The sequence below is a fragment of the Neolamprologus brichardi genome, chromosome 23 (assembly GCF_056152115.1).
Source record: "Neolamprologus brichardi isolate AB-2024 chromosome 23, ASM5615211v1, whole genome shotgun sequence".
Taxonomy (NCBI): Eukaryota; Metazoa; Chordata; class Actinopteri; order Cichliformes; family Cichlidae; genus Neolamprologus; species Neolamprologus brichardi.
The window spans coordinates 19,589,635-19,661,723 of record NC_142125.1 but is presented as its reverse complement, the minus strand read 5'-3'; the positions used below and the strand labels follow the sequence as shown (position 1 = coordinate 19,661,723).

The 72,089-nt window shown below is 40.4% G+C and overlaps 2 protein-coding genes across 2 annotated transcripts; one reads left to right on the top strand and one right to left on the bottom strand.

The window, feature by feature from the left end:
• Positions 1-40,860: 40,860 nt before the first annotated feature.
• Positions 40,861-52,420, bottom strand: LOC102797086 (inhibin beta B chain). Its single transcript, XM_006800297.3, has 2 exons — positions 51,430-52,420; positions 40,861-45,788 (listed from the first exon to the last, which is right to left on the bottom strand). Exons 1-2 carry the CDS (start codon positions 51,827-51,829, stop codon positions 45,013-45,015), a joined length of 1,176 nt encoding a protein of 391 aa, XP_006800360.1. The 5' UTR covers positions 51,830-52,420; the 3' UTR covers positions 40,861-45,012.
• Positions 52,421-60,172: 7,752 nt separating this feature from the next.
• On the top strand, positions 60,173-68,246 carry LOC102797569 (ras-related protein ralB-B-like). The gene is made up of 5 exons (XM_006800299.3): positions 60,173-60,306; positions 64,687-64,852; positions 64,941-65,149; positions 67,001-67,175; positions 67,262-68,246. The coding sequence occupies exons 2-5, from the start codon at positions 64,739-64,741 to the stop codon at positions 67,367-67,369; spliced, it is 606 nt and encodes a 201-aa protein (XP_006800362.1). The 5' UTR covers positions 60,173-60,306; positions 64,687-64,738; the 3' UTR covers positions 67,370-68,246.
• Positions 68,247-72,089: the final 3,843 nt, after the last annotated feature.

The following is a 72,089-nucleotide window of genomic DNA, read 5'->3' as shown; positions in this document are numbered from 1 at the left end:
TGAATGCAAAACTCCAGCTGCTAGATTAATGAACACTAATAATTATGTATAGATATAGATGGAGTTATATAAATAGATACACAGATTTATAGAGATGGATAATATAGCTAGATATAGATGTATATAAATGTATATTTCACTTTCTGTATCATATATATTTCTTGGAGCGTGCTCTGAGAGGAAACATCTTTGAGATAAAGACTTTTTTGTCTGCGGGGCAGATGACATGAAGTACCAAAGAAATAACTGACACAACCTGTTTTTGGTAAAATGGGTTTCACATTTAGTGGCTTTGAATGAAAGAAAGATCTCAGTCCTTTCAGTCGGTCTTGACCTTCCCTCAGGCTTCATATCTAGAAGCTTCTCCGTCCAATAAGCATCACGGTCTCGGACTTTTCTATTGATGACCGGAAACTGTATTGTTCAGGTTTGAGATGAAGTGCAAAGGCCGACTTTCTTTAAATCTCCCTGATTTAATGTAATCTCGTTGTTCACAGTTATAATAACACCATTGATTTTGCCCTCAGGGGTCAAACCCTGACCTCAAAGTGGGCCTCCTTTGTTTGGTCCATGAGGTTGAGGACCACGGTAGAAGCTCACCTTTTAATCTCAGGGGTGAACTTTGGGCTTGTGGAGGTCAGGAGGACACGTGGAGGATACAAGCTCGCTGAAAATCCTTGGGAAGTTTTCTCTCAGCATTAACCTGGTTTCTGCCTGCCAATGATGGTCTATTTTTGGGGGGGAGAAGGGGCCGCTGCTTTATTTTGGATTCCTGGTGGCCCGGCTGCTCAGCCCGAGGTCTCCGATAACCCAATTTGAGTTGACTTTGCCCGTTCAGGGAGAGCCGTGGCCTGGGGCTACGCGCTGTTATAATTCAAGTAATACAATGAAGTGAAACATGACAGAAACCACCCACACATGCACGCATATATGCACACGAACACACACGATCACACTAATTCAGTTCATCTCTGAAAGGCTCTGCCAGGAGGATCAGGATCGATAGAAGAGAGGAACTTCCCCTCTCTCCACAGATATCACGCTTTATTGAATATTTGAATGTTTTAGAAGGACAGAGATCTGTTCTTCGAGCATTATATCAAATATCCTTTTATTTTTTCTTATGTTCACTAATTTCATTGTCTGAATAAAAGCCCCTTTCCTCGACGATTCAAAAGGTTATACAGGAACAAGACAAGTCATCCTTTAAAAATAGCAGTGGCATTTTATTATTATCAGAGAGCTATTTAAATGTGGAAAAACCTCAAATTAATTGGTATTATTGCATGATTGCCAACAATCGAAGGCTTGTCTGACCCTAAAAAGAGAAGAAATCTTTAGCAGCTATCAAAAATATTTGATTTTAGAGGATATGGGCAATTTTCTATGTATAGGTTGCAAAACAGTTATGATTATTGGTTATTTTAGTTACCAATTAATCTGTTTCAATAGCTGTTAAGTTATTGTTTCTTGTTGTTTCCAATATCTTTAAGAAAATGAAAAATGTTTATTACAATTCCAATTAGAGAGTCTGATTAAAACCCTAATTTTTTTAATCAGTGTAGTTGGTTTTTACTGTTTTTCTCCCTTTTTCAGTTACTGTTTGAGTACTTTTATGTAAAATTATAATCTGTTGTTGTTGACTGAAATAAACATTTCATTTCAAACATAACTGAAGCAAAATCATCTTTAACTGAGTTTAATACAGTTTATAAACCTGACGAGTCATTTACACTAAAAGGAATCAGAGGATATTGATGGAAGAAGAGAAGCTTTTGTGTATTTGGTTGTAATATTATTGTCTAACAGCCCACTGTTTGCTGAGTCTGATTCTGGTTATTCAGGCATATATTTGGAGATAAGAGAAAGCAAAGTGACCTATATTTGATGAATGTAAAGACAGCACTGAAGTTTGCAATACAGCAAAGCATAAACGAAACAAAATGGTAAATAGCTGCACTGATTTATTGAAACGTGCAAACATACATGAATATAAAGTATGTCAGGCAGTTTGTACAATATAATGAGCTTGATAGTCAATATTTCTTGAGACCACCTTTATTCTTCAACACAGCCTGAAGAGTCTTTCTGTAATGACTGTTAAAATGTGTGTTTTTCTATCGAGGTATGCTTTAGTACATAGAACAGTCTGTTTGGGATCGTTGTTGTGCTGAACAATGAATCAGATCCTTCCCACATGGTGTTTCATGGTGGTTCAAAGTCTGTTGGTACTTTTCTGTGTTCATAAGTCATCAATTTTCACAAGATCTTCCACACCACTAGTACTGAGTAGTACTGATGTTTCAGTGCCTGAAATAACAGTTCATTCAGATCAGTTCATTGATAATTAAGCAAATCATTCACTAACATAGCATCATTATGTATAAATAACACTGAGTAATCATAATTATCTGTTGTTAGGTGTTTCTGAAGCTTAATCTCAGCATATTTAAATAAAAATATTTGACACATATGGTTTATGTCACTGTCATGAAATTAAATATGTTTTCAGGGGAACGCTTTGCGGCTTACCACAAATGCATGATAATAAACTACAGTCATCATTATTCTAGTAGAAAACAAAGCACAAGCTGGGTTCTGTTTCCTTTAAAACATATTAGCCGTTGCAAATTATTTTCAGGCCAGGCTGAAACAATAACTCACTGGGAATCTGACCCCATGCAGGACCACCCTGTTCATGGAAACTACCAGATTGCTTGACCAACAGCAACGGCGTGACTGAAAAATGAAACTGCAGTTCATCCGGTGGCCACTGGAGGTTGGCTCCAAAACTTGTGATGGAAAATAGAACCAAGTGAAGGGCCTGGAGTCAACATACAGAAATCATTTCCAACTTTTACTTATTGTAGATAGATCTTGTTGACCAAAAGTATTCTTTCAGTCATCGTGGTTATTTTTATAACTATTAGACTGATTTATCCCAATTTTCTGGGTTTCAAACTCTTTTGAAGTTTAGCTACTAATGGAGAGTCCTGCCAGAAGAAAAAAACTGGATGTTCTCACATTTCTAAACTCCTTGTTCGGATGAAAGCTGTGAGATGACTGAAAGCTGACGTCGGGCTCTAGCTCAAAGTTTCCTGACAATCAGGTACACTGACGAAGCTTCTACTTCCGGAGCGATATGTGCGGTTTAACCCACTCTCGCTGTTTGGTGTTTAACAGTCGATTTCCATGCATGTCCCAGTCAATATTCATTAATATCTTGATTAATTGCCCAGCGGCCCCAGGGACCAGGTTCAGAGTGTGTGTTTGTGGACGAGCCGGCCGGGGCTGCAGTGTGCTGGGAACTTAATGGTGCATTGGAGAGCTGAGATGTGCTTGCTCAGAGCAAGAAGCCATTGTTTGACTTGGCACGGCTCACGGCACCCCGGGGTCCATGCCATGAAAGACTTTCTGTTCGATGCCCAAGTGCGTATTGTTGGAAAAATTGTCCCCCCAAAAAAATTTGCATAGAAGAATCCAAAATGCATAATGTTCTGCAAATGACAGCTGCTTAGCTGAAACAAAGGAAGCAAAATGGCTTTTGGTTGCACTGCACTTGTTATGCTAATGAACCCCCCCACCACCACCACCACCGCCTGCCTTTATGGGCCACACCATACAAATCATGGATCCTTTTTTTTTTTTTTTAAATTTTGCATTGTTCTGCTTCACTTTCTTTATCAGGATGTGAAAGTAAGCCCGTGCTGCAGCCTGTTTGATTCATCACTGCTCATAAAAAAGCTATTTTAGACGTTTAAACTCCTATTTGTGACGTCTTGTTGTGAATTAATGCTGGTGTGCAGCAGCTAGACAAAAGGCAAAAGGTTTATTTTGAAAGAAACACACGTAATGACCCCAAAATTGTTAGCGAAGTATGTTAAAAATAAAGCAAAACAGACACCTTCTCATTATCTTTGATGTGCTCTCAGATGTAAACCTGACTTCCTGAGAAAAGGTCGTAGCTCCTCTCTCTCTGGTATTTAGTATGCTAATGTATTCTCGCTTCTAATTCACCACCGAGGCTGAGAAACAACAAAAAGTGAGCAGTGAAAAGGAGGATTGGGTTTCAGCACAGCCTAATGACCAGTAGATTAATCACGGGACACGTGGAGCAGAGACGGTGACGGCGTCAACGCCGCTGTCAGGGCGAAAAGCTTCACCTGGCCAAAAAGTCAACGTGGCGGGGGGTAAGAGGAAGCTTTGGTTTCCAAACGTTTTTCTTAACTTTATGAAAAAAAGTTGATGGGCGGGATTAAAAGTCATCAAACGCCAGAATCTCCATTTCTTTCTTTTCTTCTTTAGAGCCATCAGGACGTTGATGTTGAGGATCACTTATTTATCACAGAGCACTTTTTCTGCAAAAATGTGACGTGCCTAGTGTGCAACAGCTTGTATATCACAGTCAGACGGCATTAGTTGAGCATTTGGTGCATCAGCAGTTGCAAGCAGTAAACAGGTTCAGCCTATCAAGATTCAACCTACATACAGTGTCATCAATATCAAGCTACATGCTTTTGGTGTATTGGAGAATTGCACGTTTACATATGTTGCAAACACCTCTGTAAAGGCTCTGCATAGGCAAATACCTATGCAAATTGACCAATAGGCTCCCATTTTTAAATGTGCAGCTTCACAGTAGAAATAAACCCGTTTACAGCCTGATAAAAACAAAGTGTTGCTCCTGCAGCTAAATTATCCCCCTTCTGTAACAGCTATTTAGATCTTAAATGATCCAGAAACCATACTGGACAGAAATTCTGGCATCAAACAACCAACTGTGTTTTTAATTTGTTTTCTTTCTGTGACAGTTTATTACAGCTACAGTTTCTCTTGTTAAATTGTGTAACTGCTGTTGAGTTTTATGATTCATTTTTTAAGAGACAGGAAACATCTATTTTCTCAGAATTTGTTTTGTTTTGGGGTTTTCTTGTTAGGACATTATGTGTGCCTGTTTTATGTCTCACACACAACACAAGCATGGATGAAATGGTATCCAAATCAATTATTTTTCACTTGTGTTACGGCCCTAGCAGGACCTCCTTTGTAACTGACCTTGTGTGGGTGTGTCCTGCCAGCTCTCCTGTCTTAGGCACCACCTTTTTTGTACAGCTGACTCCCATCAGCAATCAACAATACTTAAGGCCAGAAAAAGGAGAGCTCTAGTGCCAGAGAGCCTTGTTGGGTTGCGGCTAGTGAGCTGTGTGTGTATGGTGGTTGATCGCTCCTGCTCTGTGGACAGGAGTATGTTTCAGTGATGAACCCTTTGTGACTTATTTTTCAGTTTATTGACCAACACCTGAGTTTTGTTGTTTTCTTTCCTTAAAACTGATAGCATATTGTCAGTCTCTTTTAGTTTAGTTATTAATAGAAACATTAATAAAACCCTTTAATTTAACCATTTTGCCTCCCTGTCTCCTTTTTTCAACCTGGACACCTTTTATTACTTTTCCCTCATCCCCTGGACATATTTGGGGGAACGTAACAACTTGATTTAAAATGGAAAGTCAATTCTGCCACAAGTTTTGTGAAAATCACAGATTTTGCTTACTTGCTGAAACAGACAAAATAGACCATTCAACTGTTTTGTATGTTTTCAGCCATCTAAATGGCTTTTTTCAGTTATTAAGACTACATTACTTATGATCCTCCTCTATCATAGTTGGCTTAGTTGATCATATAGTTGGTTATTTTTATATAGTGGCAGCTATATAAGGTGTCAGGTATAAAAATAGCATAAATGGTCTACAAAAATTATCCAGCTAACGCAGCACTCAAGTGGAGATCCTGTAATGATAACTTGTTGTTTGAAAAAAAACTCAAGTGTCTTTATAGGGGCTCTGTTTGCGCTCCTTGAAGTCTATTTTTTTTTTCAATGGATACCATAGAAACAATTGCTGTAATGCTGACACCATTATGTCACCCACTTGGTTGTGAAGTCCTCTTTAAAGTCTTGCGATTAGCATTTTAGCTGCCACTGTGATTTCCGTTGAGCCAGAAGACATCATGTTTTTACAACAGCGTAAGGAGGTGTTGCAGACGTGATCACTAACCATGTGATGTTAACTTGTTGGCCATTTTTACTATATAGATTCAAATGAATAAGGCCCCAATCACACCGACATAAAGACCATTTTTCAGGGAGGTTGTTGCACCACTTGGGGAAAACCATGTATTCCCCAAGTGGTGCAACAACCTCCTTGTGATTGCATATTGTTATGGTTGTAGTTTGAGTCAAACTCACTGCCTTGTCTAGCATGTTTTGGTGCAGCAACTTCTTTGCAACTGATTTCACTCAGCCAGAGCCAGCAACCTCCAGGAACTACTGCCAGCCATTTGAAAAATATCAATCATCTGTAGTAACTAGTAGTTGTATTACATCCAATATGGGAGACATCTCTGATACAAATACACAAAGCATGATGAAACCTCATAATAGTGCTAAGTTAACAGGTAACATTAGCCAGTGTGTGGACCTATGGACCATATCGGTGCATCACATAAACATAGATACCTGCCCAGTAAGTTGTGTTATTTCACCGATAATTGTATTAAAGATGCTCCAAATAGAACAGACTGGAAACAATCACTTTATGCTGATGATGTGATTCTGTTTATTAGAAAATTAGACAAATCAGATGAAACACGAACAAAAGCCTAGCAAACAGCTAGCCGCTGTAACTGCCTGTCAGTCAAAGAGGCCATGCCACTGCAAACTTTAAGCATTAATACTGTTTAATTAGGTGAGTTTTATAAATAAATTGCCACCTGCACAGTTGTTATAAAGCAGTAGATTGAGCTACAGAGGCCAAAAGGTTTTTCTTTTGTTTTGGAGGGGTTTCTAATCAGACTGTAAACAATGTTTATTTCTGCTGTAAAGTCAGACATTTTAATATCGAAGTCTGTTGGAAGTCTGGTATCGAAGTCTCAATATCACCTTTTTAAACATTAAGTGTAACCAGTGTTGAGGAGTAACGGAATACATGTTCCGCCGTTACGTATTTAAAATACAAAATATGAGTAACTGTATTCCGTTACAGTTACCATTTAAAAAGGTGGTATTTAGAATACAGTTACTTTGTTGAAATAAATGGATTACACGGCGGTACTTCCCTGTTTCATATTGTCGCGGGTCAGGACTGTTTGGGTTTTGTTTGACAGCTAGGTTCTGTTGTTCCAGGTGGCAGCGTTACGGTTGCCATGGTTACAGGGTGACGCTGTCTCTCTGCGAGTTTCCTGGGTGAGAGAGCGCCTTTTTGTTGTTGTTGTGCTAAGCTAATAGGCAGAATGCAACAGGTATAGCTCTAAAGAATGTAGCATCATAGGCAGCGTAGTCCGTGCTGCAGGGAGAATGGACTGCCATACCTGTTATGTGTCTGTGAGCGAGGGAGGGAGAAAAAGGAAAAGTACGAGCTGTCATCGAGCAAAAACGGGAGCTGGAAGCATGTAAATATAATAATAACCACTGCAGCCAAGAAGAGAGCCTGACGAGCCCAGTTGTAAGTAAGCTATTAAGACTCGACTGTACACCGTGTTCGTGTTTTACTCCAAAAACAATAAGTTCCGTTGGAGCAGCCTTTCAACGCCTCTCTCTGTCTCTGGCTAACAAAGTTGACCCAGACAACAAAGTAAAACTATTTTTCGGCTACGAGCCTGACACAGAACCCAACGTATTAGCCAGAGGTCCCTTTACTAAGGTTCGGAGCCGCGGACCTTCAGTAACAGTAATAAATCACAGCAATAGTACATTCATGTGGTTGTAAACAGCATGATAATATATTAAGTAATCCAAAGTATTCAGAATACGTTACTCTCATTGAGTAACGTAACGGAATACGTTACAGAATACATTTTGGGCCATGTATTCTGTAATCTGTAATGGAATACATTTTAAAAGTAACCTTCCCAACACTGAGTGTAACGGAATACAGTTAGTCATATTTTGTATTTTAAGTACATAACGCCAGTACATGTATTGCATTACTCCCCAACACTGGTGACAGGGGACAAAAAAACACTTTAAGTTGTAGGTTTTTTGGGTTTTTGGTTTTTTGGTTTGTTTGTTTTTTCAAAAACAGTCAGTTTGATTCTTGGGGTTTTCTGTGTATTTTTGTAGCTTTCCTACCTTACTCTATGAGGTGGTGTTATAAAAATGTAATTATATTTAATCTGCATTAGTAAAAACATACTAAGAGTGGACTTGTTTTCTTATTATTATTATTATTAATACTGTGTAGGTTGTGAAAACAGTCCTCTGATGGCTTTTGCAAATTTAAAGATGAAAATAACCCTCTTGACATAACAACAATATTGTCAAATTTATAACTGAACGCCTGGATGCTTGGACATTAAAAGACATAGCCATGGGATCTGCTGTGCCATCATGGAGTGTTTCTGGAGACTGAGCCACAGCAGCTCTAAAAAAATAGGTTTAGTGTAATACTAAATGTTTGGACTTCCCATTCAGATTAAAACGAAAGACCTGCCAAAAATAAAAATATTTCAACATGTTCCTAATTAGAAGCAGCTTTTAGCTTCTGCAGAAGTGACTTTATGTCAGACTCTGGCATGTTTAGAGCAGAAAGCGTTCCAAAGTGGCTGGTAAAGGCTCCAGACTTGCATTTAGCTGTATTGAAGTGCTGGCTGGTGGTGATTTCCCACCCCGCCATAAATCGTGCCTTGGCTTGGAAGACGTTTGAGAGTTGGTAGAGGCTTAATTCCCCGACTTCAGATCTTGAAGAAGGTTTGTGTGAAAGCACGGATGGCTCAGTTTCTGCCACGTCTACAGTATGTCTTTATGCCACTTGGTTCTGTTGCTCAGCACTGAAAGAGATGGGCAGCGCTCGCCTCTCGCTCTTTGAGAATTAAGCTGCCATAGCACGCCCATTGGCTCATTGTCCGCCGAGCAGGGGGCCAGGCGCTTGGTATTCCCGGCACAGAGCGGCTCTAAACTTTGGCCTTCGTTGTGTGCATTAGGAACCCGGCCCACTGCCATTCCAATTCTCCCCCTCGCCTTTCCAACTCAATCTCGCACCGTGCCCTCGCCACCCGCCCCCTCCTTCATTTGCCTTTTTACTGGCGATCCCCCCGGAGGACATCTTGTTCTTGTTATTCTGAGATATGGGAATGTTCCAGCATCCTGAAACATCTCAACTACTGTACATGTGACCCCAGAGCTGCTGCTGCTTATCCTGATGCAAGGCTGCAAGCTCAGAGTCACCACGGGGGGAAAAAGACATTTGTATTGTAGTCATCAAAGACGGCAGAGAGGCGTCTCACCTGTTTTCTCATGAAACGCTCCCTTTCATATCAGCGGTGCAGCTGGTTTCTGTCCCTGCTCTCAGGCTTGATTAGAAGGCTGCAGAGGAGAGGCCCGCTCCTGCAATGTGATTGGGAGAGTCACCTCTGATGGTGATTTATTTCCACAGCTTGACATCTTGTCCAAAGTGTTTGCACTTGAGGTTTAGGAAGCTCTCAGCCTTGTGTTGGGTTCTCTTTTGTCTTGATCAGAGTCAGCTCTGTGGTGTTTCTAACTGTTTCCAATCTTTTTTATCCTACAGGTTTTGTAAAGACAAATGTCTCTTCTGATCAGGTAGACATAAAAATTGTCTAAAAACAAGGTATTTAACTTCTTATTAAACATGTAATATCAAGAGATGAGGTATGGATTTGTCAATGATTGGGGGTGGGTGGGCTTTTTTAATATAGCAGCTACTTTACCTTACAATATAAAGTCTCTTGGGGTGACTGTTGTAGTGGATTGGTGGTAAATATAGTCAATACAAAAATAAATTTAACTGAATAGATGCATCCCAACACCACATGCATCTCTACGTGTGTAATAAGGCATCCATATGTAACCCTGATTAAATTTATAGCACTCAGAAATACGGGTTTCCTTGAATGCATCGTAGTTTTCCTGTATGGTAGCTTTCTCCTCTGGTAATTTCATTTCCGGGCTTGCCCTGAATGCATCACCTGCAGCTCCAGTGGGTGTGAAGGTGTGGTGCAGAGGAAAGAACACAGCAAGAAAAAACTCCATGCTGGCGTGAAACACGTTTTGTTTTTTCCAGTTAACAGAAAAAGAGAGCTCCATGAACATTTGTGGGAGAGCTGCTGTTAGTGGTGAACCACAAACAAGTACATAACTCAAAGGAGTCGGAGTCCTCGAACTTTTTGAACTATCCATCTTTAAGTCTGACGTCAGTAGCCATGTCTGGGCCCAAACTCCACTGCAGGTCCCTAAGCATATGTTATGCTTATGTTATATGTTAGCATAATATAAACAGTGAAGCTGGAGGATGAACGCTAACTTTATTCCACTCAATAAAAGTTATTGTGAGGGTCCCCAAAGGTTCGGGACAAATGCAATCGCATGGCAGGATGCTCTAAACGGACCGAACTTCAGTCGGGAGAACAATTGAGATAATCCATCCACAATATAAGGTTAGTCATTAATATACTACTGCATGGGCTGGGCTGTAGTTACATCGTAAGGTTTTAAAAACTGAGCTTTAAAATGATTTGTGGTACTAAAACCCGAGAGAGGCCGACAGTGATCACTGACTGTTTTTAGGGGCTTTTTGAGATGACATAGAACAAGATACAAAGCATTAAAACATGTAAAAAGCACAAAAGACTTATTAAAAGCAGAGTAGTTTGGGCCCGGAAGCAGGATTCATCACGTCGTCACTTAAAGACCAGATTCTGGTGAGTTAGCTTAGCTCAATTAGCTCTATAATTGCAGTTCAGTGCGTTGGGAAATGAAATAATCAGTCCGAATAGTGGTAAATGTTGTTTAATGATGCTTGAGATGTGCTTCATAGTTTTGTAATGATGAGACTGTTTCATATTGGTTGTTATGAGTGTTTAGTACTTTTGTTTCCTTCCTGGCCTGCTAATTCAGCCACAGCTATGCGCAGTTCACATAGAGTGGCTGTTGCTGTAACTGCAACTCCGAGTGATGCGGAGTAATGCCATTCAATGTATTTACGTCCAGTGTGTTACAAAATGCCGTGTATTTTTCATGGCTGAAGCTTATAATTCATATGTTTAAAGCTAGATATGCCTATGTTAATTCAATTCATTTCATCTGTTAAAACAAGGGAATCATTTATTTCATGTACAGGCTAACTAGTTAAAATCCAAATGTATTTGGAATGGGCAAATGGGCATTAGGGAAAAGAGACATTTAAGAAGTGTGGAAGTCTAACATTTCTGCATGCATGTGTGCAGACTGTTTTTTGAGAGACAATTCTGTCTGTGCTGTGTGAGGAACTGCCTCATCCTGGTCCCAGTGTTGCCAACTTAGCGACCCCCTTAGCGACTTTTTTTTCTAAAAAGCGACTAGCGACAAATCTGGCGACTTTTTCTGGTATTATTGGAGACTTATTTATGACGACTTTTTGACATGAAAACGCGTATCGCTCTTACTCTCAATAAGCAGCGGGTGCTGCGGTGGGCACCTCACCTGTGCCAAAGCGCTCCCAGGCGGAGGATAGTCCTCCCCCAGCTGCTATCAGGGCAGGAGACGTTCACACCTGTGCGTCCAAACGGCAAATGAATCGCGCATGAGCGAAGCCACTGCTCCCGCACTGACTGTAACGCAGTCAATTCTTCTTTTACTGTTATACTGTTTTGTGGATCACAAGGTTTAATACTTATAAACACACACTCTCAGACACAAAGTAACTTCACCAGAGTGCCAGTTTCAGGTCACTTTTGCCGGTCCAGGCCTGGATAAAGGAGCAGGGTTGGAATTGTGACATTAAAAAAAAACAATAATTGCTAAAATAAATTTAATTTATAGTTCTAAATAAATTCTAACTGCATTTAGGACATTTTTTACTCACTTTATGTCTCTTCCACGATGTTATTTCTTTCTCCAACAACGTAGGTTACAATTACATTAGCATGGCCAATTATGCAAATTAGGCAATGACATCATTTGGCGACTTCTAGCGACTTTTAGGACAGCCAATAGCGATTTTCCTTACTGAGGAGTTGGCAACACTGCGTGGTCCAGGATGCCATTGCTGTTGTTGATGTTTTCTGCGTGTCAGGACATCGACATGTGGATGTTTGCCATACTGGTAGGGCAGAAGACGAAAAACAAAAGGGATTCCACCTGAGAGCCACCTTATTTTTTTTTTTGCTACTTTTCTCCACCTGAGACTAATTTCATTCTTTGTTCTTGGACCAAGATAAACTGATAACTGAGTAAACTGACATCATAAGGAAACTGGAGGTTGACAACCAGTAAATAGTGGTACCACATTTCCTTGTTTTTTCTTTTCTTTGGGGGTGTTGAAAAATTGTATTGTATCCATTTTTGTTGTTTAAATTATTTTTGTGGTATATTTGCAGATTTAAGATGTGTCTTTGTTCCAACACAGCTAATTTAAATGGTTAAGTTACTTCATCATCATGTCTTGAGGTTCTCCAGAGGCCTGGCAAAGAACCAATCATTTGATTCAGGTGTGTTGACCCAGGGTGATATCTAAAACCTGCAGGACACCGGCCCTCGAGGCCTGGAGTTCGTGACCCCTGCTTTAAGGTATTCCAGAGTTAACAAAAATGCAAATGGAACTGAACAAGATATTTGCATAAAGCTAATTTTCTGTTTCACAAATCTGTGGTCCTGTGTGTTGTTCTTACAGAGCTTGCTACTGCCAATCTCCTTCCCAAACCTAGTAGAGCGTGAATCTGAGCAAACCTGTGATAATTCTGTACTGGAAGGCCCTAGGTGTAAGATTTTTGATGCAAGCCCTAGATATTGTACACATACTATTGTCTTTGTCACGGCTGGCGGGGTGAGCCGTGTGGTGTGGAGGAAAAGGAGGACCCAAAATGCAGGCAGCCAACTGTCAACAAGATGATATGAGTGAGGGTTTATTTACAGGTGACAGTGGCAGAACAGACAACGAAGCATGAGAAAACAACTGAAGAAACCTAAACTGGGAGAACTAAATGACAAACCTGAGAGCATACAAAAGGGGTGTGGGGCAGAGAGACGCAGAGACAGGAACGGAACACCATAGAACGCAGACGAGCCGACAACGAACACAGACCGACACCCACTAAATATACACACACAAGGTAATCAGGTAATCACACACAGGAGGGAAGAACAGCTGAACCCAATACACATGAGGACCGGAGGAGACAAGCTGAACACAATGACAACAGACACAGACCTTCAGAACAAAACAGGAAATCTAGAACCCGAACCGGACACAAGGGGGGAGGACACAGGATAACTAGAACAGGGGAAAATAATCATAAAACACAAAACGCTGGGTCAACGACCCAGCACCATGACAGTCTTCTGAACTTTAGAAAACATGTTTTGGCTTGTTGCGTTTGTAATTGTGGCTTTAAAGACGGGGACCACTCACAATCAGATACCATCTTCAGCACAACTGTGGTGCATCAAAAAATTAAATCAATAAATATAAAATCAGTCTAATATTAGTTTGATATTGAATGAGGTCAAGTTGGCACTTACATTTAACAGATGATAAACTGGCAAAAACTACAAATCAGCTGCCATCTACAAACTGCAAAATTCAAAATCATAACTAGTTCAATTAAGAGTCCAGCCAGAAATTCACAGACCGGAAATAGAAATTCTGAAATTTCTCCACAAGTATGACGTAGCAGGTTTTGCTTTTATATAGGAATATAACCAGAAAACAACCATTTTGTAACCACCTGTTGCAAAGAGGCACTCAAGTTGTGCTCATTAGCACAGGCTCAGATTGATTGCAAGATGTTGGCAATTGATCTGCATTAATAAATAAGATTATTTGCAATTATTTCAAAACCTGCGCAAATTTATCTGATATTGCAGACAGTCTGAGTTATATCACGATTGACTGGATTTTATATCCAGAATTTATTGGGTTCTCACATCGGTTCTGCTCCACCGTGACACCAAGTTTCAGAACATTTGGTAGTTTCTGTATAATTTAACTGACTGCTTTGGTTGGCGTTTTCTCATGATGGCAGAAAATTCCAGGTAAATCAGTTGTACTATGTTTAAATATTACTCAGTTGTACTTTTACCGTGTAAGTTGTAAGAAAAAGTCACACTCGAGCCAGGCCTCCTGACATGACTTCATTTGATGTTTAGTGATTGATAGTTCGCTAGCTGCTAAAACAACACCGTAGGCATAAGAAAGTTGGTGGTGTTCAGATGTTGGGATTCCTCTGTAGACCTGACAAAGCTCCTCTGTGCTAGTTGGTAATCTGGGCTCGTCTCTGGCTGATGGGCTGACATGCTCAGGTCTCTACACGCCGATCACTTTTCTGTGAAAAAAATAAATCATACCTGAATGAAAACAGGAGGGAGTCTCCACATGTGGTGGCACAAACTGGGGTTATTTAAAGAACTAAAGACAGTAAAAGAGTCTTCTATTTTTTCCACTTTTCCAGCCTGAACCTCGTCTGAGCCTGAGTTCGTCTTTGTATGTCACACTTAATGTGGTAAAAAGGCAACAGGTGGCAGGAGAGGAAAAAAGCTCATATTGATTGCTTTCACGGAGTGTTTTTAAAGCTTTGGAGGCAATCATTGAGGACGTCTGCACAAGCAATCACACCTCTTCTGTGCAGAGTTTCATCCAGATAACACAGCTCTGCCTACGGAAATGTTGATCGATTCAGTTTCATCTGTCTGCTTTATTACCCTGCAGTCCTCTCCAGCTGTCATAACAGGAGGAAAATTGCTCTGGTAATATTAAAACAAACCTGCTGCAGCTTAAAAATGGATCTTTTGACAGGAGCCCACGACTGCAAAGGCTCACAACAGGCCAACGAAAACTTCAGGCCTGCCAGCACCTCCATGAAAAGGCCAATCAATCTCCTGTACCCGAAAACTGGACCATCGCTTTGAGAGTTTTACTCGCACCAAGACGGATAAATGAGTTGCTGAATAAAAAGCAAAAGAGTTCGCCCAAGTTCAAATCTCAAACAGCTGAGAGAAGCTGACGAATCACGTGTGAGGATGAACCCTCTCGTTCATTCAGTCGTTCATTCAGTCTTTCATTCATTCGTTCACCCGGGGGACTCGGTGCTCTGATGGACGGCCTTTGAGTGATGGACGGAGCCTGAGGCAGAGACACTGCCTCAGTGTTCAGGCCCCACGGGGGGTCAGCGGGGGCCTCCAGAGCCCCGCAACAAATCTCCCAATTGTGTTCCCCAACGCTCACCAGAAACATGCCACATGATCCTTATCAGGCTGCCTTTAAAGTAAATATACACCCCGACCATATATTACCATAAATTATGGCTGCTTGTTCGGCTGTGATGTTGATTGGAGCCAAACAGGGTGTGTGTGTGTGTGTGAGGAAAGCTGCGAGTTAAAGCTCCGTCCTCGCTGCCAATATTTGTTCAAGCTGCCTCCAGTGAGATCTGGAGATTTGTATGAACACAAGCTGCGAGTGATGTCACTCATTGAGCGACGTTTCACATTCAGAAAGGAGTAAGCTCTCTTAATAGCTGCCTTCTTGAATGGTTGCCACCTCTCTTGGAGAATACGGCGACTCTTTCTTTATTTTCACACATGTTCACACGTGCTATTATCAGGTCAGCCAGTAATCAAAAATACCCCCGAAACAAAGAGAGGTTAAATTAGTTCGCTTGCAAGTTGGCTCGGATGCTTTTTTGGCGATGATTCTTTATGCAAATACGTCGACGGAGCCCTGCATCGTGCGGTTTTTGCTTTGTCACTCTGATTATGTAAGTTAGATCCTGCTCTGAACTTTGTTTTGTGGGTTTCATGAAGCCATAAACGTGTCATGTCATCATCAAGATGTGAAACTGACAGCTGTACTGAGGGAAGCTATTTTGGCACTGCTCACCATGAAAATCGCCAGCACTCTATGATGAAATAATAATCTCTTTAGCTAATTTTCTTAAAGTTAATTTCCTTTACCCAGCAGGTCAGCCAAGAACAGCCAAAAGCTGTGCAGTATCGCCACAAAATTCTGTCTGCAACCTGCAACCTGCAGCCTGCAATCCTGCGGAAAAAAATAAAAACAGGCTGTAAAATTTTGTGTAATATAGGCAGCTTTGAAGATTAGCACTGAATTTATTTCCTGTTAAGGACACTAAAGAAAAGTGTTACAATTACCAGTTGTTTCACTGAACCCTGTAAGGCTTTTTCATACACACATAAATCTTAAGTAAAACAGTAACAATTTGGTTGTTTAAAATCTGTAACACTGAAAACAAGAACACGGTAATAAGTTAAAGTTCGATCAATATCAATTTATTTGTTCTTCTAAAATCATGTATGTTAAACCTGACATTTATAACAGAGTTAAACATTTAGTTTCTCATTTATACATATTAATGTGGTTTATGTCATTTACAGTCTGCATCATGCAGCACAAAACTTTTCCCACAACCCTAGAACACAACTTATCATATAAAAAAGATACACAGAAGTTATAAACACAACAATTTCTTCTTATTCACAAACAGCATATTTACATAAAGAAAATGTTAATGCACGTATCCTCTAAATCAGTGGTCCCCAACCCCCGGGCCTCGGACCGGTACCGGTCCGTGAGTCGTTGAGGCTCAGGTGTGAAATGTATGGTTTTCAGGGTTTTTATCGGTTTTCAGCGTTATTTTGTTATTGTTTTGATCGTTAACTCGGTTTTCCTGGGTCTTTTCACGTGTGTTATGAATAAATCTTCTTTTTTTCGGTACCGGTACTAGTTTTATTTTGTTGTATTTATCCGCGACACATTAAAGGCCGGTCCGTGAAAATATTGTCGGGCATAAACCGGTCTGTGGTAAATCTTGTCAAAGTCCAGTGTGCAAACGCAGTAGAAATATCAATATTAACATTTTATCTCCTTTGGAGATAAAAACTGAACAAGCATTAAACACCTACTGTTTAAAAACTGATATTACAGGAAAAGCTAACGTGCTACATTGTAATTTGGACAATATATGCATGTCATGCTTGAAGTAAACAACAATTTCAGGATTTAGAACCAAAACCAGCTTCCCATCATCACCATCTCCTCATGTAAACTTATATTATTTTCTTGTGTGACACAGCTAAATCCAGTTTTACCATTTTATTAACCAGGTAGCCACAGTGGACATTTTTATAGAATAAGAATAGAATAGAATAATCCTTTAATTGTCCCACAAGGGGATATTTGGGTGTAATGTGAAAATGTCAGAAAAAAGACAATTGGTTTATTATGTTGTACAACAGATTGCACTAACTCCCAGATGTAGGAACCAGGAAAACCTAAAGTTTCTTTTGCAGATTGTGTTTGTTATATGCAAAACATATAATTCAAATTTTAGCTTAATTGCACACCAGTCAGTCACATCCCTAATAATGAAAATGCAATTCAAAAAGGTGAATTATAAATAAATTCAACCCCAGTTCAGTTTTTTTTTCAGTGAAATCAAGACCAGAATCTGATAAAAGTCTAATTAAGGACATTTAAGTCTCAGTTAATTCTCTTAAATCATCGTTGGGAGTGTTTTCTGTCCAATCAGACCTGCAGCCTCACTGATCTTTCCAGTATGTGCTAATAACCAGCTCCTGGTAAGTATTCGGTCTTGTGGATTCAAACCTCCAAACCTCTGCAGCTGTTTTTTCATTGTAAGGACATAATCTCTGAGTTTTGGGTAAACTCGACCACGAGCGGCGCAGCCAGTCCGCTTCATGTATTTTGCACATCTAAACATCACGACTCTTGTGATTCCTGGAAAAACAACTGTGCTCATTAATCTTTCAGCTCTTGTTCTTACAGCCCAGAGCTCCGAGGCAAGCTCACACATCCACCGCGCGGCCTCACAGCTATTCAGAAAAATAATCTTCCAAGTGTGCGGCCGTGAGGAAAATAATTCTGCACCAAAATCCCCGTTAAGACGATAATGGCGTTTTGTACTCCCGCACAAATTCATCTAAGCCTCTTAATTACATGAGTTGTACATTCTTTTGGCGAGCGCCTTCTTAACTGATGAAGTCACTCATACCAGGAGATTAGCCGGCTGGGAGGCCTCGACCTCCAGCAGGATGGGCTGCTGCTGACCCATGATGTGAGGTAGGTGAAGTGGGCCCAAATCCACATCAGGTGTTGGGCAGAAAAACAAAGAGGAGCTCGGCAAAATGAGCAAAGCAATGATTAAAAATGCAGAAAGTACATGGTGTGCATGGAGCAGCGGCAGAGTTATGTTTCCCCGGTTTGACAGGCTGACAGGAGGAGGACTGACGAGAAACAAGCGGGACTCAGAGCGGCGAGGGAAGCCAGCAGGTGGGCCAAAGACTCACCTTGAACTCCAGAGTCTTCGGCTTCAGGGGGTCAGTGAGGGCGTGAGCTCAAGTATCTCAGTGTTTTTGCACATTCAGTTACCTCTGGTAGCTCTACCTCTTTTCCTTCTGTCTGCGCCTAAAACTCAGACTGGAATTGAAAAAAAGGCACTCTATATCACTTAAATATGAGAGAGCTGGTCTCACTTGGTGAGTTTGGGTGATCTGGACCAATTTTCAGGCTGCAAATGCTATCCATGAACATTACTGCCTCTGTTTGGCCTAAAATGACTGTGACACTGATTTAATCTGATTTTTAAAAGTTTTCTTACCTTTGAAGTTCATCATTTTGGAGGTTTTGTTTCAGTAGCAGCTCCTGACTCAAACATGAACCAGTTCGAAGAAAAATGAACTCACCATGTGGTGTTATTTTACATTATTTGCCTGCTTCTGTCCACTTTGTTATGGACAGAGTAAACTTAAACAGCAGCATTGTTTCCTATATTTTAAATTCCCTTTGTGTCTCTCAAAAATTAGACGAGGAGCAACCTACTCTACCTCAGTGGACCAGCTGCCATTGGTGTATACTTATCTTAGTGTGTATTTGTGGGTGGACTAATTGTCTGTCTCAGCCAGGACACTCTTGCAAAAGAGACTGCTATTCTCAGGAGTCATGTTCTCCGTGTTGAATTAACATTTCCTGGGTCAAAGGTCAAAGCCAAAACAGCAATCTGTGTTTCTAGAAAGCATGTAGCACAACTACAACAGCAGCTACGTGATGCAGTACTTTACAGGAACTCCTATCTTCACTTTGGTATAAACTTGTTCATTAACGCAGTCGAAACATGATGAAAAACAGTGACATCTGTGATAACAAATACAACACTGAGTCAGAAACAGCAAGAAATTAAAGAATGTGGGGTAGGTTTCAAAGCGTTTTGCAGAGGGAGCAGCAGCTGGAAATTAAAGCCCAGCTAGTGCTTCTGCGGGAAATCTACATCAACTACCGACGTAACCAAAAACCCATCTTAACCCGACAAAGTAATCTGACAGGAAATGTAACTACACGTCAGGTCACGCAGCCCGCAGTGACTCTGGTTGGCATGGAAGGTGTAGAAGGTTACGGTGCAGGGTTAAGAGGGGTTACCGGTAACCCAACATAGATATCATCTACACATGTGGACACTAACGGATGAAGACTCGGTGGTTCCTGAAGTCTACCTGAAGTTCACCACCTAGGGTTCATAGTTGGTGTATTATAAATTCTGACACAAAAAAAGGCAGGTGTGCAAACATCCACACAGATCTTTGCACTCATCATGTGATCATAAAGTTTATGTCATGTACAATCAAAAGTTAACACTACACTTACTTGTTGTTTACTTACTTTTCCTCAAAACAGAACTAAGATAATGGTATTAAACGTGAAACAAATCCCAGTCCTGAGATTTAAACCAGCTTCCTAACTGACAGCATCTGTTGGCTCTGAACATACCTACTACTCAACCACATCTGCTTGTGATGGTGCTGACATTCATGAGGTTCATTCTAAGCATCCTGACGGGAAACATCTTAACCTGGTTCGGGAACAGCACCATGCAGGACAGACGAGCTCTACAGAGGGTTGTGCGTTCAGCTGAGCGCACCATCCGCTCAGAGCTCCCTGACCTGCACTCAATCTACAGCAGACGGTGCTGGACCAAGGCCAGGAAGATCGTGAAGGACCTCAGCCACCCCAACAACGGACTGTTCTCTCTGTTGAGGTCAGGAAAGCGATTCTGCTCCCTGAAGACCAACACAGAGAGACTGAGGAGGAGCTTCTTCCCGCAGGCGATACGGTCTCTCAATCACACCACCACACAGGACTGACCCACACATATAGTTCTTACACACACTGGACACTCTGGACATTGTTTTCACTTCATCACTTTAAGCATATTTGCACAACACTGGACATTATATTCCTCATTTCCAGTTAATATTTGTACAGCTGCTGTTATTGTGTGTATATATATTTATATTTCTCATACATTCTTATATATGTTTATATATGTCTATACTGTGTATTTTGTTGTACAGTTATCTTATTTTCAACTTTAATTTATATATTTTATCTTATTCTTTCCCAGTTAAATTTACCCTTCATTCTAATTTGTGTTGTACAGTTATCTCATTCTTAACTTAATTTTTTATATTTTATTTTATTTTATTCCTTCCTGGTTAAATTTACCCCTTTTTTATTTTTTCATATTTATTTATTTATTTCCTATCTTATTCATAGCCTTTTTTTTTTTTTTTTAAGGTCACGAGCAGTTGTCCAAGCATTTCACTGCATATCGTACTGTGTATGACTGTGTATGTGACAAATAAAATTTGATTTGATTTGATTTGAAGTATTTTTTCCTAATTATTTTACTCATCCCTGCAACATTTACCGTCCACTCCTTATCCTCCATCTGCCCTGGCCATTAATCTGCACAACTCCCACATTAATAATATCTGTTATTGCGATTAAGAGTAATATGCAATCGGTTAATCATAGCCTCATGTACCCGGATAGGTTGTCCTCAGTCTGTTTTGTGAATGATAAAGCTAGGCTTAGCTTTGGATCTTAATTTCAAGCCTTTAAAGTGTCTTTTTTAGTGGATCCACCCTGGTTGATACAATCACCAAACAAGCAAACGACCCTTTGGGATTGCGTCACAACGGCCGTCTGGTCGAAAAAAACCTCTTGCAAATCAAGCAGCCTGCTGTGGCTGAAAGTAGCTTTAAACTTTCAGTTCAAGTCCAACCTGCACTCAGTTTGGTGTTTGACATCATTTTATTGACCCTGTGGTTTAATTCTTGTATTTAATCACTTTATTGATGTCTAATAACGATTGTCTTGGCATATTTAGTATTGTCTGCTTCCCATGCTTACTTAGAACCCCGTCCTGCCCACAGCTTGTATGAGGTCATATATATTTACCCATAGTTACATACAAAAGCACAAAGACAGGCTTGCATGCATCTACAAACCAACTAAAATGTCAAACAATGTCTAAATTTTCACCTTTAAACCAAATTTATTCCACCAAAAGTGAACTGTTTGGATGTCTTTTGGAGCTCTGATCAAAAAAACTTCTCTGTGAATGAATTTGTGGTTCAAATTAAGTTTAATGCCTGCCTGAAACCACACTCTTTCCTCTCAATTTTCAGGTAAATTTAGACGTAAAGGGACATTGGAAAGTCATGGCCTTTAAGAGGGATGTCTGGTTTCAGACCCACCAGATTTAGGCCAGAAAAAACAGTCTGTGGACATCTGGTGCTTGGCAAGAATAATCAGTGTCATATTCAACACTTTGTTAATGATCTTTTGATTGGACGGGCTCTTTGGCATACAATGGAGACAATTATTAACATTTCTGAAGGATTTGCAGCTAGAAGATAAGCCTCGCATCAAAAAAGGACACTTTTCAGATACGGTAACTTGCTTTGAAGAGCCATCTATCCCACACGGTGATATGACCCTTTAAAGCTTACCCAAAAAGTGCAGTTTTGGAAGTTTTCTTCAGTGAAGTATCAGAAAACACATCAAACATCCAGGATACCGATACTTCTGCTCCTCATATTTATTCATACTCATGATACTGATCCTCACAGTTGGCTTTGAATTGTGACACTTGGAGTAGATTTAGAGCTGATATTTCTTCTATTCTATTCACGAAGGTGTGGTGGAAAAATAAATTAAAAAGGACCAAATTTGAAAATATTGGAAAGCATTCAGAGCATATAGGCTACGATTTTGCACTGATTTATTAAGTTACCTTTGAGGATGGTTAGAAAAAAGGAATAGATGGTTAACTGAAGAAATAAAAATCAAAAGCACCAGCACATATCCGCCTCTTCGGTCTGGCTGATCAGCGCTAATCACGATCTCGTGGTCATCTCCCATCAGGTGCTGGACAGAAAAATTCCTTCAGTCACTCGAGGGGCTGGTGAACAGCGGCCGGCGAGGGCGACAACAACAGCTCAGTGTGCCACGACCCCCACCTCCCCCTTGCCTCCCCTTCCTGCACCGCCAATTCATCAGGCCGGGCACGACACAAGAATTGCAGCCCCCTTAATGTGGAGGCAATCAGGGACTCAATCAGAGCCGCGGAGCACAGTGGGAACCGCACTCCTAGCACATGTGCACAGGAGTACCCCGAGGGCCCCAAAGCTGCAGAACTAATGAGAGAGAATATATGTGCCCCACAAGTATGCACCCTAGAGAGCGCGAGCGGCAGCACAGGGACCCAGCACCCTTAGAGAGAAGGAGGAGGAACAAGGAACAAGAAAAAGTAAATCAAGGCAAAAGCCACTGCCGTAATGCCTTTGACCCTTTAACTCAGAGACCCTTTAACTGGACACTACGTTTACAAAAATATCAGTCGAGGGCACCGAGGGAGAGCACGGGAGAGACGCGCGGCCTGATTTAGATAATGGATGTAGCTTTTCTTTCTTTCTTTTTTTTTAGTTAAATTACTGTCAATTATTCAAACGAAACATTTGGAGTGAGAACAATGCCTAATTGGGAGTTACCAAGAAAAGCAAACTGTCCCCCATCGTGCCTTTTGCAACTTGCTCTGTCCTACTTTCTCCGGTGCTGGGTGCAACAATGAAAATGCCAAAAAAGAAAAAGAGAGAGAGGCGGTGTGTGTGTGTGTGTGTGTGTGTGCGTGCGTGTGTGTGTGGGTGCGTGCGCGTGTGTGTTTTAACCCTGAAAACAAACAGGTATGAATCCTGGAAGCTTGCATTTGCAGGAAGCTGCTCGGCTTAAATAAAGCCCCGGCATGTTTTCTTAACTGAACCATCCGCCTGATTCTTGATGCTCTAATGCTTTTGGTATGCCTCTCCCTGACCTAGAAACAGGGATAAGCATCAGGCTTAATCAGGCAACAAAAATGGCAGCTTGCTCACTGTACACTTATGAATGAGGCTCTCATTACTGGAGGTGGGGGCTGGAAACCCTTCGTGACCATTAGATTAGAGCCATCTCATGAATAGTCATAAGGCCGGCACGTCATTCTGGCGAACCTGCTCTCTGTGGTATGAATATTCTAATGAGGCCCGGCCCGTTTTCTCTCCACAGCCTGCTTCTTCTTTTTTTTCTGTAGCCCATGAATATACATGATTGGAGGGAGGATGCTCGCACCGCGCGGGTTAGTCGGACGCAGTGATCCAGCAGCAGCTCCGGCTTAACCAACCATCTGGAGCATTTAGGGAGCATAATGTTACCGCACCAAGCCACCGGCATAAAATAAAGTACAACATGAATTACATCAATGAGAAGCAGCGTGCTTAAACTCCCGTGAAAGGACGCCGTCGCTCAATTTCTCCTCAATGGAAGCTGAATCAGCTGATCAAAGCGGCCCCTTCCCAGGCATTAGCTCCATCTTTACACATCGGCTTCCTCAGAGTATGGGGCCCAAAGAGTGTCTGAATGTTCCCAATCAAAAAATGTGGCGTTTGGTGATGCAGCACTTTCAGTTTTGATTAATCAGAAGTTTTGGAAACTTCAGTGCAGATTTTGAGGTGGCTGTTTGACTCTAACAAGGTGAGGCAGCTGTGCTGCTGCCACCAAAGGAATAGCTCAATGATATAATCAAAGCAGAGTTTTAGTGACACTCCCACCATCATTTATGGTCTCATTTCCTCTTGATTAGTTTACTGTAATGATCTTTTTAACAACTATCAATCAGAAAACAGTAAATCGACTTCAGGTGTTGCAAAAGGCAGCGGCCAGACCAAGAAGATTGAGCATATTTCTCCTGCCTTAATGGCGCCGCACTGCCTTTTAAGATTTTACTTATTATCTTTAAAGCCTTTCACTGCTGTTCCCGTAGCGACTGGAGCGAGAATCCTGAGGGCAGAAACCTGTTAGCTGTTCCTACCTCACACATAAAGGCAAAAAGGCATCAAGCATTTTCTATCAGAGCTCCTCAGTTTGTGGAATAACCTTCCCAGCTCAACCCATTGATTTCTTATTTTAAATCAACACTAAAGATTGGTTGACCTTCATTGTTAGCACTCAAGGTCAAAGTTTACCTTGGAAAAAAAATGTAAGAAATCATATGAAGTAATAGATCATTTGAAAGGGCATGGAGAGAGCTGTACAACACACTTGTAATTTTCCTAATGTGACTTATATAACTTGATGCCATAAACTTCATACTGTATGTTAAAATTTCAAGATTTTACACCTTATAAAAGCCAAAGATTTCAGCAAATTCTGCTCCAGTCAAATGCATAGTTATAATAAAATACACCACTTTATTATGTAATGCATCAAGAATTTAAAAAATTAAAAAAGAACGCTTGGACACTGCTAGCATAATGAACAGGTTAATAAGGTTTAACAATTACACCATAAAGATGGTTTGTTTTTCTGTTATTTAATTGCAACCTTTAATTTATTGCAGTTAACTTTTATTTGTTTAATTGTCTACAAAAGGTTTGAGGTGTGGAATAAACTGCAAAGGAACTTCAAAACAAAATATCGGTGTGTGTGGTTGGAGGATATGTTTGTGCCGGGGGGGTGGGGGGTGGGGGTAAGCTGTACTGTAAATGGGGGTTTAATTGATTAACCATGAGTTCCCGCTAAAATCTCAACTGCTTCACTGGAAAAATGCCTTCAGGAAATAAAGACACTTTCTTCACGCCTCATTAACATTTCAATGCAGCTGTCAGAGCAAAATAAACCTTGAAATGCCATTATCGCGGTCACATAACCTTTTCTGTCAAGGACTGTATGTGCTAAGCTTATAGTCCGGCTTGGAAAGAGTGTCAGTGATGGAAATGGAGTCCTGAGAAAACAAATCGGGTGGAAAAGAAACATGTCAAAGAGCGCCTGTTTGCTCCTCAAACCAAATCTTCTTCTGAGACACAAAAATAAAAAACACTAAGAAATCAGAACCTGTGTATATCTTAAGGACAGATACTGTTCTTATGCTGTAGGTAGTTTTTTAGGGATGAAACTTCTTTGTCCTCAACTAGTCCAACTTCCTCAAATTTTTTAACTACACATTGCACACCATGCTGAGATATGTCAAGTTTTAAGCTAATAGCTCATTGGGAATCATCTTGTTGGTACAAAAATACTATTTTATTAGTCTTTGTGAGTTTTGCTGACTTGAAAAAAATAACTGCACAAGGAGATAACATCTTTTGTCGAGTAAGTCAACCATTTTCCTGAAGCCTTCATTATTTACCTTGTTTATCTCTCTTTGGCCAACTGGAACGCGACTGATGACGTCTGAGTTCATATTGAATGATTCACAGTAAATCAAAAGTTTTACTTTTACTTTTTACTTTTCGCATTCAGCTCTGTCTTCATCCCAACCAGGACCAGTTCAGCGTCCACATGTTGGAAAACACTGCACCAGTCCATCTGTCAACCTCCAGCTCCACTCTCATCTCCTTGATTCCTGAACTCCTCAACGTAGGGCAGCAACTCCACAATTTTCCATCTAGGATCCAAGGTGTCTGACTTAGAGGAGCTGATATTGTTTTGCACTTAGCTGCATATTTATACACACACACACACATATATATATATATAACCTTCCTGATGCGTATATAAGACCTAAAATTACCCAAATTATCAATTGTCCTCCACAGGAGGACAAGCCCAGGTGATGAGCCGCTTCTGTGATAGGTGAGGTGTTTTGTGAGCAGACCCCAGGACACACTGAAGAGATCATGTCACTCAGCTTGGGAATGCCTAGAAGTGTTTGAGGATGATCTGAAAGTGGTTGGATAGATGGAACAAAATATATTTTTAAAACTGAAAAAAATTGCTCTTTCCCATATGTTACATGTAGGTCAAAATTTGTGGACAAGGTAGACCTACAAAGCCGAAAACATTCAGAAAAAAAACACCATAAGTATTTAAATTTTTTATAATCCTTTGTTTGAAATCAATCATTTGAATTTGTATATATTTTCAGTCTTATGTGGAGAAGGTAAATAACACATCCCCACAGCAGGAATGATAAAACTGAATATGTTTAAGACTTTGTGGCTTTGGTGCCAGTTTAGGTTTAAAACGACTTTGTTTACCCATCTGTTTGTGATAATTGCCGTTACACCTTGTTAGGGGTCAGCAGGAGTCCTGTGTGCCCTCTTGACTAATCAGGGAGGAACTGCTGTGGTTGTTGTGATTGTGGTTTCTTTTACCACATGCAGCCTGTGAGTCACGAAAGCATCCATGAGTGTTCAGGGTCTCAGAGACCTGAGACGCTGTGGCTGAAGTGGAATGCCTGAGGCGTGAGTCAGAAACCAGCCACCGGCCACGAGTCACAGTCCACAGAGCACACTCAGAGGCGTCAAGTCACACCTGAATCCTTCCCAAAGAGGATGCAACACTCGGGTGAACCTTTAAATGACCCAATTAGCATGCTGGCTGAGGATTTTAGGCCAAACAAAAGCCAGTTGTGCTTTTAATTTGGTTTCTTTTCATGTTGATTTATACTTCTTGCTTTATGTTTTCATTTCCTTTCTTAAATTCTGTTGTTATTTGTGGGCTTTATAGTCCTCACTACATCTAAATTAAAGCCTGAAAACATTCATTTTCTCCAAATTTGATTGAGTTTCTTTCTGTTGTGTTTTTCCATCGCGTTTTGCTCGTTTGTTAGGGCATTAGGGGGGCCTGTGTTTTGTCTGAAGCATCATTTTATTAAATGTGCTGTCATTTTTCACTCAGTGTGGTTTATGGAAAGCCAATTATGCCACAAGTCACAGATATATGCTGTAAAAGATATAGGAAATTGAGTAAAAATCACAATAGTTGTATTGAAAATTTAATTAAGATATAAGCTAAACTGTTTTGAATGTCGTTTGCAATTTATTTTTTTGTCAGCTTTTATCAATCCCAAAGATATGGCTGGTAGAGGCCCTTATTTGCATGTTTCTAGCAGATACAGTGGGGCAAAAAAGTATTTAGTCAGCCACCGATTGTGCAAGTTCCCCCACTTAAAATGATGACAGAGGTCAGTAATTTGCACCAGAGGTACACTTCAACTGTGAGAGACAGAATGTGAAAAAAAAAAAATCCATGAATTCACATGGTAGGATTTGTAAAGAATTTATTCATAAATCAGGGTGGAAAATAAGTATTTGGTCAATAACAAAAATACAACTCAATACTTTGTAACATAACCTTTGTTGGCAATAACAGAGGTCAAACGTTTACTTTAGGTCTTTACCAGGTTTGCACACACAGTAGCTGGTATTTTGGCCCATTCCTCCATGCAGATCTTCTCAAGAGCAGTGATGTTTTGGGGCTGTCGCCGAGCAACACGGACTTTCAACTCTCGCCACAGATTTTCTATGGGGTTGGGGTCTGGAGACTGGCTAGGCCACTCCAGGACTTTCAAATGCTTCTTACGGAGCCACTCCTTTGTTGCCCGGGCGGTGTGTTTTGGATCATTGTCATGTTGGAAGACCCAGCCTCGTTTCATCTTCAAAGTTCTCACTGATGGAAGGAGGTTTTGGCTCAAAATCTCACGATACTTGGCCCCATTAATTCTGTCCTTAACACGGATCAGTCGTCCTGTCCCCTTGGCAGAAAAACAGCCCCATAGCATGATGTTTCCACCCCCATGCTTCACAGTAGGTATGGTGTTCTTGGGATGCAACTCAGTATTCTTCTTCTTCCTCCAAACACGACGAGTTGAGTTTATACCAAAAAGTTCTACTTTGGTTTCATCTGACCACATGACATTCTCCCAAACCTCTGCTGTATCATCCATGTGCTCTCTGGCAAACTTCAGACGGGCCTGGACATGCACTGGCTTCAGCAGCGGAACACGTCTGGCACTGCGGGATTTGATTCCCTGCCATTGTAGTGTGTTACTGATGGTGACCTTTGTTACTTTGGTCCCAGCTCTCTGCAGGTCATTCACCAGGTCCCCCCGTGTGGTTCTGGGATCTTTGCTCACCGTTCTCATGATCATTTTGACCCCACGGGATGAGATCTTGCGTGGAGCCCCAGATCGAGGGAGATTATCAGTGGTCTTGTATGTCTTCCATTTTCTGATGATTGCTCCCACAGTTGATTTTTTCACACCAAGCTGCTTGCCTATTGTAGATTCACTCTTCCCAGTCTGGTGCAGGTCTACAATTCTTTTCCTGGTGTCCTTCGAAAGCTCTTTGGTCTTGGCCATGGCGGAGTTTGGAGTCTGACTGGTTGAGGCTGTGGACAGGTGTCTTTTATACAGATGATGAGGTCAAACAGGTGCCATTCATACAGGTAACGAGTGGGGGACAGAAAAGCTTCTTACAGAAGACGTTACAGGTCTGTGAGAGCCAGGGATTTTCCTTGTTTGAGGTGACCAAATACTTATTTTCCACCCTGATTTACGAATAAATTCTTTACAAATCCTACCATGTGAATTCATGGATTTTTTTTTCACATTCTGTCTCTCACAGTTGAAGTGTACCTCTGGTGCAAATTACTGACCTCTGTCATCATTTTAAGTGGGGGAACTTGCACAATCGGTGGCTGACTAAATACTTTTTTGCCCCACTGTATATCCTTCCTTGCAGTGATAGTCTCACTTTGTTTATTTCAGTGGTTGCCATCACTAGTTCTCATTTCACCAGGAGCTCCATGTCATAAAACGATCACTCGGTTTAAAAGCACTCAAAAAGCTATTTTACCTGTAGAGGTATCAGCATGTGAAAGTGTTACTGCCCCTCATTTCTGATGAGTCTTAGCTCCATCAATCATTGTACCATCCCCTCGAGAACTGCTTATATCAGCGGTGAGTTGTCGGCTCCAACCTCCACTTTAATTTTACAGCGCGTTAAAGAAACCACAGACGGCTGATAAGCTGAGGAAGAAGCTGCTGAAGCCCCGGGTGAAAGAAAACCTGAAGATGTATGGTGCATATTTTTGATAAGTGCAGTGGAACATTCCAGTCATTCTCCACCATAAACTCCTGAGAGCGAGCAGCAGCGACGCCCTTCACAGTGAGACCCTCTTCTTCTCTTCCCCTGCAGCTCTCTCTATCACAGCGTCTCATTTAGACCTGTTGTCTTATCATTTCTCCCTCCCACTCACTGAAGGTCACCATAAAGGGCCTCGATGGAGAAAGTTTCCGCTTGTCTGAAATGTTGAGAGGCACTTTAATGTGTTTGTGTTTCTGTTTAGTGGCTCAGCGAGCTGTTTTTCACCCACATTACAACAAACCAGCAGTGGAAAAACAACCCAAATATTTGATCTAAATTTAGCAACACTGCAATGGAAAAATACTAAATTACAAGGTAAAGTCCTGCAATTAGATGGTGAGCTTATTTTAAGAGTGCATCATCCTCTGAGTGTCTTTAAAGTCTTCACGAGTTTATCTAACTAACCAGCAGATGCCAAACTGTTTTGGTATGGACCAATCAGTTGGACCGCCAGCAACCAACCAGCTATCAAATCACCCAACTGTTAATTCAAAGATTGAGCCACCCAACAAAACAACCAATCACTGACCCAACTTTATATAGTAAGGTAAAGACCCTACTGCAGGGGACCCTACAGCATTTCTGATGGCGAGTGCCATTTAAAATTTCCTCAGAGGTCAGTGTGCCATATGATTGCATTAGCAATAAATTTAATAATGCTCTATATTAACAGTTACACAATATATAGAACCACTTTATAGATTTATATTTGTTTGCTATCAAATATTTGTTGGCAGCTATCAGCGAATAGTTATCAGCTATTTTGAAACAAAAAAAAGACACTTTTTATCCATAACAGCAAATGAACAGTACAACAGAAAATACAAATGCTATTTATGGTCTCCTCACAAGAATGATAAGAAAAATAAACTAAGCCAATATGGCATGTCTGTTGATACAGAGACACACATGTTAATGTGATCTCTGGTCTCCCACTCAGAGACACAGGTCTCCGAGTGTCCAGCATTCAGACGGCTACCTGAGGTCACTTGTGTGAGAGAAAATCTGCTCACACAGATATGTAGAGCCAAATACTGTCAATAAGGCCTCTGCAATGTTCTGAAGACAGTTAAATTTGTCAGGTAGTGATGTCCAGCAGGTGAAAATGCAGCTCCATGAACACGCACAGCTGTGGATTCCAGCTGCTTCGATGTTGCATTAACTGGCATTAACTCAGCCAGTTAATGTGAGACAAATCCAGCTGCTCATTAAAGCTTTCTGGTTTGATCAGAAAATAAAACATTGGTCCATACACCTGAAAGTCCCAAAAATGCATTGTGTCTCGAGTCTACGGATGTATCTGTGTATTTCCGTGGTGCTGATGCTGTGCTGAGCGGAAAGCTCCTGAAGCTTTTGAAGTGTCGGAATGTGGAAAGCTAACAACGTCCCTCTCACCAGTAGGCTAAGTTATTTTTAGCTAATTACAAGTTGAATCTGGTAGTTGGCGTTGTTAGTTAAGATACCGTCATTAAGAAGAGGCACAACTAATGTGTCTATGCGAGCTGATTTGCGATGTGCACCGCCAGCGCGGCCATTTATTTTTTGATGCACCCTCTCAGATTAATTCACTGCGTGTCGTGCCCAGGGCTGGACTGGGACAAAACAATCGGCCCGGGCATTTTGACTAGAGACCGGCCCACCAGGTATTAAAGCCATAAAGCCTTTGAATGAAAACAAACGCTGTTGTGACAGTGACAGTACAGTCTTATTGGTATATGTATGATTTCTATACCATTTACATCAGATAAAAACTTTGGTTGTAATCTTCAGATAATTATTTAATAACAGCCAGACATTTTAAATGAGAATAAGAAAGTATTTCTTTGTGCCCCTCTTTTCCTGCCCCACCTGGCCCCCTGGCAAAACTTTGCTAGGCCCGCCCCTGCACAGTTACCAGCTGTCAGCTACTTAGAAAAGGATCCTGGTGTTATTTGTCTCTCAGAAACAGTTCATAACGTCCCTTCAACTCATTCATGTCACCTAAAAGGTAAACCTGTTTCTCCATCACCTGTTCAGCTCTGATGATTCAGTAAAGACATCTCCTGGTTTCATCTTCATGTTTCCCTCTCACCAGATAACCAAACCGATATCATGACCTGGAGCTGTGGCTCCGGCAAACATCAGCTGATACAAGAAATTAATATTAAATAAATTCTAACAACAGCTGATCAAGCTTAAACGTGCTGTTGTTTAGTGCGACATCTGGCGCAAAGTGGGCGATAAACAAACAAGAGAGAAAAGCCGATTAGCTGATCATTGATCAGTTTCATGATTAAAGTAGCAACAGGAGAGAGAGGGGAGAGAATGAGAGAAGAGGAGGCAGCTGTGCAGCAAAGACAAAGAATAGCTCCACCTTTGTGTCTTTTTTCATTCTAGCTGAAGTCCGGGACAAACTGCGTCCCTCTCAGCTCAACACGAAACGCGTAATAATTTCTCTGAATGCGGGAGGATTCCGTCTTTTTACGGGACGGTTGGCAACTCTACTAACTAACCTTATGAATTAAATAAAGTTCAACATCAGTAACATCAAAGCACCCACCCAGCTGTAAAGACACTCCATCGTGCTAGCTAGCACGCAGTACGAGTTATTGTAACTGACTGTAAAAATTCAGCACAATGAAAATAAACTCCACCTAAACTTGGTTTATATCTGACCCAGATAGACTGCAGGTCATAACTTCTTACCTGAAGTTTAGTTCACCTGACACTCGGACCAGCGGCCGCCTTGGGTCTCTCCTCGTCCTGCCTCCGATCTCCCTCATCCACCTGCTGGCCTCCACCACTTGTTAATTTTACTGAATCTGCGGAAGCTCTGCGATGCCACCACCAAACAACTGAGATATTTTTACACACCGGCCAGCGTCTGGCCAATCCACCACCTTTCATTGTTTATACCGTTACAAAAAAATAAATAAAAAAATCATCGGGCCACCGAGGAAATGCCCGGTATGCCCGATGGCCAGTCCAGCTATGGCCGTGGCATCAGTTAACCCTTCGCGTGCCAACTGTGGCACGCGTGCCTAGGGTTGCCGACCCCTGCCCTACAGTAATAAAGAAACAAACTAACAATCAGATGATCCCCTACAAGCAACCACTTGGCAAGACTAGGAAGGAAAAACTCCCTTTTAACAAGAAGAAACTTCTGGCAGAATCAGGTTCCAGGAGGGCCAGGCATCTGCTGTTCATCTATAAAAACATCTATAATATCAAAATCCTATCGCATTTGTAATTTTTCTTGAAGAAGTATTAAAAAAAACTTTGTAACACATTGTAAGGTTCAAAATGCAAAAATGTGAAAACAGCCACAGATTCTTTAAGGATTAAAAACAATTAAACTGTGATTAGTTTTAAACCAGGAAAATAGTGATGTATCAGTGTCCACGGGTATAATTAAATTCAATGCAATGCATTCTATGACATGGAAATGTGTGTGTAAAAACAGTTTGTTGTGAAAGTGAAACTACCCTTCACATCTACATCCATCTTACCCTCCATTTGGGTGAGATGGGTGTAGATGTCACAGATTTAGCGCATTTTCTCAGCCCTCTTGGGTCTAGATTGACTAAATGCAATAGAGAAAATACGGACACTGACCAAACAGAAGGTTTCGGCATGCAAGTTGTTCTTGTTCTTCTCGGGTATAGTGTCTGGCTTTATCTTCCATATCTGTCCAGATAAAACTGCTCACAGACACTCACTTTGTAACCTACTATGTTGAGATGATACTGATATGAGTAACTACACTTTTTGTTAGTGATTCACAGCAAATTGTGAATCACTGTGTTATAGTCATATTTTCTGTACTGGTAGAACTCCTCAAAAAAGTAGTTTTTTGTCCTCCTGATATACTTTATTTCAGGTTCTGATGGATCTAAAACTTTTATTCTGTTATTTCGTTTGGCTGCGCTGGTGAGACCCGGTGCCTTTCGCAACCATGTTGGATAAAAACATCAAAGTTTTAACAGTTCTCACGTTAATGTAAAAAATAATAATCAAGCTATAAAGTAAATTAATAAAACATTTTTGACTTACCACAACATAACAAATCAAACTCTTAAACAGTTTCCTATTCCTCTCTCTTGAACTCTTTGCGCTGCTTCTTTTTTTTTTTTTTTTTTTTGCTTTGCCTTTGTCTGGTGCTTTTCTCCCTCACCTGACCTTCTGAGGTTTGATTTCAAGCACTTATTGGCTCACAGACAAAAAAATTTAATACAGAGTTCAAACATGATTTTTCTAATGGTACTTGTTTGTTTTCTGAATAAAATGGAAAAAGTTTAAAACATTTTTGCATTTTGTAGTTTAGTCATAAGAGAAAAAGGATGTAAGAACAGCTCAGTTTAGACAAAAATGGCAGATACAAACATCTTAACTGCTTGGGGATATATCTGTCATAGAGCAAATGGCAGAGTGCACCCTGAACTATTGTACCACACCTGAAGTAGTATATAGTGTCCCTTAGGATACCCAGACCGTGTCCCAAAGGGGTGTAAAGACCAAATACAAAATACCATAAAGCCTTAATTTTACATGAAATATGAAATAATAATCAGCGTTTATACTCTCCACTAGTATCCATGCAGGTATTCATACATATCCAATACGAAAAACATTATGTTACTAATTTAGTACGAGGACTAATGCAATAAAAATCTGTCTGTCACCACATAGTCTGGAGTCATGTTAATAAATAACACTTCCAAAGAAAAGGTAATAACAGATTGGTGTACTAAGATCTCCACACCCATGTTAATGAAGCCTCCATGCTGAGCTCAGCGTGGGATGTTTTGTCTCTGTTATTACCCTGTGGCACTTTTAACCAACCACTAATGTACCTGTGAATACAAACACTTTGTTCAGGAAACACCGCACACCAGGGCTCAAATCCTTTAAACCACAGCACTTTTTTGACACCTGAGGAAGAAACAAAGTGATTTACTAAACAAGAAAAAACTAACGGTAGTTCTTTTAGAGATTAACTTCTAGGAATGCTTCTTTCCCATGCAGTCTTATTGGAAAATAAATTGAAACCCCTGCTTTTTCCACATCTTGAAAACTACTCAATGCATGAAAACGACTTTTTGATATCATCTACCTGCGCATGGCCTTGAAACACCGCAGTTTCCTGTGAGAGTGCATCAGCTTCCCCCAGAATTTCTTTCTGATGGAAAACCCCGTCAATATTCTGATGGAACACCAACCCAAAATGGACCGAGAGGACTCATCTATTCAGCTGACAGTAAAGCATTGTTGTACCCCGGCCAAAGGTTTTCTAAGCAGTTTTAGGTCACTGAAATGTTTTTTTCCACTGCCTCACAAAGCACCTTAGACTAAACTGCCCAGTAAAAATACATCCAAGTCCACATTACTGCAAAAAGAAGCCAAGCAGATAGTTAAGTCCTTAGTTTTCTGCTGCTTTATCCAACCCAAAGACAATGGCCTAGACAGCTGTTAGCTAGCCCCCGGCCACCAGGATAAAATGTATGTTCCTTGACCGGTTCCTGGAATTTGCTGGCAGTCTCTAGGTAAAATTGTTCGCAAAGGTATATTTGGTGTCACACAAAAAATGTCGTTTCAACTGCAGGTTTCTTCGGTCAGCTGTAGTTTGCACAGAAGATGCAGAATTTCTCACCAAGTGGTAGTGAAACTGTGTGAAAAGTCATTAAAAAAAACAATATTTTATTTTGAAAATAAATATTCTTGAGTTTAAAGTTTCACTACTGCTGGGCAGCTGGTTGCCTAAAATACACTAACTTGTTGACAAGTTAGTGTACTACAGGTGTAGACTACAGGTGATTGTGAAAATCTGCTAACAATCAAAGCAAGTTTACACCAACCAGCTGAGAAATACACATTTATACTTACCAACTGGAGGCTGCCAGGAGGTTCCTGCATGACTGAGGCCTTTGATGCTCATTTCTTCTTTGCAAAAGTTTGTTTTATGCCAGGTTATGTAACGGGAGTTGGCTGAGGTAAATGGCATTATAACTTGATATTTGGGTATACTGTCTATATGCCACTCTACCAGCTCTTTGATCGTCTGACTGTTCACATGGCACAGAATGTGTTTTTCTTATATGCTTTTCATTTTTATTTCTTTCATGTTCAGCCATTTCTGCTAAACGCGTGCAATGAAGACCTGATCTGAGATGTTGGAGTTACAGTTTGAAGACACGTGAGCTCCCTTTTTATAGCAGTTTCTCAAGGCAACAGGTAATACCAACATGTCACATACTGTAAATGTATGACTGATGATTCATGACCTCTCCCTCTCCCAAAACAAATTACATCTGCTCCTCATTCATCATAAATCAGCAGGAAAAAAAACACACTCAGCGCTGGTTGTGTCTATCAAAGCTCCTCACCTGTCAGACCTGCCAAACGTTACAGCAACTTATTTACCTGAGGTTAGTGCGCGCCGTGCAGCGTGCCCCGGGGCTCCATTCATTAACATTCCTGTGTTTTGTGGCAGACCAGCTAATGCTGCACAACATGATAAAACAGCTCTCGCGTGTCACCTGACTAGGCCACAAACTTTACTCTATAATTGACTCGGCTTAATTCCTCCACACGCCCGCTACCGTGGAGCTAAAAACATCCCATAAATGCCTCGTACCCCTCCTAGTCTGAAGAATATCTGGACTTTGTGGCTGTTTTGATTCTGAAGAAGGCTTTAAATGTTTTTCATGAAACTACAACCTCAACTGAACCGTTTGATGCTTCCAGCTGCATTTCCTCTACAGACCACTAGATGGGGCATCCAGGAATACTCAGAAGTATGCATCCAAAAATTACCTTGTTGGGTAGTTAATTCACATTTTATTTTTACTACGCCAAATATATTTTTTTTACGTTTGCGATGTGTAGGGAATAAAAGTGTTAAAATATTTAAACTTCGGTAATCAAACTGTTAGCCCTACAAAGTCTGAGTCGCTGTTGTTGGGACACAAATCTCATCATTGCGGCCACTTACATCCTTTTCAGGCCTAGCGAAGCAAACCTTAGCACTGTCATGATATATTTTAGTCATTAAATGCTTTGCAATTTCAGGTCATACAATCCTTAATATCCGTGGTACAAAAAAAGCTGCTCATACTGATGTGAGTGAAGTGTTTGTCATAACAGTTATTGTCATTGTTGATCAATGTTTGGCTTTATTACCTTCTACATTGGATTAAATGTTCACATTTTCTTTACGTCGTCTTTACGTGTAGAGCCAAAACATGTTGAGTTTACGGTGATATCCATCAGAGAAATGGAGATAATCATTAATAGGAGAGACAGTGAGTGATTATCCGACATTATCTGACTCATTACTCTGTTTCCCAGAGTTTCAGTTTGAAGCCTCTGACAGGCATCTCCCTGACTTTCTGGTTTTCTTTGCCTCACGCCTTTCCGTTTTTGTTCTTGTCTCCCTTTTCTCATGGCTATAGCGGTGGTAGATAATATCAGAGTCGACTCGTCAGTTCATCACCTGTCAAAGCAAGAGTCAACTGTGTTCCCACTGAAACATATCATTTCACACCACTTAACAAAAACATTTCTCATTTAAGCATCTTCAGCTGACACTTAGCAGATTGTTTTTACGGGTAGTTATACCATGATTGATACCTGCGTGTCACACTGTTTACCTCTATGTGGTTCTTATTCTTCCTGATGTTTACCTCTTCTTTATGCAAGTGCCTTCGGAGGCACAGAAAGTGCATAAGATCATGTTTTTACCATCAACCCAACACCAGCAGTAGGTGATTGTGTACCTCCTCCCAGTCATGTAGTATGTGACCCTAAAGGTCAAACACTTAACCCCTGAAGTCCTACTGAGATTTGCTTCGATATAATTAGGGTTGTTTGGAGCCATTGTACGCCTGGGTGGGTGAGAGAGCTCTGCAGTGGTCTGTTCTTACTCCCAGTGCTAGAGAGCATTTTCAAGGACAACCAGCACTGTATATACTGTGTTGGTCCAAGTAGTGAAACACACGCACACACACACACACACACACACACACACACACACACACACAGAAGGTTTAAAAAGCTGCAGTTCCAAGAGCATCCACTTGAGGCTGGCTCCAAAAACTAGTCTATCCAAATTAGAGACATTGTGGTGACTTTGAGGTCCAGGCAGATGCTATTTCATCTTGTTCAGAAGTAAGGTCTTAGTTTATCTGGTATATAAATTATGCCTTAAGCTTATTTTTTGCATTCCAATAAATTATAGAGGTGCCAAGAACAATGCTAGCTAGGCTCTCAGTGCAAGTGTTAGCTAGTTCACTAAAACCAGTATCTAAAGAGGGGTCCAGACAAGAATAGATTGCAGAGATGGAACAATAAAAAACGACAGGCAGAATAACTATTAAGAGCACAAAAACTTTAAAGTGCCTTCATTTATTATTTCCAGGTGAAAAAAAACGTTAGTTTCCAACTTTTGACATGGATGTTTGTGCTGGTTTCAGCCTAAATGGACTACTCGCTGGGTTGCTAACTGATAAGTTTAGCTAGCAAAGTCAGTGATGCTAACATATAACAGATAGGATTAGCTAACAAATGCCTTAAAACGAAGTTTACCTGTTTGGAAAGAAAATTACAACATGGGGTAGCCCAATGCCATTATCTGTGGCAAGATTTTGGAGGCTGTTTTGTTTTGGGGGGGGGTTTACTTGCAATAAATAACTTAGCCAAGTGCATAAAACATTCAGTCACATGACCCAGAGACCAGTCAGTGATCTCATGGTAACCATCAGTTGAGACCCTAACTACTCTACAGTAACTCATCAACTCTCTGAGAGGTGCTAAAACATTAAATGCATTGCAACCTAGAAACAGAGACTGCAACAACACGTTTCAAAGTCTAAGTACTTGCAAACTGTTTATAACTTTAAAATATCAACTAATTGCCGAAAAGTCAGCATCTTCTATACCGAACAGAGTAGGCCACAATAACCTGAACTAAAAGAATCACAAGTAGATTTTTGATTCAGCACTGTGTACCTATTTGTAACTGATTTCAGCAACCACTTATACACATTTAGACTTTACCACGTCTTTAGGGCTGTGTGACTGAGGCTTTCTAGCTTTAGGAAGTGTTAAAATCAATTTAAGAAGTTTGTATTTCTTTGGGGTTTTTTTTAATTAAGTGTAATAATGTATTTGTTTTCCCAAACTGGAGCCTTATATACTGATAAATATTAATACACTGTTGCATGTCTGGATATTGGATGTTTTTGTTCTTATTTTAGTCAAAAGTTTCAAGTCAAAACATACTGCTAGCAGCATGTAAAATATCAAAACTGGCAAATGACTCAACTGACTCAATGTTAGAATCCATAACTGTGTTAGAGTAGGTGGGGATTAATAATTTGTAGCTTTAAATTGAATAATCTTAATATCCTACTACATTTTATAAAAATTACTATGTGTTTTTTAAATAAAAAATGTAAGTGTAACTCGATATAAATACTAAGAGGAAACTTACTCTAAATTATAGCCCAGTTTTTTCCTATTTTTTAATTTAATTTAATTACATCTATCCATTATAGATCATTATATAAGGAAGTTTGGCACATTACTCCAACAAATAGCTGATACTCTCTCATACAGGTCTGGGTAATGCAATGGGTAAATATTTCGGTAAGAACAGTTTCACCTTGTGCCCAACAACAGTTTAATATTTATCAAGTACAGTGGGGCAAAAAAGTATTTAGTCAGCCACCGATTGTGCAAGTTCCCCCACTTAAAATGATGACAGAGGTCAGTAATTTGCACCAGAGGTACACTTCAACTGTGAGAGACAGAATGTGAAAAAAAAAAATCCATGAATTCACATGGTAGGATTTGTAAAGAATTTATTCATAAATCAGGGTGGAAAATAAGTATTTGGTCAATAACAAAAATACAACTCAATACTTTGTAACATAACCTTTGTTGGCAATAACAGAGGTCAAACGTTTACTTTAGGTCTTTACCAGGTTTGCACACACAGTAGCTGGTATTTTGGCCCATTCCTCCATGCAGATCTTCTCAAGAGCAGTGATGTTTTGGGGCTGTCGCCGAGCAACACGGACTTTCAACTCCCGCCACAGATTTTCTATGGGGTTGGGGTCTGGAGACTGGCTAGGCCACTCCAGGACTTTCAAATGCTTCTTACGGAGCCACTCCTTTGTTGCCCGGGCGGTGTGTTTTGGATCATTGTCATGTTGGAAGACCCAGCCTCGTTTCATCTTCAAAGTTCTCACTGATGGAAGGAGGTTTTGGCTCAAAATCTCACGATACTTGGCCCCATTCATTCTGTCCTTAACACGGATCAGTCGTCCTGTCCCCTTGGCAGAAAAACAGCCCCATAGCATGATGTTTCCACCCCCATGCTTCACAGTAGGTATGGTGTTCTTGGGATGCAACTCAGTATTCTTCTTCTTCCTCCAAACACGACGAGTTGAGTTTATACCAAAAAGTTCTACTTTGGTTTCATCTGACCACATGACATTCTCCCAATCCTCTGCTGTATCATCCATGTGCTCTCTGGCAAACTTCAGACGGGCCTGGACATGCACTGGCTTCAGCAGCGGAACACGTCTGGCACTGCGGGATTTGATTCCCTGCCGTTGTAGTGTGTTACTGATGGTGACCTTTGTTACTTTGGTCCCAGCTCTCTGCAGGTCATTCACCAGGTCCCCCCGTGTGGTTCTGGGATCTTTGCTCACCGTTCTCATGATCATTTTGACCCCACGGGATGAGATCTTGCGTGGAGCCCCAGATCGAGGGAGATTATCAGTGGTCTTGTATGTCTTCCATTTTCTGATGATTGCTCCCACAGTTGATTTTTTCACACCAAGCTGCTTGCCTATTGTAGATTCACTCTTCCCAGTCTGGTGCAGGTCTACAATTCTTTTCCTGGTGTCCTTCGAAAGCTCTTTGGTCTTGGCCATGGCGGAGTTTGGAGTCTGACTGGTTGAGGCTGTGGACAGGTGTCTTTTATACAGATGATGAGGTCAAACAGGTGCCATTCATACAGGTAACGAGTGGGGGACAGAAAAGCTTCTTACAGAAGACGTTACAGGTCTGTGAGAGCCAGGGATTTTCCTTGTTTGAGGTGACCAAATACTTATTTTCCACCCTGATTTACGAATAAATTCTTTACAAATCCTACCATGTGAATTCATGGATTTTTTTTTCACATTCTGTCTCTCACAGTTGAAGTGTACCTCTGGTGCAAATTACTGACCTCTGTCATCATTTTAAGTGGGGGAACTTGCACAATCGGTGGCTGACTAAATACTTTTTTGCCCCACTGTATTACATGAGATGATTGGCAGTCAGCTGGGAAAAACCCTCAGGCATCATCATCTCTCCTTATAATGACAAGTATGGGAATTTTTGTGAGATATTTAGGGGCACCTCCCACATCATGGAAGGCAGACGTGTCATTACATAGGGGCAAACATGGCAACCACCCAACTTAACCGCACCTTGAGGTTTTTCAGAAGAAGATGTCACGTCAGCCGTCAATGTTAAATACCTGGAAGTGCTCAAAACAACAAACCCAAACAATCTGTAATAAGAACTTTATTTTTCAACAATAACAAAGAACAAAATATTTCAAAAGCATATTCATATGTTACATCGACTGTACAGAGACTGGATGGTGTGGGCTTTACTCTAAATGGAAGGATGCTAACAAAACGAGGAAACTAGGAATATTTAAGTCATCTCATGAAAAAATATGAAATATTCCATGTCTAGGTACAAAATAGAAAAAGGATTAAGCAGATTATGGACTGATACTATACCCTGATACAGTGTTTAGGCCTCTTAACTGTCACAACATCATTTACAAACAAAACATGACAACATTACCATCTTTCAATAGCTAAACCTCTTGGCCTCTTTGGTTCCATGATTAGGTATAATACATTTGAACAGAATTCAATTTTGCTTCTATAAAAATAACTTTTATTTTTTCAATGGCAGTTTCTATTCATTTTTTTATGACTAGTCACGCAACTCCTCAGTGCAAATACTCTAAGAACCATTCGCTTTGAAGAATAAGCAAAAGATTACAGTGGCAGGTGAGCCAAGGGTTGGGCATCGGGCAGGAGGCTGGAGAAAACACGAGATAATGAGCAGTATCAAGTCTCAGGTATTTCTCTTTACCCAGCGAATAAGAGAAAAATGTGTAACAAGCTTGTGAAATAACAGGTCGCTGAAGCGTTTAACCTGAAAATATCAAAGTGACTGAGGCCTGAAAGTGTGTCTCAAAGTGTGTTATGGTGCCAAACAGGCCGCGATGGGAATTCCGCTGGGATGCATTTATTTAAAAATCACTATTCGTGCATCGCATTTGGGTCAAAGTTAGCCCCAGTTAGCCTCTTTTTACATTTCAGATGATTATTTTTCTAATGGCAGTGAAACCTTTTTAGATGAAAGAGAAGAAAAAACTCCAATAGATTATTGAATTGAGCTGGTATAGCAATGTACGGATGACATTGAAACAAACTTGTACATTATATGTGCAGTTGTAGAACGAATGTTGGTGCTGTTTGGAACCACTGATTCATATTTTACATGCAAAGTAAACAGTGTGCTGTATCAGTAAAACGTGCATCTATGCAGAAGTGGACCTTTTACGTCAATACAGCAAGATTACTCCCTTCCAATATTATTTTTGAACCAACACCAACACATCAATTGACACCAAATTCTAAAAAGTTATATTGGTGGAAGGAGTACCAGGGGGTCTTTGGACAGTTTTCTCCATCGTAAGAACCCTTGGACTTGAAGATATATTAGCTTAAGCTGCTGTGTTGGTTCAATTTTACTGTGCAACATATTCAATATTTAGCCAACCAAATCTCAAAAAATTGCAAGAGTAAATACATTTATTTAAATAAAATTCCAAACATTGGTTTTACTAGATACACACACCACAAAGCAGTCAGCAACAGCTGACTAGTGCCCATGCTATTGTTTGGTCTTTTCTTGCTGTTGGCAAAGTGATACACTTCATCACTCTGAGAAAATGTATTAACATACAGTAATTAGCCTATTTTTGTGGGTACTCTGTAACGCTCAGGTCCTTCGTTGCTATATAAATGTCATTTTAGGTAGGTGGTTGCCGGGTAGCTTGATAGAGTCATTAAAATGTTGACGTTTTGTGGCTACAAATTATGTTAATGTTGAGAAATAAAAATATGCAATGCTTTTAAAAGCATTTATAGGTGCATATATTCTAAAAATTGGGCATTTTCACATGTTGATAGGTAGTTGCTAGGCAACATAATATATATACATATATGGACCTTCAGGCATCTAAGCTATATCAGTGTACAAAGTTTGGTTGCTCACCTCCCGGTCATGTTGAAGGAGTTTCCAAACAAACAAATACACAGAGATTTGGTGTGTGCATTTTTAGGTTTGAGGATACGGAATAAGTCAAACTGTTGCCCTGTTTTTGTTGTTGTTGTTGTTTCTTTAACCATAAATCAAAGAAAAATAAATAGTGTTTCCTTCTTAAAAGAGAAGGAATGTTTTTTCATCAGAGCCTCCCACCTGAAGCCCAACACACCACTGCCTGCCACACTTACTTCAAGTATTGGTGATAGTTTGTCACTAGAGCTTAAGTTCATCTTGTCTGATATATGGGTAAATACTATACATTGCATAGCTCATGCGGCACTTATTTATTTTAGAAGGACTGTGGGCATAGATGTGCCACGTAGGGCTCATTAAAGGCATTTCAATCTGCAAGTGCTATCAAAGTGTGCGTCAGGAAGTGCAAAGTTGCACCTTCTCTTAACTGAGCAATATGGCAACTTTTCACTTTCACTGACGGAAATAAGAGTTACATTAAATGTATTTTAATAAGGAAGGGGTCAAGCCTTCCATTTCAAGGAGAAGCTGCAGGAAAGTGAAGGAAATATCTTGCTTGTGAGGTCATTCCTGATATTCATCCCATCATCTTCATTGTTGATTATATGCTGGAAAGGAATATTTGTTTGACTGGCACCTTAATGAGAAGGTTGGTTAGTCAACTAAAAGGATTTTCTTTTACTTCAGTGATACAAAGACCAAGAAGAAAGGGTCGAAGTTTTCACCTTAACAGGAATATTTTGAATAGGTCTCAAAACAAACTAACGTGGAATTTCTGAAACTTCGGATGGTAAATCAAAGCTCATAGTTACTGACGTTCTGATCTACAGATTTCTCTGGGGGCAATAGTTTAGCACATTCCTGAGTGCAAAAGTAAGATAGTCTCCTTAAAGATGGGTTTATTACTTTCAGTAGTACAAATTTTAAGAAGGGAGCATAGAAGCTTGGTTGACTGAGCCAAAACCTCTGGGAAAACCAAATATTATATCATAGAATTTGTGGAACTTTAGTTGGTAAATGGGTGCTCATTATACATTGACTGGATGGGCTATTGCCCTACTCTCAGATATAAATATTTTTATTGGGGCAAAATGTGACACATACTTTGATGAGAATTTATGGTGGATTCCTGAAAGATGGGGTTTATTACCTTTAACGATACATATTCCCCAAAAGAAGGGTAGAATTTGGTTGAGCTGCTAGTTTATGATGTATAGATTCTACTGTTGATGAAAATTTCAACTACAGGATGTATTTTTTAAGTTCAGAGGTACAAAACCCAAAAAGAAAGGGAAGGCGTTTGGTTGACTCATCCAAAGTCTTTAGAAGAGGTCAAAAATTAAGTTTGCATAAACTTATGACACTTTGAGTGGTACTTAAGTGCTAATTAAGTATAAACATTAATTGGACAAGCTACTAACCCATTTCTTTTTTATCTACAGATTCTACTGGGTAAAACATTTTTCAAATCAAAATGTTTGATCAGCACTAAAGATGATGGAAAACTGTGAAGAAATGCATATCAGAAACATGGCCTCTAAACAGATATTCCATTGAATTTCAGTTGTGACATCTCACAAAGTTCTACCTTTATTTTGGATAATTATTGAATGGTTTTGGAGTAATAAAAACCTTGTTTACTGGAGTTTACTGGAATATAGAATATGTTTCCATTCATTTCAAAAATCTGTTTCTAGAATTTGCAGGTCTTATTGTGGAAAAAACTTTTATTAAGGCCAGAAGTGCTGTACGATCCAAGCCAGAAGTGCTGTATGTTGGTGTAGCTTGAGTGGTGTGAAGACATTTTCAGTGTTTGTCCAAAGTACTCTTGAAAGAGGCATAGCAGAATCACCCCCCAACCTTCATTGTTACTCATGTAAGGCTCCTTTTACCTCCTCTGGAGACAGCATTTTAACATTCAAGGTTGGGTTTATGTTCTACTCATGAAGAGTTTCAAGTGGCGCCTACACTAACAACTTGAGTGATAGCAGAAAATTACATCAGATGATGCTGCTTTGTAAAGGCTAGTAGGTTAAGTAAGTCTTGCACAATTTAACAAACCAGATCCTCATTATCTTAGAGATAATTAATGAAGAACTTCAGATATTGATTGTTTTCCAAGTGGACTTTTAAAGATTTGGAAGAGAACTCTTCATTTCTGTCTGCTGGAGACTAAGTCTTCAAACTCATATTATGAATATATCAACAAACATAAATATATATACAAGTTTTTGTGCAGGCATATATGAGGGTGTGTAGATATGTGTGGATGAGGTTGTGCGTGCACATGTTTTCTCCGTCGTCCATAAATATTTTAATATTTAATTTTTTTTGTAATATTGTGAATCTGTTTAGTTCTTCAGTTCCACTTTAAGTAAACAGGAAAAACATACTCAAGCACAGCCACACTCGTCCACGATCATGTTTGGAACGTCACGCTTGACAATGTTGTATTCGTCGTCAAAGTAGAGCATGGACATGGTACTGAGCTTTGTGGGGATGCAGCAGGAATTCATGGAGCCCGGACTCATCCCCCGCAAGCGGTACTGGTTCACCACTGCTGTGTGAAAGGATGAAGCTGAACCGGGGACACCGGCCATGTAAGCCGGACAATTCCCCTCACAGTAGTTCCCGTAGTAGCCTGACGGTGCAATGATCCAGTCGCTCCAACCGATGAGTCGGAAGTCTATGTAGAACTGCTGCCGGCAGCACAGGTTGCTGCTGCCGTCACACTCCAGTCCTCGCTTCCGGATCCGGTGTTTGCTGTCAGCCTGCCTCGCCTGTACCACCAGGAAAGGCCGGTGGGACTCATCATGGACATTGAGCAAAATGGGCAAGACACCCTCTGCCTCGCAGCCCTCACAGCGGATATCCAGGTTCTGTCGCCTGTCACCTTTCTCGAACACCAACCGGACAGCATCAGTCAGCATAAAGGTGTGCCAGCCACTGCGTTTTAGCTCCACTCGTTTTTCCACCAGGTTCCATTTGCTGCCAAGGCCGGGCTCCTGGTAGTACACCTTCACCGTAACCTTCCGCCTGGCACGCACCTCCAAAGGTGCCAGCAGCACCTTAAAGTAGAGCCATAGGGTGGCTTGCGTCACATACAGGTTCTGGTTCCCCTCGCTGGAGATCAGGAAAAACAGGCTGGACTGGGATGTCACCAGATCATCTAAAGAGCAAAAACACATCAGAGGTATTAACAATGATGTCAAGTAACTGTTCAGAATACGCCATCTGGAAAGACCACTGACAATTGATAGTAAAGGGCAGTGACAACCAGCTCATGGGTAAATGTTTATATTAAGATATAACTCTTTCTCCCCATAAAGGCAACATCTGATGATCCTATGATGATCCCCTAATGATCAGTTTTGACACTTCAGTATATATCAATAAAGAAGCACGAGAACAGGTTCTGGGTTTTTCCAAGATTAGCCCTAGTAAGCTGTATAGGCAGATAACTTCTGATAAACTTCTGAAGCAGTCCTGAAGATGACAGAAGCTGCTCATTTCAGAAAAGAGAAACAAGTGTTTCCCCTGGATAACAAGTATTATCCAAGGGGAAAAGAGTAAGGGTAAGTAGCACAGATAATTCCAGATGTGACTGGAAAGATCTAGATATAGAAAGGAGAGGGATAAGTTAGTTTGGTACCTAAAAAAGCACCTCACAAAAGCAAAGGCTGAAAATAATATCATATGTTACTAATTTAGAAAATAAAATCATATGAAGCCTGACTGTCCTTACAATGAGGCCTGGCAGAGCAATACAGGTCTATGAAGCCTCAGGAGACAGAAGAAAGACTATCTCCATGGCATTAGCTTTTTCTCAGAGACTGTGCAGACACTGCACATGGACACAGGTTTAAGGACTATTAGCTCTTTTGAAGAACTGTGACTGAAAAATACAAATCCTCAAATCCCCTCAAACCCAATGATACCTCTAGACAGATTAATACCACCATGTTGGCCTTAGAAGTATTCCAAGTACTTAAACTACAACAAAATGCCAGGATTGTTTGGTCTGGGCTACTTTGTATGGATTGCAATCCATCTCATTTATTTCTCTTGTGGGATTTATTCTGCAAGCAATTTTGCCCATTAACGAAGGATAAAGTTTTGATCTGGAGCAGAGATGTGTAAATATCCTTTAAGTACTCTTGAGTAATTGATGGTGGAGCAAAACAGTACTCCACACTCTCACAACTAGAAGAAACGGTCTAATCAATCTACTGTGTTTTACATTTTGGGGTCATTTATCTTGAGATACTTATGGAGCTTTCAGTGGCTTTTTCAAACCTAGAACTTGCAGCTTTGCTTTTATTTTAAATGCCCCAATGAGAAGCTGATTGACGGATGTCGGATGAAGACGCTTAGTGCCATTAATCAGGTCTGAACCTCCTGAACTCTGAGTGCAGCTGACCAGGATGAATTGAGACTGACAGCATTTAGGAGGCCACAGACTTCGGTGAATGAACCTTGAGAGCTTTAACAATAAAAAAAAAAGGAGAAGACCAACCAAATACCATGAAAGCTTCCCTGAACTGGATACAAGGCTTGTGAGTACACAAAACATAAATCTGAAACAGTGTGAAAGACGTTCTAACTCTACAAGCTTCGCCTCATCCATCTTGAGACAAGGACATCTCTGAGTCAGCAACTTGGCTGTTACATCAAACACTGCCCGCAGATTAGACCGCTGCTGTCACCATAAAAATCAAGAATGATAAAGTAAAGTTTCTACAAAAGGATAACAAAGGTTAAGTTGAGCTCCAGGCGCAGATTTCACAGGTGGTTTATGTTCGTCTGTCACCACATATTCTATCAAGATGCTAAAACCCTCAGCTTGCTCACTTATTCTAAACTGTAGAGATCAAAGCGACAGCTAAAATGCCTGTGATGCAGATATAAACAAGCACTCAGTGGCAGGAGGGGTCTGAACGGGCTGGCGTTGGTTTGGGGATGAGATCTACAAGCATTGTTAGATGAGCCAGCTGCGTTGTCTTTGATGGGACCAAGGAAGTCGTGGATTCTTTTGGACAAGATAAACCCAGAGATTAAAGGACTCTGGTATCAATACCAAGCTCGGCTTGATGGTAAATGCTTTGAAAGTGTCCAAACAGACTTATTTTAATAAACTGCTCATCATGCGCTGGAAAAGAAAGACAGCAACTGGCTCGGTGTTACATCTGGCACATATTTATCATTTATTTATCTTACTTTCTCCGTGGTCAGAGCCACAAATGTTTAGTCAGGATCAAGAGACAGATGAATAAAGCATGCTGTGATATGGCAGTGGCCCAACTGTGCAAATTTGCAAAAAGAATTTCTAATGCAGTAACTAAAACTTCAAGCTAAAATAAGCCGACGTGACGGCATTTAACCACTTTCATTTGAATTCACTTATCTGCTGTTTTCCTGTCAAATGTTTGCTGACACTGGACATTTTCTGAATGGTCTCTCATTTGAAATCTGCGGCTACAAGAAATGCTGACCTGCTTGTGGTTATGAGATCAGCGGCGCCAAAATGAAAAGAGGAAGATAAGTAAATCATATTCTTGCCGTCAAAGTGGTCAAACAACAGAGGTCTGTTAAAACTCAGTTACTTCTCTTTTTTTTTTTAAAACAATGAATGACCCTTTGTGATTTATTATATAAAAATACTAAATGATCCAGATCCTGACGTAGAAATTTTGTGCTTGTGCTTTTTCTGGAAACTCGTGTGTTTCAGCAACATGAAGTTTGCATCCTGTGCTTTAACAAAATTGCACTAAATAAGATGTTGAATGTTGATTACAAAATGCTTTACTCTAAATATGTAAAAATGGGCAAAAATGAACCATCCAGTACAGCAATTTTATTCATGTTTGAGGGGGAAAACTGTCAAATAAACACTATTTTACACATTGCTATTTTATGGAGATCATTTGATATGATCAACAGGTCCTCATAATGTACTGAAATGACCATCAGGCAAGACTCTTTGGTGCTAAATGTGTCAGAATTGAATTGAGTAGATGGGAAGGTAACATCTTGTATTTTGTAGCATGTGGCTAGAAATGCAACTCTATGTCTGCCACCAGCCTGAGGACTAGAACCGGCCCACAGACCATCTAAATCTACCAACAATGTCCTAAAAAAAAAAACAACCCATGAAAAACCAGCCACAGACAGCATTGTGCTGTCCAAAGAATCTTAAAGCAAATGACTGCAGAGAGTCTAAACTGCCATTTACTTCAGTTCAGTTCAAAACAAATCGCAGCAGCAGTCCCTTTAAGGCACTTTATATTGTAAGGTAAAGGCTCTACAGTATTGTAGAGAAACCCCAACAATGTGACAACCCACAGAGAAGAAACACTAGGTGACAGTGGGAAGAAAAGGCTCAGTGAGGGGCAGCCGTCTGCCACAACCAGGTGGAGGTGAGGGGAGGAAAAAAGGACTTGATTCCAGTTCAGCCTGTTTTATCACTAACCTGTTCAGTCATGCCTGTCATCCAAATGGCAATATGTGAGATAATTTAAATGCTCATGCAGTATTTTGGAGAATGTTTTTGTTAGCGTTATTTGCTTGTGCAGTGAACAACTATTTGGTCTTTTGCTTTTTCTAAGCCAATATGACCTTCTAGAGTCACCCACCCCTCCTCTAGTTGGATGTTAAGAGGTTAGCAGTGACTAGGTTGCAAGAGTAGGGGTTGAGTTTGTTTTTTATTTTATACACATGCAGAAGAAAAACTTTAAAACATTCATAAAGTAGAAGATGTTGAACTTCAAACAAAGTCTTTTGGTGTTTTTCTGTTAAAAGCTTTTTTATTTGGGTGAATGTTAACCTTTACCCCAGTGACCTGGTGGATATAAAGAGGTGCAAATCTGTACTACAAAGTTTCCCCGAGATCCAACCGTCAAGCTTAAGAGGTACATTGGTGCACCTACAGGGGCAGCTACTAATTTTAACAGGACCCCTTGTTTCTGAGAGTGACCCAAATGTCACTAGTGAGCTCATAAATACAGCAGCAAGTGAAGGCATCGCCACTAACGGAGCTCACACTCACAGAAAGTTAGCTTGGGTTCTGAAAAGTCAGAACCCAAGCTGTGTGTCACTGTGACGCAGCAGCTAACAAACCAACACCATGCTCTCGGGTCCCTGTGTTTTTAGAGGCTGCAGTTAGATCACACACACACACACGGAATGATTTTTAATGGGGTGCCAGGCTGCAGGATTCAGCCCGTCAATCTGCATTCAGGCTGCACGACAACCAGCACAAAAGCTCTGACCTTATACTGAGAAGACTGATTCAACACAGGCCTGCTGTGTCACACACACACACACATAAACACACAGTATCCTGGATGCAGACACATGTGCATGCAGGCACTCACAGAAAAGCTGGACAAAAGCTCAAATCCTCCAAAACAGGCAGGGATAAATGACACTCAAACACATGATATAATCAATACACACACACACATGCACACAAACACAGAGACACTCTGAGTAGTGATTTGTTGATGTAGAAAGCAGATGTTTTGGAGAAGCGACGGCGAGCGTGCTGAGAGACACACGTGGGCGAAGCAGGTGGTGTCGTTGATCATTTTCAGCCCTGCTCCTTTCAAATAAAGCAAAACTGTTCCTGTGGGCCTTGACGCCGTGCCATGTCCCCACTGGCAGCCGCTCAGCGCTGCTCAACGGCAGCCAACTGGCAAGTGGGTGATGCCGAGGTGGAAGGTCTGCAACACAGCGGCCACAGAGAGAAACATCTGAGAGCATAAAAGCCTCTCAGCGGGGAGTGAAACCTCCGCCGACACCGAGCAGAGTTTACACTGGTTTATTTTTTTACAGGGAAGTGAACACAGCACTCAGATTTGGATTGTCCCCACTTTCTGTCACTCACATGAACGCAACAGCCACCAAACTCCATTCAAAATGTGCCTGATTTGTAATTTATCAGCCTAAAGAATCACAAAACCTTACTTAAAGTGTGCAGAAAATGCATGAAATTAGTTTTTAGATCTGGCAAAACCAGCATTTCATTTGATTTACTTTGAGACTGTCTACAGTGGAAACAGCCAACATGTGATGACAGCTTAACTGGGGTCAAAAACAGTCCCAAACTATCCCCAGGGGTTGATTCTAGAAAGAAATCAAGCTTCTCGATTCACAGAACAACTTCAGGTAGCAGCTACAGCTACAGCTGGCCCCTCTGCTTTTATTTTGGCGGGTTTTTCAGGTCCTAGCACCAACATCTGTTCAACATCAGCATGTTCTCTGGGTTGTTTCTCACTCAGTCAGTATATAAAGACACACGCACACTTTAAACACACACACAGAGCAGCAGAGTTGGAGGAAGTTCAGTGTGTGTGTGTGTGTGTCTCCTGATCCTTTCTGCATACATCAAATATCAGCTCACATCCTGAATTTTAGGAGAACAAGTGTCCTGCCTGCTTTATACAAACCTGCAGCCATAAAGATTTATCAAAATCTATTTTTTTAAAGGTTTTTAAAACTTGGTGCTTTTTGTTGATACATTTCTGCTGTTTTCACACCTGCATACTTTTAAAAAGTCCATAAAGACTTAGTTTTTATAGGGAAATATTTCAGTTTTAGGGTTATCTTTAAAAAAAAAAGACTTTTACCTTGAACTTATTTTCTGCATAGAAACAAAAGCACAGATCTACCTCGGAGAGAAAAATCAATGTGTTCTCTTTTTTCGTACCTAAATAAAACAGGTGATCTAATTGGTTTTAATTAGTTTCAATAAAATAAAATAAACCAAACGACTTTATGATGAGAACAGTGAGGCGTGAGTGACTCCTCACCTTTCTCCGCGAAGCTGATGATCTCCGAGCTCTCCTCCAGCACCTCGTTGCTCATCGGATGCCCGTCCAGGTTGGGGATCTCCACCCTCCCGTCCTCTCGCAGCTTACCGGCATGCAGCTTCCGCAGGGCTGTCACCATGGCCGCCTTGGGGACCGGGTGCGTGATGTTGGGCCTCTCCCGCATCTGTAGCCTGCTTAAGATGTGCCTCTTCACCGCCTCTAAGAAGTCCCCGTCGAGCCGCCCGGACTCCGGCTCCTCCGGCAGAGCGCCGCCGCCGCAGGACGCGCAGGTGTCCCGGGACGCCGTGCGCGCCTCCGCCTCGGTCCCGGGCGCAGCGGTGCAGCGGATGGAGAGGACGCAAGCCACGAGGAGTGCCAGTCTGAGGAGACAGCTACTCATTTTCTGTCTGAGGAGGAGCAGAAAAAACTTTTCTCCCTCTTTTTTTGTCACAGTTCAGATCATAAAGTTCAAACAGGAAGACTGAAACGCGCTCCTTAAGCGCAGAGCAGCCTCCGCGCGTAACGGCGGCTCTGATCACTGGGAGGTGTGTGCGCAGGAGACCTTTCTATCACATCGCTACCAGCAGCCTGTCAGCAGTGCGGAGCTCAGTTCTCGGTAATCCGTTTGTTTGGGGCAGTTTTTTGTTTGTTTGTTTGTTTGTTTTGGAGCTTCACCCGAAAAGCATCACGGTAATCAGCATCAGCCCCGCAGGAGGTTCCACGTATTCCACAGAGAGCGGAGAAGACGCGCAGAGTCCTCCACGAGCATCTTCAAAGTTCAGTCTGTAAGCATCACCATCATCATCATCCTCACTGTCTACATGCAGCCCTGCTCGTGACCCCCGCTGTGCTGCTGCTGCCGGAGTTCCGACGCGCAATTAAGAAGATTAAAAGGAAGAGGAGGAAGATGAGAGGGAGGCGTGCCAGTGAGCGCACTGAGCAGCGTTTCCATTCTGCCGTGTGAGCTTGCCGTCGCCCAAAACTTCTTATATACAGGAGAGGGGGTTGGGATGGGGGATCGTGTGGGCGGGGCTAGCGAGGAGTCGGAGAAGCGCCAGGGGTGCTCACTGCTGAAAAACTCCCTGTGGGGAAATTAGCCCTAAAGGGAGGCAGACTCTAAAAACCCGAGCTGTTTACAGGTTTACACCACCCCTCTGCCCTCCTCCGCCCACAGAAAACCACAAGACTCCTCTGTTGCTGAAGTAATCTGATTACCCGAAACAGCTGTGGCTGAATTGTGCAGAATTCTGAAGAAATGTACTCTACACATGCCAAAAACTTTAAAAAAAAAATTAAAAAAAAGCAGCTGAAATTTATGCTGCTCACTTTATTTGATGTAAATGTAACAAAAATGTAAATGATGTATAATAAACTTATTGCACCTTACAAAAGGTGAGTTACAGTAAATTTGCTTAATGAGGAGATATCACATCAAGTTACAGTAGAGCAAAAAAAAAATCTCAGCTACACTCAGTTTTATGTTTATAAACATCAATTATTTCTATTCTATTTTTAGAACATTTTTAATATTTACATAATGTGTTAAAATAAAATCTGTATTTTGTCACCTTCACGTGGCCCATACAGCACAGTGAGGGCTGCTTCAGTGACCCATACATCGCACATTTGCAGGAACATGTTTTTATTACACTGAATGGGACTGCAGGAGGCTTGGTGTCCTTATTATATCTAAATTACACAGCCACACTTCTAAAAGTCCAAACACAATATACCTGAAATAAATTAAGGTTATAAAGTTGCACATTGGTGGTCTTTGCCATTTCTCAAGTATTTAAAACTGTGTATGCAGATAGAAAGTACATATAAATTAATAAGAAAGTGAACTTCAGGAACTGGAGATCAAAATGAATTAAGTTAAATGCCCTAATTTAATTAAAGAAGGGACCATATTAGTAAATAAGTAATTATTTGGATTAAATAGTCAAAACTTTTATTTTCTTTGTACTTCATTTCAGTCACCATGTGTCACTTTCTCTCTTTTTGAGTGATTTATTTTCAATGATCATTACAAATTGTATTTGATCGGCTTGAGTTCAGCTCATTTATTTACTACTTTAAACACAAGTGTTCAAATTGATTATTTAGCTGGATTTCTTAAAAAGGATCTATTTACTTGGAGAATTTTCTCGTTATTGATTACCACCTCTTGATTACTTTAAATGGTAAATGGCCTGTATTTGTATAGCGCTTTCCAAGTCCCTAAGAACCCCAAAGCGCTTTACACATCCAGTCATTCACACACTGGTGATGGCAAGCTACATTGTAGCCACAGCCACCCTGGGGCGCACTGACAGAGGCGAGGCTGCCGGACACTGGCACCACCAGGCCCCCTGATCACCACCAGGAGGAAACGGGTGAAGTGTCTTGCCCAAGGACACAACGACTGAGACTGTCCAAGCCGGGGCTTGAACCGGCAACCTTCTGATTACAAGGCGAACTCCCAACTCTTGAGCCACGATTGCCATTGTAATCAACTGTTATTTATTGCATGTAGTCATATTATTTCAGTTCTGAAAACATTCCACTGCTAAATTTAGAGATAAAACACAACTTTTTTTGCATGCTCATGTAGAGTTTCGATGTGCAGTACGACTGATTGAGTAAAAGCTGCAATATTCATTCTGCAATGTAGTGGACTCAGAAAATGGAAATACTCAAAATGAAAGTGTTTACATGTAAAATACTTGTTGTGTGGACAGTAAGAACATTCAGTGGATTTTGGTGTTACCCTTTTCTCTCTTCTAATACCACTTGTAATGCTTTTGTTTATTTGTCTATGTATCCTGTAGTCCTGCAGTGCTTTGCTCACGTGGACTTTTAAGATGTCACATCACAGAAGATTCCGCTAAAACACGACTACAGTTTGGTTTAATCATCCAGGAGCACACTTTAAAATAAATAAAACAGGGAAAACACTTTAACTTTGGGGAGGGTGTTTGCAGCCTGATGAGTACAAGGAAGAGGAAAAACAAGGAAAAATCACATAAAACATCAAGACCCAGCAAAACATAATATCTGGATTAAACTGTAATCTTAATAAGCGTGGCAGAAGCCTGTGTTTAATACTCTCATACTAACTTGTGGTGCATAAAAGGAAATTTATAGTCTTTGCTTTTGTTTTATATCCTTTAAGATCCTTAAATCTGGCTTTTTCCAAAGGAAGTTTGTTATAAGCTGAACTTGAATCAATGCTCAGCCTTCAGAAAGACAACATAACACAGATATGTAATATGGTAATCAGTTTATATAACATTACCTTACAACTGGATAGAAAAATGTGACCCAAAGTATGGCAATACCACCATTTCAGTCGTACCATATGTTGTAGCTGTAATATAAAGCCTGGATTACCTTTTAATGTACATCAAAGCTTTTCTTTACAGCCTTACTCCTGTAGAAACTTATTAAAGGTTAATGGTCCATAAAAGTGACTTTGTAGACACTTTGTTGTTTTGTGTCCTTTAGCTTCTTTAAAACGGTTGATTTTCAAGTTGAGTCAGTGATCAGCAGGCAAAATACAACATAGATGGAAAAATGTTGACTTACCCTGATATTTCCTCTCAGCTATATAGAAAAAGGCTGGTTTTATTCTTCATGTGTTATTGTTTCAAACTAAGATGTGACCACATACTTTTGGAAATTCAAACAAATGTTGCCACATGTATTAAAATAAACACCTGGGGTTATTGCAAGTGGATAAACTTTGACGTAAACGCCCTGAAGCACCATGGGAGCTCAAACCACAGCGTTACATTTTCAGCCAAGCTCATTTCGATAAGCCCTAAAAGAACATTCAAATAATCGGAGAGCCTCGCTCTTTGTAGTCAAATGGAACATGATCCGCAACAGCTCGTCCTAATGACACGGCAGGAAGTCCGGACAACAACATTTGTTAGTAAAACTGAGAACCAAATGAGCTCGTCACACCCCTTTACAGCCAGCACTAGTGAGATAGGCAGAGAGGCTGGGCTCAGTGACCTTTGACCTTTCAGCTGGTGATTATCACAAGGCAAAACAACCTGAAGAGCAGACACAATCTGCTTTTCCCTTTTTATCCTCACAGGTAATGACCACATGAATCATAATTTCTAATTAATACGAACTCTTAAATGTATTATATTTTATATATCATAAATATGATCAAATAAAAGGTTAAAAACAGGTTTTACTTAACTTAGGAGCTCCATATAGCACCAGTTCAATAAAGGTTGGCACTTAAGTCACTGATCTCCGCGCCTCCTTGTCGTGGGTGAGGAAAGTAATGAAATGGCGCCATCTTTGTTCCAAACACTGAAACTACATCATGTATAAAATGTGTTTTCACTTTGCTTTTCTAATTGTTTGTCTGCAGCTTTACTTTCCAAACGGAGTCTAACTCAGCAGTTACTGTCTGAAGATGGAGCACACCTGGACAGGTCTCCAAGCTAATCCAAGAAACAAAGAAAGTTTTTAGAGAAAAAATGTGTTTCAATAACCCTTCCAAAGGACTTTGTCCTACAGAGTCTCATAAGAATTAAACCAACCGGATTCTGCTTTGTTCCTGAAGATTGATGGGTGATCATTTGGCTCAGCCTATAAAACTGCATCTGATCCTATAAGTTCATGCTGCAGCATTAAATCATATAAAGGTTTTAAAGATGTGACTTAAAACGTTATATTCCTGTTGGTTTTATTTTGTAACATATTGTTAGAATTAAGATTTAAATTTTTTGGCCTCATAGTGTAGTGATTCAGTGCCGGGAGGAGACATAAATCCCCTGGAAGGGGCTTAAACAGGAAGACCATCCGACATAAAACCTACTGTGGCCCTTGTGAATCAGGGAGCAGCTGAAAGTAGCTTTCTACTTACAATAATTGATCATTGCAGTACCTTCACAGTCCAGCAGAGGGCCATGGCACACACTAGGAGAAATTCAGAAACTGAACTTTTTTTTTGCTTAAACCGGGATCACTGATTTTAAATCTGTGTTCCTGTTTTTCTGTTTTTCCTCTGCAGAAGACGTCTGATGGTATCATAAGCATAAACTAAAATCCTGAAGCAAAGCAGGCCACAGTCCTCTTAGTTTACAGAAAAGTCAGAATTGTTAGTCCTGTCTGGGCTGCTAATTGTTCTTCTTTTTTTGGTTTAGAAACAAACTCAACACTGTAAAGACCTTGACATCGAATTTGTCTGGGGGTGTTGGGAGACTGATATTTAAGAACCGATTCATTCTTTCCTTCTTTTTCTTTTGGTTTTTTTTTTTTTGAAAATATAAAATATAAAGTACGGTGGCCCTGAGAGGCCAAACGGACTGCAACTCCAAAAAAGTCACTTACAAAAAGAAAAATGCTGCAAAAAGAAAAACACTTGCAAAAAGAAAAATGCTGCAAAAAGAAAAACGCTGCAAAAAGAAAAACGCTGCAAAAAGAAAAATGCTGCAAAAAGAAAAACGCTACAAAAGCACACAAAGAACAACGGAAATAGGAAAAAAGACAACGGAAATGTTTCTGGGGAAACAATAACCGGACGGACCAGTTGCACGAACCAAAACATGCTAACAAGTGCACTGGGACTGGGAGACACTTCAAAGAAGTGGAAGCGGAGCGGCCAAAGAGTAAACTTTCAAAAGTAAGTTCTGAATATTATGTCACTTATTTATGTGCAAATGTTTAATAATGAGGAACATTAAAACATTACTGTTGGCCACATGCCGGCAAAGTTATGTGACATTAGCGATGTTTGTACTTTCAGCGTTTACTTTGTTTTAAAGTCTTTACTTTATACACCGTTCGATAGTCGACCTTAATCTTACAGAGAATCTGATGATTTTGTGGATAATTAAAGTCAGTTATATATCCACAAACACAACAGGCTGAAAGTCAGTGATGCTGCTCGGTTTGCAGTCCTGAATATCACGGCACAAGCGGGATTCACTGCACTGTTAATGTTAGCTATGTTATATTGCTGCCTGTGTTCGGTGGTGTCGAGCCAAACGGACTTTAACGTGTGTTTGAACGAGCTGACGGTTAAGCTGAAGGAAAGATGTTTTAATCACAGGAGTCACACATGTGTCCACTGTACTATCTGGGAACTCTTCTTGTTTAGCACTCGTAATAACACAAACACTAAATCCTCCTTCTCTTGTGCTGTTTTGTAGCAGTGTATACACCTGAGACTGTCACCTGTCTGTCTGTCCTGCACTCTCTCTCTGTTTCTTTCTCTCTGATTGTGGAATAAAAGTATGAACATGTATTCATAAGTTACACTTGTGTTTGAATCCTGCAGCTTATCACACATTTGATTTCCATGTGTGACAACTGCAAGTGTCCAGAGTGAGGACAGACTGAGGGACCCACTGCTGCACATCATCTGTGAGGCTTTGCACCCCTGATGATCCACCAGGACAAACTCAGCAGTGTGTGAAGAAGAGGAGGAGGAAGAGCCAGCAGCAGCTGACAGATGGAGAGAATAGACAGACTGTTCCCTGTTTGTGAAGGACTGCTAGGAAAGTTTAAAATCACTATTTGTCTGTCCTGAGTCAGTCTTATTAGGTAATGATAAAATAATTTTATCATTCCAGTGTTTTCAGTGTGGGAGAAAGTACTCAGGGCCTTCAAGTTACACACTATGAAAGGCAGCAACAAGTTTAATGTTCAGAAACCTAAAGTATGTATCAGCAGCAGAATGGAGCTAAAAATAAATGTTTGTTTCAGTTCTATGAAGCTTTGAGTATTTTGGATTAGTAGTACTGCTGTGTTTGTTGCATCATATTGCTGTAATTGTTTATATGCTTTATATATTCTGAGGTAAGTTGATCTATAGTGTTACATCATATTCTATAAGGATGTTATGTGTTTGTATACTTTCTGCCCAGTTTGACCCATTTAGCAGAAGTCAGCCAGTTTAAGGCTCTGATATCTATTCTGTATGACTTAAAGCAGTTATGACATGGTCTGATTTTCTCACCCAATAAAGGAACATTTAATATATCAGTCTACTCTTCATTCTATCAGAAACAGTTATCACAGCTCGTACATTTGCTTCTTCCACACATATATAAGCATTGAGCCAAATTTAGTAATGCCAACATATTAAAAGAACAATATTTGTCTCTTATATATAATACATCTATATATACACTGTCACAGATACTTGTCTTTAAGTGAAGATTTAAGGTGATAGGAAATATAAATAAATGCAACTTGAATCTTTACTGAAGCTCAGTGTTTGGCACAGAGTTCATGTTCACTGCTGTAATAACTAATAATGATTAATATAATATTGGCCATATTATATTTACATTACCAAAGTGAGATGACTTTAGTCTCATGAACAACATTAGCTAATTGTTATTTACTAACTAATCTTAAATGACTGTTCAGTACAGAAATGAAGCCCAACAATCATGTTTTAATGTCCTGTGGTCTCAGCCTCAGATACTTATCAAATCACACAAAGCTCATGTAGAAACAAATGTACAAAATATGTTCTCCTTCATTTCTGTCAAACAAAGCTGTATAAAACGTTTCCAGCTGTTAGTATCATGGTTGCTAGGCAACCTGGGCAGCGCAACGGAGGCTTTGTGTGCTTTTGCAGCGTTTTTCTTTTTGCAGCATTTTTCTTTTTGCCGCGTTTTTCTTTTTGCAGCATTTTTCTTTTTGCAAGTGTTTTTTTTTTGCAGCAATTTTCTTTTTGCAGCATTTTTCTTTTTGCAACATTTTTATTTTTGCAAGTGTTTTTCTTTTTGCAGCATTTTTCTTTTTGCAATTTGTTTTCTGAAGTTGCAGTCCGTTTGGCCTCTCAGGGCCACCGTAATAAAGTCACCACAGGTGAAGAGAACTGAAAGAAAGCAGCTTTTTTTCATGAGTTATGGACATGGTCCCAGAAGATAGAAATGTGAGGTTATCCAGCTTCATGATTACTAGATTGTTTTTATTTATCTATTTATTTATTTATTTATTTATTTTTAAAATTATTCTAATTTCATCATTTGTTCCCCTCCTGTATGGATCACAGTTACTTCACTGCAGTGATCTAAGAAGGGAACAAAACAGTCATCATATTTATTTGCCTTTTTAAATTTCTGTCTCCCATCTATTCAAGTTCAAAGGTAACAAATTTTAGTCAACAGTATGCAGAACAAAATGAATGAAATAAAAAAAAATAAAGATAAAAATGTAAAGTAGCTCAAAGGCAGTAAAAAGACTGAAAAAAGTTAAATACGATATATGACATTTAAGTATTAACAAACAAAAACTAAAAATGATCTAAAGCAGATTTATGGAAGAGCTTTAATGTAATTCCCATATTTAGCGCTTCAAAATTTGTATGTAAAAATCAATCAAAGTAAAACTATATATATATATATATATATATATATATATATATATATATATATATATATAGTAGTAAATAAAGTGAAGTGTCAAAGTGGCCTATAAAAATATTACTGAATGAATATTTGTTTTCTTTCAGTAACAGTAAAGACAGGGAATTCCGTGACGTCACATCCTGTAGAGGACAAGACGGTAAAGGTAGGAGGTGTCACTCTGTGTCTATTTCCGGGATTTTCTGCTAGAAATAACAGGGGCAGACATTTTGTGGACTTTATTTAAATCGTATAACCTTCAAAGATGCTTAATAACATGTGTTGGTGTTTGTTTAGCGGGTAAAGTAGTACATCAGTCGCCCTGGTAACATTTGCGCGTGCGCTGAGCGGCCGCCTGCGACTAGCTGAAAGAGTGGGTCGTCCTCGCGAACACAGACGATCTTCGCCGAGTCCGTGTACAAGGTGGGGCGCACACTCTGCTGGAGAACTTGTAAAAGTTGTGCGTGAAGCGGATTTCTGAGTGAACGGCAGGAAAACACCTGAGCAGGTGAGTGAGTGGAGTCCGACCGTGCTGTTCACCCCGGCACGGTCCGCCTCTGCCCCGCGGGCAGCGTTTTAACGGCGGATTCTCGCTCAGTTTCCCCCTGTGGAGGAACAGAAATCGTTATCTGTCGCTGCTTTACGGGCAGCTGTGAGTGGCAGCGCGACCGACCAATGACAAGAGGCCTGCCCGCGCCCGAGGCCAATCAGAGATGACGTTTGAGGGCCGGGGGCAGAAATCGGGAAGAGCAGAAGTGTCTGTTTAGTGTCTTGTTGAGACTCGTTTCCAGCTGTTTAGGGCAGAGAGGAAGCTGAAGTTGAGTGTTGATAGGAGCACATATAGTTCCTCTTTGAGCTCAGCCAGCCGTGTTATTAATCTATGGCTAATTTCGGAGCTTATTTACAGCTCCAGCTTATCTCTGCCCGCATGTCGAGCAACTGGAAAGGTCACTGACGAGAGGGTTTTTCCACATACCTCCCATACTTATCACTCATGCAGGGTGTACAGACCTGTATCACTCACACCTGAAGCTAACGACCCTTTTCCACGCCAGGAACTTTCCCCATCAACTTCTAAGGAACTGGCCCTGCTCTCCTCCTAGTACTTTCTAGCAGTGCAAACACTTTCAGGGCTGGATTTTTAGCCCTCAGTGTGCTTAAGGGGGCTCTACTTTCTGTCTGATGTTAGAGGTGATGTAACGTTGTCAGTGATTACAAATGTTGATCACTTATTTGTCCAATCCTGAATCGGTGACAATCAGTCGATCTGTTGAGTTCAGTTCTGCAATTTTTCTGTGTTTACAACACCACAAAGCTATCACGGTGTGAAGCACGCTAACAGCAGAGACTTTGTAAGAACTAGAGCTTTGTATAGGGGTGTCAAACATAAGGCACTGAGGGCTAGAATCTGCCCCACTGAACAGCTTTTGGAACAAGTGAAGAAGGGCATAAATGTTGGACTTGTACCTGTATTTTCACAAGTTTTACAGCTTTACCCACTGATAAAGACCTCCTTGTAGCCATTCATGTGCCACCAGAGTAAATAAGTTACAAATAAGCAGTTAAATGTCAGAATTTCAGATTTATTCCAACACTTCTTTATGTAGAAAAACTGAGACATGTTGTTGAAATTGCACTTCTTGTTTCTTAAATTAAGATATCTCTGGGATTAAATGTGTGCTTCAGCTTATTTAAACTGACAAAAAAGGGGAGTTTCACTGAGCTGGCACACTTAAGGGCTACTGTAAAAATGAGTTTGAGATTCCTGGTCTAATAGAACGTTTGTTCAATGTTAAGCCACGTCCACTCAAGCCGCCACCAGTACAGGCGAAGGAGACCACTGATTGCCTTGTGAGAAGCCGGAAATATCATCTAGCGACGTGAGGGCTGAACGATTTTTATTTTTTATTTCTTAAAACTAACCCATGAGTATGTTGTTGTCGGCTATATGCGCCGATATCTTGGGTCACTTCTGATTGGTGAGCAGGAGTTTTGCGTCAAAAAAAGAGCGATAGTGTGTGAAACAATAGACACTACATATTTAAAGCCGGGTTCACATGTGCTGTATGAGGTGCAGACTAACAGCAGTTTACATTTCAATCGATTTAGATTAGTCTGTTATACTCTGATATTTCTGACATGGACACCTGGAAACCCAATGGCTTGAAGTCCATCGCCCAGTGCTGATGTGTTGGTGCATTCTAATGTAAGGTCTTCATAGATGAGTCCACGTAGTCACTAAAAACAGGCATGTACGAGGACCTCTGCATGGATCCTTACACTTAACTGTCTGATGACAAAGTTTACATCACACGGATCTGAGCAATCTCGCTGTAAAATAAAATTGCAGCCTAACTGTTCGACCCTACCAGTGACCGTCACCTTCAAAGTGAAGCACAATGTTGCTTTTTGTGCGAATGGATCTTAACAAACACTGTAAATAACAGCAGTGAAGACTCTCACACTGAGCTGGAATCAGCCGGGGGACAGTAAATGAGGCAAATACATCTTTACATTGTCAGTAACCTGGTCCCGTTGTCAGTTATTGTTTTACTAGTAAATAGCAACTTTTATTATTGGATGTATTTGTAATATTACAGTTGATATCCACAGCCAAGTTAACTCTATCCAATCGCAAGTGGAAAAAGTCTGATTGGTGAGTTCATAATCAAAACGCAGGGGGAGCGAAGACGAGGACCTTGATGTTCAAAATGTCTGTGAAAACTGTAGCACGAACAAACCAGGAGATTTTTCTTATTGAGGAGTTCTTGAAACGTCTTCGTTGCTACCAAACCATATCGTCTATGTGTCAGAGCCTCGAACGTAAACTGAAGCACAAGAGGAACGCAGCAAGGCCAATATCTCTCAGAAAGATAAATATGTGATTATCTCAATCAGCTGAAGAATGGAAAGCATCCTGTTGTTTCCTCTGTCTGCTCATTTGTTTGGCACCTGAAAAACTCTCGTTACTCACAGTAAGGTTCTTATTTTTAGAAGACACTTTGTTAGGAGACGTAGCTCCATAATCACAACAAACTAAATGACAAAATATTCAAATATTACCGCCCCGCCACACCAAATCTGTAGTCTTCACTGAATTAGGTGCAAATGCACCTCTGTGCTTATCCTCTGTATAAAACCAACAGAGGATAAGCATTAAATTAACCTTGAGAAAATATACACCTCATGTTTGTAGCAAGCTAACATGTAAAGCCTTCAAACTGCTGACTTAAACCACAGACTGTCCGTCTCTAAGGATATGAAACAGAAAAACGGCGTCACTCTGTACCAGTTTATCTTTGGATCTCAGAGGAAAGCATAAAAACTCAGCTGTGTGTTTGAATTTTTCTGAATCCTCTAGAGCAGAGGCGGCAAATTAACCATAGATCCTGGTCCACAAACAGCCCAATTTGACCTAAAGTGGGCTAGACCAGTGAAACCACTGCGTAACAACCTGCATATAAAGGGAAAACCTCAAAATCTTTCCATGTTCAAACATGTAAACACTGCAATAGCTACACCCTTTTTGCACATGCTCTTTTCTACTCTGTAATATTCTTGTCAATATTCTTGATATTTATTTATAATCACCATTGTTAATCCTTGATATTTATAATTGAGTGATTTGTGTATATTAGTGCTATTTATTAAATCTGTAAAATCTGTAACATATTGTATTATTTAAATAGTTTAGTCTGTTACTGTTACTGCCTTGGAGCAACTGTAAGACACATGATTCTGATGATAACGAAGTAAAATATGCTGGTTTATGCCACTGCTTTAAAAAAAATAAAGACAACAGGAAGTGTTAAAGCTGAATTTGTCATAAAACAGATGAACAGTATAAACTAAAACTAAGCTCAATCTTCAACAACATATCTACACATTCATGACTTTGTAATAAATGTATAATAACAGTACAGTCTGCAGGTCACAGTGGAGAAGCCTTAAACATTCACATGTAGAGCAGGACCGTAATTAAAGCAATAATGCTTCATTTTTGCCATTTTTGACTTTACGCACATTTCATTAATTCCCCATCCTTAATAGGTTGAAATCACAACTTCACAGTGATTCATTTCTTTATTTTATTTAAATAAATAGAAACGTTGTCATCTTATTTTCTTTTTTATCTGAATTTTATTTGAAGATTCCAGGAAATCCCCTTTATTAAAAATATACTCTTCTTTCGACTTTTTGCCAAGTCTTTCCTGATAAATCATATTAAATCATGATCCCAATATTTGCCAAAATAATTATTCAAGCACCGTGTCCAGGTCTTAGAAATAGTAGGTTCCTGGTAGTCTTAGGCATTTGTGCTGAAGACAACTTGGCTTCTTTTTTTTAAGGTTCTTGAACATGGTTTTCATCTCATTGAGACGTTTCATCTGCTCTAAAAGCTGATTGGGAGTTCCAGGTGTTCACCCTACAGTGGAGTCATCTTGCAGGTTGTGCTATGAGTTGTTGACCCATCCTGTTGTCATCATATGAGTTGCTAAGGAGTGAGTGGTAGTTGAATCACCTGGTAAAGAATCTCAAGACTGCGTCACACCTTAATTATACTTCTGCATTGACCCGATGTAGATTCTGTGACACTGCCTGCGCAAGTGGCCAACATCATCATTGCATTTATATCTGTGTCAGCGTGTAGTTGCATATCTAGGAAGGTGCGCATCATATAGTGGCTTATAGTGTCGTGGTTAACAAGTTTGCCTGACACATGAGAGATCCCCAATTCAAGTTCAGGAGGAGACGCAAAGCGCTGTGACGGTTGTGTCAGGAAGGGCATCCAGCATAAAAATCTGTGCCAAACCAAACGTGGGGTTTTTTGAAAGTCCCAAAATGAATGTGTGAGTCTTTTCATGTCCTTTCATGCTGGTCTCTACAGGTCGTCAGAACTCAAGAGCAGAGCTGTGAGCCACCTGACCTAGACCAGAGTCATGGCCTCTGGTAAGAACAAAAACCAGAGCTCTCTGGTTCTCCACAAGGTGATCATGGTGGGCAGCGGCGGTGTAGGGAAGTCAGCCCTAACCCTGCAGTTCATGTATGACGAGGTGAGACTCGAGAACTACGTTTTCCATCAGCCCTTCCCTCTGTGCTGTTTCTGCTCCCCAGTCACGTGACCCTTGTTTTTGCTCGCAGTTCGTGGAGGACTACGAGCCCACCAAAGCCGACAGCTACAGGAAGAAGGTGGTGCTGGACGGCGAGGACGTGCAGATTGACATTTTGGACACGGCAGGTCAAGAAGACTACGCAGCCATCAGGGATAACTATTTCCGCAGTGGCGAGGGCTTCCTGCTCGTCTTCTCCATCACAGAGCACGAGTCATTCACAGCAACGTCAGAGTTCAGGTCAGTGTCTGAGTCTTCTTAACAAGCAGAGGTACATTTTAATTGACTTATGTGGATTAAAATCTCCACAGTAATACACAACCAGGCAGTGAAAATGACTGTTTAAAACATTTTTAAAAATTCAGCCCTGGGAAAAAAAAAATCATTCACATTTACATGTTGACACGAAAACTGAGCTGTTAAACTCAAAAGAACCACACACAGATCGCTTTTAAGTCAACAGATTCCTCCCATTCCTTCCCATAAAGGCTGGACTTTAGATCAAGCGCAGCAGACAGCGAGCAGCTACAGTAAAGAACTGCTGACAGCTTTCAGTAAAAACTAGAAAGGCAAACTTTAAGTCGTGATCCAAGTTTAAACAGGTGAGTCATAAAAAAGAGGAAATCACTGCTGTACAGCTGTTGTGACGGAAAATTAGAGAACGAAAAGTGTTTGTTTTGTTTGCTTTTTTTGGAGAATGCTGTAAACATGTTTATTTCTGTTGTAAATTCAGACATTTTAACGTGGGAATCTGTGGAGATCAGTGTTGGTCAAGTTACTTGAAAAAAATAACTAGTTACTAATTACTTATTACGACTCCAAAACAGTAATCCCGTAACTTAACTGATTACTTATTTTCAAAAGTAATGAGTTACTTAGTTACTTTTCAAACACATGATACACAACCTGAATACGTAATAAAGCAACAGACCTTTCAGCCCAATTCTACTTTTTCTGCATAATCTATCATATAAAATGTAATCAAATGAAAAAGCCTCTCTTTAAAACTTGTTTTAATCTTTTAACTTTATGCACATTGCTTCAAGCAAAAATTAAATTATATGCAACTTTTAAATATTAAGCATTTGTTTAACATTTGAAACCATTTTCTGCATATTCCAGCATATAAAATAAAATAATGTTTTGTGTTTACACTCTTTCAAATAGATGCATGTAAAACACAGCAAAAAATAAATAAAATGAAAGATTCAGCGATACTAAGTCCTGTCGCTCTTAAATCTATTGTCACCTGTTTAGCAGGAGTGGGGCGGGTGGAGGGTTGCCTGGTGCCGCAGCGGTCATGTCAGCAGGGGGATCCAGGGGTTTGCGATTTTTCACATTCCCGTGGCGGCTTGCTACATGCTTGCTCAGATTTGGGTGGCTGTAGCTCAGGAGGTAGAGCAGGTTACCTACTGATCGGAAGGTCGGTGGTTCGATCCCTGGCTCCTCCAGTCTGCATGTCAAGTATCCTTGGGCAAGATACTAACCCCAACTTGCTCTCCGATGCATCCATCGGAGTATGAATGTGTATGAATGTTGTTAGAAAGCACTAAGTGTAGATCAAGTGCTTGTGAGAATGGGTGTGATTGGGTGAATGAGGCATGTTGTATAGAGCGCTTTGACACGCTATATAAGAATCAGTCCATTTACCATTTGAAGTTTAATTTTTCACTGCCATGGGCGTTGCACGCGCTTACGTCATTGTCATGAGACACTCTCACAAACAAAATCACGACAGTTTAGTAACGCAGTAACACAGCATGCTTACAGGAAAGTAACAGTAATCTAATTACTTTTTGCAATAGTAAGCTTTTACATTACTCGTTACTTGAAAAAAGTAATTCGATTAAGTAACGTGCTACTTGTAATGCGTTACTGCACATTTCTAGTGGAGATTGACTCACTGTTGGACCCAGCCTCTTGTTGACATTCTAAGAACTGCCGCTTCATTTTCTACCACTGATAAAATGAGAATATTTACTTTAACAGACTAATGAGGGCATCAATATTTAATAGTCTTGTCTCAAAGAAACTTTGAGGACCATTAATGTAGAGTGACCTGTACTTTGAAAATCTCTCTTGTATTTTCAGGGAGCAGATCCTGCGGGTGAAAGAAGAGGAGGCCATCCCTCTCCTTCTGGTGGGGAACAAGTCAGATCTGGAGGATCGGCGGCAGGTTTCTGCTGAAGAGGCCACGGCAAAGGCAAGCGAGTGGGGCGTCCAATACGTGGAGACCTCAGCCAAGACGAGAGCCAATGTGGACAAGGTAGAGAACAAAAGAAACAAAACAAAGAGCTCTGACCTTTGAGACAAGGCTCTGACCAACAGTTAATCCATGTAATCTGTCTGCAGGTGTTCTTTGACCTCATGAGGGAGGTCCGCAAGAAGAAAATGTCTGAGAGCAAAGACAAAAATGGGCCGAGTGGCAAGAAGAAGAAGAAGCACTGCTGCGTACTCTGAGCTCAGCGTCAAAGCGACCGTGTGCCAAAAACCAAAGAAAAGGAAAACTTCTCTGAGAGAGACTGAAGCAGCTTCAGATGAGCAGCTGCAAATGCACTCGATACGTTCACTCCTCACTTGCCAAACACAGAGCACACACTCTTGTTTCTCTTCTTCTTTGGCGTCTGCTTGTTCTCCACATGATACTACTTACTCTTTGTGCACAGCTATGAATGGCCCAAAGTATGTGGACACGTCTGCTATATGTCGGGTATTAACGTGCTGCTCATGTCAGCATCTGAGGGCTGTGGGGCAGTTTGAAATCGTGCTTTATCTACACAACAATCAGATTACTTTAAATCTCCTCACTACCAGCTGTGTCCACAAACATATGGCACATGTAGAAGACCACAAGTTTTTTTTTTTCCAATAACAGAAGCAGGTCCGTCAATTGTTTGTAAAACTGGAGTTCACAGGAAGCACAGTCTTTTTATGTGGAGAACAAACAGGTTCGTACACTTCAGAATGTTTTTCTTTCTCTCAAATCTGAATATTGTTACTTAAACTGGTGTCTGTGCTCCCACTTGTTTTAAAACCTAATTTTTCTCGTTATTTAGCTCTTTTGTATGTCTGTTTTCAGTATTACAGTATCAGACATTCCTCATATCTGATTATACCACTTCCAGACACTCCTTTTGTAATAAGCTTTCACTTCCTTTATGAATAAAGTCATAATTTATAATCAAAGTTTCAAAGGGAATCAGCCCTTTAAATCATTGCATCATCTGCATATACTCTAATTAATTACACATTTAGCTCGATTAAAGCTGGAATGTGTTTGTTGCTGTCGGCTTGTAGATAAACTCTTCTTAATGTGATAATAAAACAAATAATCAAATTTACAGTGTTTCCTTTATTAAAAAAGAGATTAGCATAATCACAGCTCCACATCTAGCACACTGTCATCTGTCAAAAGTCACTGATACTTAGTTTTCAGTCTGTTTCTGTCCAAAATGATAGCAGAACTGTACAACTTTGTTTGTTTGTTTTTTAAAGAAATGGTTCAGTCAGAATAGAAAATAAATAGAAACGTTGTGATCTTAATCAGCTAGACCTCCTAAATCATCTTTCTCATGGATACCTTGATGTTAAACTTTATTGTAACACCGGGGAGAATGACCACATCGATCATTTCATTCGAGCTGAATGAGCCTGGACAGGTTTTGCCTCTCAGTGTTTGATTTTGGAAACTGAAGGAGCATTTGGACCTGAAAACATAAGAGACAAGCTGTGATGTTGAGTTTTTAAGATAATCTAGGCAGTGTGTGGTTAATGTGATCAAGGCTGAAGCAGTGACACCCAACTGCTGGTAACAGTGAGTGCAGTGAAAGAAGAGGAAGACATGATGGAGAAAGGTTGCACAGCCCTCACTACTGACTCTTACATTCTCCATAATGTTCTGAAGTGCTTGGGTTGAGGGAAACTGAACTGTGACCGTGTAAAATGAATGTATAAACAGAATGAAAGGATCTAGAAAGCTCACAAACCCATATGTTGTTCACATTAGAACATAGAAAACAAATCGAATGTTTAGACACACTTTGGACTGAAGAGGATTGCATCATTAGGCTTGTTATTAACACTTAGTTCAAAGCCTACATCTCTATATGAAGGTGCATCAGTGCTTATGGAACTGGCAGGTTGCACATCTGGAAAGGCACCATCAATGCTGAAACGTGTGCGTCTATGCGCACCGCATTGTTGTTAGTTAAATTAAACCTGCTTCATTGCTCACAGTCATTTAAGTAAAGACAGAGCGGCTCAGCTGTAGATTCACATATGGGAAGTTTGTCAAAAAGCCAAAGTATATGCATCATGGTATACATACAGTGTGGCGTCTTGCTCAGTGGGAAAAAGTCTTAAACAGAAGTCTCAATAACATTAAGATTAAAGTGATTTACATTAGGCTGTGGACAGCTACAGATACCTTGGTGTTCATCTCAACAATAAACTGGACTGGACTCACAATTCAGATGTTCTCTACAGGAAAGGGCAGAGCAGACTGTACCTGCTGTGGAAACTCAGGTCTTTTGGAGTGAAGGGCCCACTCCTTAAGACCTTCTATGACTCTCTGGTGGCCTCAGCCATCTTTTACGGTGTGGTCTGCTAGCGCGGCAGCATCTCTGCCGGGGACAGGAAGAGACTGAACAGGCTGATCCGGAGGGCCAGTTCTGTTCTAGGATGCCCTCTGGACCCAGTGGAGGTGGTGAGTGACAGGAGAATGGTGGCTAAGCTGTCATCCCTGTTGGACAACATCTCCCACCCCATACAGGAGACTGACAGCACTGAGCAGCTCCTTCAGTGGCAGGCTGCGGCACCCACGATGTGGGACGGAGAGATTTCTCAGGTCTTTCCTCCAACTGCTGTCAGACTCTACAATATGGTCTCAGCAGATGACCACACACATGCCATACACAATTGTAACTGCCTCACTGATGTGCAATATTACCAAGTGCAATTTTTCCTACTATAACAAAGCATTTCATTCTGTTTTGTACAGTATAGTATAATACTTTATTGTATTGTATATAGTATTTTATTCTTGTTGTATAGTATGTTATTCTATTTTATCTTATCCTATTCTCTTACCTTTATTCTTTTTCTATTCTCTTATCTTATCTTGAGGTGAGAGAGCAGATAGCTTCTGTAGTTCCAATGTTCAGCCAGTAGATGGCACCCTGACGTCATTTTTTGATCACCACAACAATCTGAAGCGAAAAAGAAAAAAAAGCATCATCTTCATTCTAACTGGAGTCTCACATGTTGAAAATAAAAGTGGACAAAGGCTCAGAAATCAGCTTTAAACGTCCCTTTGCTATTAAAGTGAAAGAAAAGAAAGCAGCAACCATCTACCTCATGATATTAAAGATTTTCTGGTGATTGATTTCTGGTTTCAGGATAAAAATCGTGTTCGTTTTGTGTTGAAAGCAAATAGACATATTGTGACTGCCCAGGCATTTATTTAAAGTGCTGCCTTTAGTCACCATGTTTCTGTCCTCAAATCTTCAGCAGGTTAAAATGATAAACAATTCACTTTATGATCTGACTGAGCCTCGTTCAGACCTTTTAAACTCATAAGAGTCACATGCACTTAGTGCAGGCTTCTTGTTTTACACCTTTTTTTACATCTGACTGATGCATTTAGAAACAGCAGAGAACACCAGCCTCTTTGAAGAACTGTGAAGTGGACATTAATGAAGATTATTTCTCTGTAAACTCGTCAAATCATGAAATCAGAGGATGGCTCTTAAAATCCAGTGCAAATTAATTAGATATTCTTTTTAATTAAGGAAAATAAGCAATAAAATTATTTTTAAAGAATTTGTGTATTTCAATATTTTTGCTTCATTTGAGCAAAGGCTACATAAAATCAGAGGATGATTCCTAATATAGAAAAGATATTCCGTTTTCAGAAGAAGGAAAAATCAGGAATAAATGTGGTTTAAATGACATTACATTTATCAAATTTATTTAACTGAATTTGAACAAATAAGTTTAGTTTAAATTTGTTAAAGATGCCCCCCCCCCCCCTCCAAAAAACACAAAAAGTAGGTTAATAATTATAAGATACATTTTAAACTAAGTAAAAATACAATCATAAATTTTTAAAAAGTGTAAAATTTAGCAGAGAAAAAATGTTTACAGCTCTCTCCAACCACAGCTTTTGAATCAGGTTGAAGCTTCGAGTCGTTTTCATTGTCCTGACTGTTTGTTGCCTTCAGACTCTCTAGGTTGTCATTTTTACTGAGGTTATTGAGTAGTTCAGAATTAAACCAACATTTCTGTAAACTTTAGTATCAGTCCTAAATTTCTGATGGTGCTTTTGATCAAGGTTATAACATAACTGGGGGCTCGTCCAGGTTGTTTTGGACTCTTTTGGTGAGAAGTTTATTTGAGGTTCATTTGATCTCCACTGAAGCAGTTGTTTGTGTTTTTTGTGTTGTCGTTTTAGTTTATTGCGTTTGGCTATCTTGGGTGGAGGTAAACTTCAGAGTTTCACAATAAACTACAGCTCACAAGTTCAGTTTTTAAGCCTGGTACACCACTGAGGGCTGGGTAAGTGAAGTTAGTTTAATTGTTTTTAGGTGTCTTGGGTTGAGATTTGCTCAAAGTTAAACCAGTGATACTGAATTTTGTTGGAAATTCTGAGAGTAGTTTGAGATCATTTGATAGTTATGGTCTTGTGGTTTCATCAGGGAGACCTTCAGCCGAACTAAAGTGGGCTTTAGTTACAGCTTTGTAGTGAGGTGAGTGTTTTTGTACTACAATCTTTAGAGTTTAGGAGATGTTGGCGACTCCTGATGCTGCTCCTGGTCCACTTGCTGCCTGGGTGATGGCAGTAACTGTGCTTTGTGTGCGCTGAGTCACACTTGTGAAGATCATTGAATTGGCATGGTTCCACATTTTGTGGTTGGCCACTAGGACATTTGCGTCACTGAATTTTGTTGATATGGTGACTTGTTGCGGTACAGGACAATGGGTGACCACTGTTACTATTGTATGATTGTATGTTTAGTGAAGTTTGAGACTCTTGGTTTTGCTGTGTGCTCCTCAGACATGCTCAAGCATGACCTGCTTCGGTGTCTTAGGCTTCTTTCCAGGGTTACAACATGTTGTCCCTGTTGCTCTTTCAGGTGCAGAAGAACCGTATGACTCAAGAGTGGCTTTTCCGTCATTTCTT

Excerpts from the sequence above, each read along its gene's own strand:
- LOC102797086 (XM_006800297.3), bottom strand. The coding sequence starts at position 51,829 with ATGAGTAGCTGTCTCCTCAGACTGGCACTCCTCGTGGCTTGCGTCCTC. Across the intron at positions 45,789-51,429 it reads CATCAGCTTCGCGGAGAAAG|ATGATCTGGTGACATCCCAG; the intron begins GTGAGGAGTCAC and ends TTTGCTCTTTAG.
- LOC102797569 (XM_006800299.3), top strand. The coding sequence starts at position 64,739 with ATGGCCTCTGGTAAGAACAAAAACCAGAGCTCTCTGGTTCTCCACAAG. Across the intron at positions 64,853-64,940 it reads TGCAGTTCATGTATGACGAG|TTCGTGGAGGACTACGAGCC; the intron begins GTGAGACTCGAG and ends TTTTGCTCGCAG. Across the intron at positions 65,150-67,000 it reads ACAGCAACGTCAGAGTTCAG|GGAGCAGATCCTGCGGGTGA; the intron begins GTCAGTGTCTGA and ends TTGTATTTTCAG.